This window comes from Athene noctua, chromosome 4 (assembly GCF_965140245.1).
Source record: "Athene noctua chromosome 4, bAthNoc1.hap1.1, whole genome shotgun sequence".
NCBI classification, from domain to species: domain Eukaryota; kingdom Metazoa; phylum Chordata; class Aves; order Strigiformes; family Strigidae; genus Athene; species Athene noctua.
In genome coordinates, this window is record NC_134040.1 from 35,753,447 (window position 1) to 35,825,535 (window position 72,089).

At 40.9% G+C, this 72,089-nt stretch overlaps 1 protein-coding gene across 2 annotated transcripts; it reads right to left on the minus strand.

The window, feature by feature from the left end:
- Positions 1-11,326: 11,326 nt before the first annotated feature.
- On the minus strand, positions 11,327-59,753 carry SMAD1 (SMAD family member 1). 2 transcript variants are annotated; one of them, XM_074904996.1, is made up of 7 exons: positions 59,439-59,753; positions 37,253-37,876; positions 23,669-23,926; positions 20,888-21,004; positions 16,941-17,162; positions 14,630-14,886; positions 11,327-12,744 (listed from the first exon to the last, which is right to left on the minus strand). In XM_074904996.1, the coding sequence occupies exons 2-7, from the start codon at positions 37,650-37,652 to the stop codon at positions 12,601-12,603; spliced, it is 1,398 nt and encodes a 465-aa protein (XP_074761097.1). In that variant the 5' UTR covers positions 37,653-37,876; positions 59,439-59,753; the 3' UTR covers positions 11,327-12,600. The 2 variants fall into 2 exon arrangements, with proteins under 2 accessions (XP_074761097.1, XP_074761098.1); XM_074904997.1 differs by lacking the exon at positions 59,439-59,753 and adding an exon at positions 57,776-57,893.
- Positions 59,754-72,089: the final 12,336 nt, after the last annotated feature.

Consider the following 72,089-nt stretch of genomic DNA (forward strand, 5'->3'; position numbering starts at 1 on the left):
ACTTTCACAGGCATATAGAACAAGCAGAAGAGGGGAAAAATATTCTTGCCTGTTTTACATTTAATCAATGTGTCTCAAGAGGCATGAAAATATGGTCAAGTGACAAAGGGATCCTCAACATCAGCATCTCTGACAGAATTCATTTCTTAAATGTTCAGACCAAGCCCTAAACACTCAAATCGCAGCACAGAGCAGGAAAACATCCAAGAAAGCATCAAGGACACCTGTGTTATTCCCAATATGCATTTTTCTAACCTGTCATTGACAATCTCCAATGACCAGTTCTCCAAAACCTATCCAGATAACTTGCTACAGTGTTTTACTATACAGATAGGAATTTCTGTGCCCTGCTCCCAGTATTAAATTTTATTCTCTGCAATTTAAGCCTGCTATTTCTTGTCCTATTCCCCATGAATCAGAGAAAAGGGACTGAACTCTTCCTCCTCAGAGTAGCTTTCTATGCATGTTTCATGACCTCCGGATTTGCTGCAAAAATGTGAGTACAAGCCAAACAGGTCAACCAGAACCACTGAGGATGCTCTTACCTATCTAGTCCCTATATTCACACAGTTGCTTATTCTTGTTGCGGTGTCAGATATCACATTTATCCCTGTTAAATAGCAAGATATTTTTTTCAGCTACAGAGTTACCCATCTGAGTAACTCAAGGGCTTTAGGAGTTGATGCAAGTAGAAGGAAAGCTGGCCACCTTCATTTCTTGCTCTTCTGGTCTTTGCTACAATTAATTAAAAACCAAACCAAAACCAAACGACAGATGAGTTCACTGTCAAAGCCAGGGGACATTCCAGTAGTCTACATGAAATTAACTGGGCAGACCACAAAGATAACGGCATGTTTAAGCAGTTAAATCTGGTTTGGTTTTGTTAACATAGTATTAAATGCCAAGACAGGTGGTAAAAGCAGCTCCTTAACCATAAAATACAAAATCTCCAATCTCTTCAGATAAAAGCAGAGACAGAGGTCACTGACCAGAATCTTCAAGACTTCCACCTAAACAAGTACAGCCCTGATCTGATATTCTTTAGCAAGCAGAGCAGAACTGTATCGGGGGGGGGGGGGGGGGGGAGATAGATTTAAAAAAAAACCAAAACTAATCAAACTTTGTTTATATGTCACAGATCCATTCCTCTGACCTTTTCAGTTAATTTTATGTATTTATTTACTATTATATTTTAGAACAAATCTTGTAATAAATAATGATAGTAATACAGTGGGTATAGTGAGCTCTGATAGGCAGTTTCCTTGCTTGATTCTACCACCATGCACACAAACACTCCTAGATTACTTAATGATGACTGCAGTGTCTCAGATGCTCAGACAACAGTGCAGCATGTATTTTAGTGAAGGGTTTTTCCGAAAAGTTTATGGTCAGCCTTTCTGGAAGAAGACTACAGCTACAGACCTAACACTAGGTATCTAACCATGTACTTTCTTAATTCATACATTCTAAATAACAAAGATCGCATTTTAAAGTCTGACCTTGAAAGAAAACTCTTCTTCTTCCCTGTGATCTATGAAAAAGGTGACAGCAGATGCATTTTTTTCCACTGAAATAAGAGGCAAAGAAGAAAAAAATTTATTTTGCCTCCCTTATTCACTTTAATGCAACTGCTGAAGGGTGTACCATTCCCCCCCTTTTTTTTAAAAAAAAAAACCCCACCCAACAGTGACTCTCAAATGCTTGTTGGATAAATATTTCAAAACTTACCTAAGAAACAGTAAATACTTAGGAAAAAAACCCCACCCATTTATTTTAAGAGTTTACTTTTCAAAAGGTATCAGAGAAATAGTGTCAAAAAAGAAAAGGAAAGAACAAAAAAGTTTCATCCAAGGGAACTATATTTGCCTATTAGCTTAATTAATCTTTTCTGAAGACCAGTCTGGACATTCCCCATGATCAGTTTCCAAGGGACACAAAATTTAAGATTTTGGCTGAATGATGCATGTAAGAGTCATGGAATTAGGCCAACTTTTTCCTCTCCTTATTGCTTATTCTCACAAGAGCCTTATGAAAGCATCACAAGATGATGAATGCATCAGGATTCCCAGGAAAATACGATGGAACCCCACTGTATTTCTAGTGAGATGACAACCACAAAAGGCAAGCACAAGAGACAACATCTTGTGTAAAATAAATACATACATAACACTAAAAAAAACCCCAAACATTTGGCTAGGCACTCAACCTATAAAAAGATTTGGAAACCACTGACTGGAAATGCTGTTGCAAAATGTAATTTTGAGATGTATTAAGAGGAGTGTTACAAGAAAGAAATGAAGTCATTATTTCACTTTACTCAGCTCTCCACTCAATAGCTCTGAAGTACTGGTGAGGCCTCAAGTAGACTATAGCCCTCAGTTTCAGGCACCTTACTAGAAGAGATGTAAGCAAACTGGAACTCAAAGGAAAACTTCACCAAGTACATTTAGAAGTGAAGAAAAGCAAAGAATTTTTAAAATTAGGTTTTTGACAAGAGAACTGGAAAAGCAGAGAAAGGAGTGGAAGCGTACCTTTCCTTCAAGGCATAAGGTGTTATGAAGATGACAGTGAATGATTTGCTGCATCACCATCAAAAGCAGACTAAGAATAATCACTTTCACTTGAAGAAAGATAAATTTAAGTCAAATTGTAGAAAAACCAACATTCTAACTACAAAGGTGTTTAAGAACTGGAACAGGGTACATAGGGAGAATGCAAAATACCTTCCATTTGAATTTCACTTAATCCCTATACAAAGTCCTTCTGTCCATATCATACACCACCTGAAAGAATGCCGTCACTGACTGGGCTTTACTGCACTTCTGTGTAACATGTACAAGGCTCAAATATGCTTCAGATGCAGCATTTCTAAAAGAATTTCTCCCAAATTTTTATGTACCCAAAGTGATGGTTTAGTTTTTTAAAGTATTTTCCCTCCCCTCATAGCGCTCAGGCTTTTAAGACTGATCTTTTTAGAGACCAAAATTCATACTTCCTCTGAAGAACAGAGAATCTGATCCACTGTGAGATCTCCCTCTGTTGCTGGGTCAGCTTTACCCAGAGGCAAACCACATGGAGCAAATCCCTTCAGATTTTTTCCTTTCCTGCTGTAAGGCCTAAAGGCAAACCCCTCCCTAAATATCAGGGCTATAAAATTTCTCACCTCTTTTCATCCAGCCTTCCAGGAAAAAAAAAAACAACCAAAACCAAACCAAACAACAACACACACAAAACCACCCCAGAACCCACAAGAGATCATCACTTAAGTACATTTAATGAGACAAAGTGATGCACCCCAAGCTTGGTCCTGTCATTAACATTGTGTATTTCCAAATCATCATACCATGTGAACACTACTTCCAACCTAGCCTGAGTTTGAGTCTACACATTATGCATGTTTTGTTTTGTCAGACACCACAGTCTCTCAACTTTAGTTTCTTAACACTCAGTCCATTATCACTTTTAAAGGTGCTATGGCATATCTAATGAGTATAAACACCTGTGGAGCAAACCAACTCCAGGACCAGGTGAAGACATACATAGCTGACAACAGATGCTGCCAGAGAACAGCAACAAGCACGCTCAGCTCCTACAAACATCACAGACCCATTTGTTTGGCAGTTATCCTCAGACCTGCAGTCCTTTGAAAAGTGACTAATGGGTGCAACTGCCACACACAACAAAACCATATAGAGCAGAGTAAATCACTAGATTCTATTCTCACTTGTGCCTTAAAAACAGGGTCTTATAAAATCTGCCTTCTCTAAAGAAAGAGAATTTAAAATTTAATTCCAATTGCAGAATTTGTACCTTAATAGTGAACCAGCAATTCCAGGTTAACCATGTCATACTTTGCAGTCTGGAAGGTACACACCCAACAATCCATGAACAATAAACAGAATACTTTAAAAAACAAACAAACCAACACAATTGTTTGTTTTCCCAAGTACACACTAAATACCTTCTCATGGTACCACATTACCTACTTGTACTCTACTTTTCTTCCATGAACCAGCCCTTTAACTATGCTCTCAAAAACCTCTGCAAGAGCTCAGAGGAAGAAAGGTTTTGAAAAGAGAAAGCAGGCTACAAGGAACGAGAGGTAGGAACTTCACAGGCATGCTCTGGTTCTGCATTTGAAAAAACAAAACCAGACAAAGAATATAATCCATAGATTATACATGTGAAAACATGGAAATTGCATGCCTGATTATATAGGCCTAAAGAGAATATCATCAGTCTGGTTTTATATTACATATATTTGGGGAAATTAAGCCAGCTTTTACTGACATACTAGCCAGCAGTTAGAAGTACGCTGTATTCCATTTCTGACAACTACATCTTTAATAATGTACGCTACCTCTTTGCTTTTTACTACTTATTGTCATCAGAAACTTCAGATAATGAGAGAAACCTCATCTTTGCTTCCAGTGGTGCATGTCCAGCCCTGTTCCAGTGTAAATACTAACCTTCACGCATGCAGACTTTCACTCACAACTGCTGTACACAAAATACTTGTGCCCGGATTAATTTTAGAAAAAGACTTAAATGTGTAAGGCAACATCTGGTATCTACACATTCATCCAGCACGTGGAAGCTAGTTACAACCACATTTTCCAAACTTGCATGGCATGGAAAGGTTACCATATGGAGATGACTAACAGTGTTATTTGGATTAGGCTTTCAGCTACGCTCAGTCCCCTACAAGGGCTGTTTCTTGTTTATGCAACAGGCACATCATATTTTTCGGGCATGCCATATACAGTTGTAGAAATACTGAACTTTGACTGGGCTTCTCACATACACCACCTGTGTGAGGCCAAAGTGCAAGGAGACACAGGAATGTTTTACGAAACACAAGCAGTGACCAGAGCATGGAGAAAAACAAAGGGAAGGCTGCATATGCTTTCATCCACCTTACTACTGAAGGAGTAACAGTGCAAGAGCACCCAGACAACTCTGAAACAACACTGAAAGTAAACACTGCACACAATCCTTTCCCCACTCTCTAGTCCAATGTGATGCTCTCATGCAAGACAGCCTATGTGCGTGTTGAGCTGTGAAGTTCCAGGTCTGACCAACATGTTTGGGATTGCTCCATGTAATGGCACAGCAGTAACCCAGTCACCCACCCACAGCTGCTGGCACAGGAAGAAGCATTCCCTGTACTTTCTCAAGTGACAGAAAGGAACACACTCCCAGCCACTCTGCCTGTACCTGCTCTTCACTGGCCCAGCTTGCCAGCTACATCAGCACCACCACTGCTGCTCCTCTTGATCCTGCAGTCACCAACGCAGTGCCAGGTTGAGTTTGTTTCTTAGGGTCATTGGGGCAGAGAAGAAAGAGAAATTAGACTAACAGTTTTCAGTTCTCTTCATCTCCCTAACCAGTTTTGCTTATCATAAAATACCATACACATGTCTAATTGAAATGGGGCGTTGGGGGTGGGAAGAATCAGAGGCCACTACACTAAATCTGCCTCTGAAAGATAATCAGGAAATCAATCGCTGTTGTGTAGCCCCAACTCTAACAGCCCAGCTTGTAAAAAAAAATATTTAAAATTCATCAAGTTCAGTGAACCCTCCCTTGCCACTGTACACACCTTTTTTGCTTTGCTTCTGTTGTTACTGACTATACAGATTAATACAGAGCTTGTATTGTGCTAATAGATCCCATAAGCCAAAACTGGTGGCATCTTACTGAAAATATGCTCTGCTGAATTAGGGTCCTCAAACTTGAGGTTCCTACCTCAAGGTACCTGCTTAAAATTGCCACATGTGCCCATGCCAACATCAAGACATCCCAGAGCTTTTCTAGAAACCATTGCGAAGATGATCAGTGACCAGAAAGTTTAATGTTTTAATATTTTGATTATAAGAATGTGAATAGCTGCTTTCTATCAACGTAAGCTCATCAAATTGAAACTAAGCCTTATTACTATACCTGTTGAAATTTGCTCCTGTGATGGTAAAATCACAGGAACACTTAGGACAATGACACAATTCCTGAAAGACAAAGAACAATACAGCAGGTCAAAAACCAGACTGGTCACAATGCCCAGAATGTATTCCAAATAGTGCCAAATCAATCGTTACCAGTAGGGGTACAAAGAAACCCCACACCCAAATTAAAAACTACCCAACGAAAGAGTATTTACAAAGCTACTCTCCTGGCACAAGATAAAAATTCAATTCCTGGAACCGTAAGTCTTCAGAGCATGCAGATCAAGGTAGCTTCTTTCTGTACTGCTTTAGAAAACACGATGGACCAAATCCAACAGACACAAGGATCAAGCTGTGTTTGAGAGACTTGTAAAGTTTGTAGTCAAATCATTGCCCAAGTCATGTCCAAAATGAAGCCATGCTTGGATCCAGTTCTTAAATACTGCTGTTGCCAGCACTACGGCCTATGGTGATTTTGACTTGGGGAGACTGGTCCACAAATTTGAAGAAATATCTGATAGGACAGCAGCCATCTTCCAGTCTCCACATAGATATCTGAAAACACTCAGGATTACCAATCCCAAAAGTATCAACAGAAGGCAGAAGTGAAGGGCTCAGAGATGAGACAGACCCTGCTCTCCAGCCAAGAACCAAGCACTCTGCGAAGATACTGTGTTTTACTGCAGCACTACACACATCGAGTCTCATTCTCCTGCTTGTTTGCTAAATTTGACTCAGTAATCTAAATTAACTTCTTGGTTTTCTTTTCCTATGCATCATGCAAGGAAAGGGATGGGAAGGGCAAGTTAAGCACACCAATTTTTCTTCATATAAAAGAATGTTTGTACATATTGCAGGGATACTGGGGAAAGAAGCAAGCTGCAATAGGAAAATCAGAATATTCTTTACAAAGGCAAACTGCTGTTCCTACTGCGTCTTAGCAAGTGACCTGTCCACTTAAACCAAACTATTTGAACAAGGAAAGCCTGTTTGGCAACTGCAGAGTCCCCTCTGTAATACAATTACAGCTCAATTTACATTTCCTACAGAGTTGTAAGTGGCAGGTTTTTATCACTGCTGCGAGAGATCTTAAATCCTGTCTACAATCTGAAGCATGTGAAGCTGCTCATCTCTTCAAAATTTATGTACAGCAGCCTCCTCTAAGCTTTACAGATTTAAGTCTCAGATGAGCTTGCAGAATCATGTAGAGATGATATCGATTTTTCAACTCATACCTTATCAGCAGAATGAAAAGGGAAAAATCACAAACCAATTCCTAAAACTAGGAATCTGCACCCATTAGAATAAAAATTCTTACGTTCCTGAAAGATGACTGAATCAAACTTGAGACTTTTGGACTGTTTGTGAAATTTGAGGGTTTGTTTGACATTACTTTTGGTGACCTCATCCGCACATGTCAAGTAATATACACTAAAGATCTCATGCCATTTTTAACTGTAAAGCATTTATTGGACCCAAGTAAAAACTATAACCATCTTGTCCATTCACTGCAATAGACCTGCTCATGTCTGTACCCACATCAAGCCCAGGGGATGCTGACATTATAAATCTTATTGGAGTTACTTCTGTGTTTGCAACAGGCTTGGTCAGGAGGCTGTCTCTCCATTGCAACTGCTTCATGAAAACCAATTCACCACATACCCTGTCAGACGTAGCTGTTGCAGCTGAAATAGGATCCACCTTGTCAGCCACCTCAACTAAACTGAACAAAAGTGGGAAATCAAAGCCCTCTGCTCCAGCAGTTCACAGCACGTGAACGTACGCAGACAAATGGGTGGCAGTTTGCCACACCGCACGGACGTGTGACTTGTAGCAGCACAGAACAGGTACAGCACCTCACAAGGATAGCAGCCCCTGGGAACGAGGGCCTCTTCAGCCAGCCTGCACATAGCAGCCCCTGCGAATGAGAACCAGGCGCACGCTTCATTTGTCCCACAGAGGTTTCTCCTCTAAGCAAGTCGCCAAGGTGAGCTGAGAGTACAGGAGCTTTGTTCTACAAACTACATAAATTGTTTATTTAAGAGCCCATTGGGAGAGAGAGATGACGAGAACAAGTGCAAGGCTTGCTTGTGAAGCTGAAGGCAGCAGTCAGGAAACACAACTGCTAAATACAAAGCCTGAGCATTCTGGCTGACAATTTCTGTCATTTCAGTCAGATGCAAACCAACTGACCTACTACTGCAGAGGGGAGGGAACAATAATCCCAATCAAAAAGGAAATCCAATGGCGTGAATCTGTCTCACTTCACCTTCCTCTTCCAAAAAGCATTTGAGACAGCAGGAGTTGGAAAAGTGGTGCCTATGAAGCATTCATATCTTTACAGGGGGCTCCTAGTGCCTACAGCAACCCTTAATTCTTTGTCTGCCATTGGCAAGCATATTGTAGAGGGGTTTTTGTCGGGCAAACATACAGAATCAGAAGGTATAAGAATCAGACAAAACACCTATTTGCAAAGAGTTTTAAAAAAAAGGTCATCAAGAATATAGGAGTTGTGGAGGGGGGCACAGAGAACAGAAGAGAAGATCCCCTAAAAGGATAACATGACAGAGGTGTCTCTCTTCATTGAGCTGTTTAAGTCAAGGACAGGAAGGGAACAGAGTAAAGTAAGAGCCATTTTCACTTCTCTCCTACACAGAACTACAAATGTATTTGAAGAGAATGAACTGTGAGATGATGGGTGTAAAAAATATATTGGTCTACCATGACTGGTGATGGTAGTTACCTTATATGTTTAGGCATGCATCCAGAAAAAGGTGACTGCTGGTTCACAGTTATGAATCATGAATCTAAAGAACAGAATAAGAGGCTACAGTCTGCTGAACAGAACGAACCAGCAGCAATTAATAGAGACCATCAAAACACAGCTAACTTCCAAGATGTCAATAAAAAGTTTAATGCAAGACAAAGGAAAAATCAAGGAGATAAGCACACTAAGAAAGGGCCATATAAATTTCAAACATCTCTGCACTGATTTATTGTCTTCAAATAACAATAGTCACAAAACTCCATTCTTTGAGGCTAGAAAAGACAACAGCAGTTGTGAAAACATAGGTACAGTAGCAAGAAAAGTGATTTAGTAAGGGAATGGCTTTATCAAACTAGAGAGCAATACCAGGTTAGTGAGCATTAGAAAATCAGGTCCATGATTCTGATACAGGATATGTTAAAACACAAATCGTTTCTCTCCGTACCTTCCTAAAGCCACACAAGTAACCACGCCTACTTCTCTTAGCTTTCATCCACTCTTTTAAAAGTTCACCAGAGACTTTTAAATGGTTAAAAAGTCATCTCCACCTGAGGAGAATTATTTTCTTTCCAGCACTTGAAAGCCAAAGCACAGATTTCAAAACACATTCAGCTCCATGGAAGTATCTGTCTTCAAATCTACTGTTCACTGCTCTTCCTCAATTCCTTTTCTAAAACAGTTATCCCTACCTTTTCAGTTTCTCTTAACAGGGACTGTCTTGACTGTTCACCTTGAAGTAGTGTGTTCTGTGTTTAACTCTAACGTTCAGAAGACTAGACCCAGAAAACTATGGGGAAATAACACCAAATAGGCAGCAGGGACTCACCTGGTTACAGAGTTGATGCTGTAGGCTCTCTCCAAGTTTCTAGCTCTCATCATTTCCTGTTTGGTGAGAAGTCAGCAAGAAACTCTTTTCCTTCTGTCTTGTCCTGTGCCTTTTCCAGCTTTCTGACTCCAACTATCCAAAGTGGAACAAATCAGGAAGAAATGTCTCCAAAATGCTTGACAAATCTTCTCAAGACCCTCAGGCTAGCAATTGCCTCCTCCTAGGTAACTTCTGTCCTAGCTCCTACTTTTCTGGCTGTTAATCTCAGGTGCTACTCCAATCCACTCATCTTATTTAATAAAGTGCAGCTGGGATACTCTGTGCCACCACATGAAGGTACACTTTTTCCTTACACCTAATGTCTCCTCACCACAAATAAAAAGCTGGGTAACAGATAAAGAAAATATTATGTACACTGCACTTCAACAGTATCAAGAGCACAGAAAAATCCACAACAGAAGAAACTTAGAAAAACTGCAGAAGCATTACCACTGAAAGTTTCTGAGACACTGCAGAGCTAGCATTTCCTCATTTTAATCCCTGTTTAGGAAAAACAGAGAGGCATTAAAGCCCAAAACATACAAGACACTAACATTCAAAAGCAGTCACAACAAGAGACTGTCTTTTCTTACTGCAAAGCTATTTCAAAGTTTACCAAAACCTGCACAGGACCATCCAAGTATGAAAACATCCAAATAGAAACACTTTTAAGACTTGGGTGATGGATGGTTACAGCACTAATAAAAAAAAAAGTCACTACCTCAGTACTGCATTCCAACAAAAGGAAGGAAACTGGTTGGGAACAGCTGGGAGTTAATGTAGCAGGGACTAAAGATGGGGGGGGGGGGGGGAAGAGACAGTGACTGAAGTACAAACAACATTCTGTCTCTTTTTGGTCATCTTTAATTTTTCCTTATTTTTAAGGCTTACATTTGTGCTATGATATGACTGCTTCTTTATGAAAAATATATGTTAAACTGAATTTAAAAAATAAATCAATATGTTCTTGGAACTTACAAATACAAAAAAGGCACTAACCAAGTTCTCCTAAATAGGGAACGAACTTGAACATTATGGAATTTTTTCATCCCTTAGCAGGTGAAAAACGGTTAGTTTTAAAAACATACACTGAAACAAGCAATAGAATTAACTTTTTTTAAAAAACAAAACCAAAAACGATGGGATTGACTCATTCTCCAAAAAGGGCTGTTACTCATTACAGTGACATACACACGCCTACATCTGGCTGAACTCACATTCATCTCTGTCGCTCAGCTTTGCCTCATGCTCCTGGTCCGCTATAGCCAGGCACAGGTGCTGGAACTCCAGTCAAACCCTGGTCTCTTAAACTCCATCATCCCAGCTCGACAGACACTTCACAGCTGTGAAGGGACAGCCCTTCCCTCACCTCTCCATAGAACAAAGACAGAGGTGTGGATAAAGAAGCATGGAGACTTCACCACAACCATGGCAAGGAACAGAGAGAGCCTGCCAACAGTGCAACCTCAGCAAAATCTCCTCTCATACAGATATTGTACGTTAAAATCCCACAAAAATTTAACTAAGTGGCTAGGATACTTCAGTGTTACTGCACTCATTCCAATCTTGCCTACTTAAGAAATCTTTCTGTCTGGGGTACTCATATACTGAGTTTAGTAGAGCTACTAACCTGTACTAGTCATAAATGTCTAAGCTCAGCATATCCTCATTTCTAGTGGTTCCTCCTCTAAGACCATATCTCTATCTGGTTTGTCTACCAAGAAGTGGACAACACAAGGTTTTAATCAAATGTAAGCAGTAACAACAGGTTTTATTCAAAACTTCCAGTAAAGAGGACCCACTAGTTTTGGAATAAAGGTACTTAAAGTACTACAGCTTATGTGAATATAAAAGATCAAAGAAGAAAATAAACCAAGCAGTAAAAAAAAAATAATATATATATATATATTTTTTTAAAAAGTTTGAAATAGACTCACACAGGGATTTTGAAGTCCTCTAAACAATTAACAGTTAATAGGTTTGGCAAAACAAGATTCTCTTACAAAATTAAAAGCCTACTTCTGTTACATAAAATGTATAAAACTGCTCAATAGTTAGAGAGCACTCTGTACAATTTTGTCTTGAAATACATAGAGCTGCAGCCTTCAAACTGCAGGTATTAATCATTTCATCCTCTTCATGGGTAAAAGAATTAACTAGCTGCGCAATTGTTTTGGGGGAAAACGAAGAGGCAAAAATAGTCAGAATTAATAAGATGAAGCCACTATAAAAATGAAATGCACAGCAAAACTCAGACCTCAGTTTAAACTAACAAGCTATGTTTACAATATATTCTACATTTCAGTTGTCATTTTCCCTTCCCACTCCCACCTCCCCCCACTCAAATATTCCTAATTCCTTTATGGTCTAAATCTAATTAATTTCTAGATTTTCAAATACACCGTACATACATTTAGCAAAAAACATACCTAACATTCTTACAGCAGTATGGTCACGACACAATTTCAAATATTATTACACAGTTATTGAGATTAAACCTTATGACTTTTTTTTTCTTTCTTTTAAAGAGAACAGCAACCATCAGCTTAGACAAATGGTTTTAAAATGTACTACAGAGAGCCTGCAAAAAGCAGACTTCACCAGCATCGGCTCTTAGCGCCAGAGGACACAGGGGGAAACAGTGAACACTGAATGTAAGGAAGAAAGCAAATCTCAGAGTGCCAGCTACAGGAAGATCCTTCAGGAACTCAGTCTGACAGATTGTGGTTTTAGTTAGCTTGATAGTCCCTGTTGCACTAAGCCCTGCAAATCAACTTTCTAATAGTACGTTACAATGTAAACTAAAATTCCTGATACCAAAGGTATGTTAAAGGGGTTGTTTTGTCGGGGTTTTTTTTTTTTTTTTTGAATCCAACAGTTGGTCACAGAAGTCAAGTATTTTCATGGCTCTTATTCAGCTGTTGCCAGTTCAGGAGGAAAAAAATAAAATGTGTGTGTCTGACTCATACGTCCTTCAAGTACATGCAAGGCTCAATTGTTTCCAAAACGCAGGAGCTTGGGACCTTTTAAGACACTGAAGAAATAGGATTATGAGGAGAGCCCATCTGAGTAAGTACTTTATCCAGCCATTGAAGGGGACCATGAAGATGTATTTCTATCCAGCATGGAGTGCTTGTTACATCTTGGCGATGATACTCAGCTCCCCAACCCTGAAAACAAAATCATAAGTGGGGAAAAGAAAAATAAATCATCTTATTTTATAATATCAAATATGTGAGAAGCATACTTTGATCATCATCTTTCTTACCAAAGTACTCTAGCTTTCAACAGTCATTATCAACAGGGTAGCAGGGTGCCAACTATTATCACATTTCAACAAACAAATCTGAAGGTTTTTTTTAAAAAAATTAAAAATTTGGAGAAAGTATCATTGTGAGATCTCTCGATCTCTTGGAATGGAATTCTTTACATTCTTAAAGACATAACCTGTGGCAGTGCAAAATTTCCCTATACCTCACTGCCAGCTGCATGATATCCCAATAAAGCCTCTGAAGAGGGGGATAATCAAGTCTTCTTTGGCAAAACCAAAAATAGAGCAAACTGGGGGGAAAAGCTGTTAAACAGATCAAAAAATTAGAAAATGAGGTCACAGACTGACATTATGGAAGTGGGGGGGAGGCATCTGTCTGACAAGAACCAAAGCATCATTCACAGGATGGGCATGATAAACTAAGCAGCAAGTCAGAAGCTTTCCTTTCTGGAAAAAGAGGGCATGGTCATTCTCCAGCAGGCTAATCCTCAAGTTAAGACAAGATATGTTTTGTTTCAGCTCATACCTGATTCAGTTACAGTAATTACCAAAGACTTAAGCAGGTATTTTAAGCAGCACTCAAAATCATTTTAAAGTGAACCATTTTTGGGACAGGTCTGGAGACAAGACTAAGACAGCCGTGGGTACAGCTAGCTCTGCTCTGTATTCACCCCTAATGAAGGGATTACCCAGCTCCCAACACAGGTGGCAGCCACTCTAAACACTGTGTGGTGCAACATCCAATATGCAGGAGAGGTCCTGTGCAACTGTGGAGGCAACGCTGCCGTGTGGCTCTATAGGATGCAGAGCTATAAACAACCTATATCATTTTAGGAATCCCTGTCCTAACACATCTGAAAGTTTCTATCCTCCTGTCAAGAAGAGCACTTCAGCATATTATCATCTTCATCTGACCGCTTTCCTGTATGTGACCAGCCCTTTTATATTGGTACCTATGTTGACACTCACAGGCACATCACAAATCTTGACCTTGCATCCCCCCTAGAATAGAAATGTATGTATATTATTCTAAATAATTACTGCAGCACCTAATTTGAGAGCTGCCAATCAAGACAGATTTAGAGGATTATGCTATCTACACTCCCACAACTGCTATAATGACTTACACTGCAGTCCCAGCTCAACTGTCCAAAAATACCACCAAAGAAACAGGAGCATAAAGTTCAGCTGAGCCTCTTACAGAGTAGGAGATAGCATAGATCGTAACAATGGTCAAAAAAGTGGGCAAAAGCTGATGCTACATCATCAACTGGTGGATTTTCCACTTTTAGGCCAGGTAATTAATGACTCAATTATTTTCAAAGCTTACTCATACTGTATCTTACCATATCCCACAAAATTTAAAAGACAAGCCCCATAATTCCAGAATAATTATGCAAATAATTCTATATACATACACAGTTTATACACATACTAAATACAAGAATTCAGCTGAAACACTAAAAATTTACAAGAAGCAATTCAATGAAATGAGAATAGTTAACAGACATGATAGAAATGCTTCACAAATGACTACAGACTTATGTGAAGACTTCAAGTCACCTCAAGCTTTCAAAGTATGTGCATCAGATGGAGTTTTGTCCACAAAGACAACTTTGTTTCATTAAGATTTGTCCTACTCTTAAGGAACATTATTCCATACTTAAAATTCAACAGCTATTAACAGGTCAATGGAAGAAGGCACTGGACCATTCAAAATCACCACATTAAGAAAAAAGAATTTATTTTGCTTACAAAATTACCTCAAGCAAATTTTCACATACCTTTACAAAACTCATACGGAGAGTGCACATCTTAGTAAGCTCGTACACGGTCTCAAAGCCATGATTAACTGACTGAGCCAAAAGCTGAGCAAACTCTTGATTATTGAAAATTTTCAAACTGCAGCCACTGGGGATTTTACAGACTGTGGTAGGATGGAACCCATGATGGTAGTTGCAGTTCCGACTTTGCACAAAAATACTGCTGTCGCTCAGACACTCAGCATACACTTCCCCACCAACGTAATAGAGATGAACACCTGGGAAGAGAAGGTTGACATAAGGAGATGAGACAAATTCACACTGTGTATCTATTTCTCATGCTCTGTCACCACAGAAATATGTTTCTGCTTAAAGAAATAAACAATTTTTGCATATCAGACCATCACCTGTCTGTCTTCAAACTTGGTATTTACTTTTCTGTTTCATCAGTAGGCAATTTGAGCAGAGGGTGCATATGTACATATATATAAGGGAAATTGGCAATTCCTGCATTTTAACACACCGCATATTCAATGATAAACTAGCAAGCACTGCAGTAGTTCTGATTCAGTACATTAGATAGCTTGACCACTTGAACTTTTTCTCATTATATTTATGTAAAACAATACTTGGGAATGCAAGAGGAGAGAGCAGAAACCTACTGCGTAATTTCTAGATACTAAAGCAGCCCCAAACTTGATTCTCTGGCAAAGTCCTGAATGCTGTTTTGGATAGCAGGGTTTTTTTGAGCTCACTTCAATTCCAGCAAGCTGGAAAAAATAAAGTTGTCTTTATGTTTCTCAGATGTATCTGTCAAATGAGGGTACAAACCAATTTTATAGTCCTTTCCCCTTCTACTGCCTGCTCCCTCACCTGCCACTGATGGAAACAAGCCCCAGAAGAGTGACATACAGGGAAGCTTTGTGGAGATCTGCTGTCACCAGGACTCAATTCCAAAGGCTTTGAGAGCAAGAAAATTTGCCTTTTGTGTTTAAAAATGGATTATTTGCTGTTTAAACCTTTTACCTCCCACAGCATCATGAGTCAGAGAAGTGAACACAGAATTTAAAAACTAAACTGAAGTCCAGTCAGAAAGCCTTGACTGTGCCCTGTCACCTAAGATTGATTACGTATGTACTTGTGTGGGTACATATATACTCTCACCTGATCTGCAAAAATTTATGGCTATGTCTTCGAGTTTGGGATTTACTCCTCCCTCCTCAAAGACTAACAGTTTTACATCATCATTAGTTACACACATGTACTTATTTAACAGCATCGTTGTCTCTTCCACACTCTGCTTCGGTACATACACAGTTAAGTGCTTCAGCAGAACTCTGCTTGCAGCTGGGTTACTTTCAACAGGAAAATGAATGAGGTGTTAAATAAATATCCTGATACTTGGTAAGATGGATGGGGAGGAAAAGAAGAAAAAAATATTAGGACTTGAGTGGCACAATACAGGTGTGCTGTACTGCTGAGGGCCGCACAAGACCTCATGTATAGAAAAGCTCTCCAGACCGCAGGCTTAAACTTTACGTTCTCTTCAGTTACAATTCTTTTCTCCCCTACGGAGGAGGAAGATATTTCACTAATTGGCACTTACAACATGTACCTCACTGTTTGGGCATGCTGAACCCAAATGTCTCAGAAAATTTCGAGTTTTAATAACGTAAACACCTAAAAGATTTGTCTGGCAGGAATGCCCCATTGCAGGGGGCAATGTCAGTTTTACCTGTCATTTGCATTACAGGTGATTTCTCAGAGAAGAGGACTGTATTAAGTCAGACATAAACTAGAAGCTTTTCTCTTTTGCAGGACACTGTCACAGCCATAGAAGAGAAGCACAAAATTCCCACTGGAAGAGTAACCAGCCTGTGACAAATGCATTTGGAAAGCTGTTTTGGCAGGTTGTCTCTCTAAATACATGTTAGGATAGCTAATTTATGTTGGAACTAAGGCTAGCTAAAAATGTGGTGCCGAGAACTATAATTTGGATTTCCACACATACCAATAATCAAGATAAATCAAGACACTTCATTAGACAAACTATCTTAAGATGCCATTCCAATTAAGATTATGACAGCCTTTGGGCAATTAAAAATTGATTAAGGGTAAAAAGCTCCCTGTAATTACACACCAGGTAAGAACAATACTTTGCTTATATGATCTGACCAGAAAATTATATATTTACCAACACAAGCACTTATATCATGTACTTGGGAAGACCAGCCTGCTCTTGAGGCAAGTGGCCCAGGTTGTCACGTCTAGGGGAAACACCCCCTCTCCCTCCCCCAAACCCAAAACATGGATGTGAAGATCCAAAACTCACCTTTGCCAATATGCCGCCTAGTGTTCTCGATGGTGGAGTTGCGGTTAACGTTGGAGAGCAGCCCCAAGCAAAATCTGTTCTTGTTGTTTGAAGGGTCAGTGAAGCCATCCACCAGGATGCTGGTGGAAGAAGCGTGGAATGCCTCCCCAACGCGATTATTCAGCTCATAGTAAACAATGGAGCACCAATGCTTTGGCTCTTCATAAGCGACTGCCTGAACATCTGTAAAGCAACAACAGAAATGTTACAATCTAACACTGCTGGAACACAGACTTGAGATGTAAAGATTCATAAACCTGCAGATTTTGGCTGAAGATGACAGAAAGATGAGCTGAATAATCAATTGCAGCTAAGTGAAGGTTCTTCTCTCTTCAGTTATCTGTGAACTGCTGCATCTTCTACAATACACTATGGTGTGGGCCCAGACAGAAGAGAAACACTGCAGTTATACAGCTCTGCTTTCTTACCAATTTAGTAAATTAATTTCTACTTCAGTTCATTTTACTGGGATACCAAATTACAAGTCACCTTTGTGCTTACCATAAAGTTGTATAGTGACAGGGAGAAACAGCATCATACAACTGCACAAGAGACCATTTGTAACTTTGGGTACTGAGAAGTATAGCGAAGTAGCTTAAATATGAAGGCAGCAGATCAATCTTTCAGCATTCAGGAGGGCATGCACAAATCTTACTCCTGGGCTTCTTGGGGAAAGTGTAGCAGACTTCAAAAACTAAGAGAGACTGACATTTGTCTGCAGAACATGCATGAAGCACATCTTCAATATGAATAGATACTGCTTGGGATCGGAGGCTGAACAAGGGCATAGCGCACAGGATTCTGACAATTACACTGCACTGAAGAGCAGATGAACGGGAGGAAGATACTATTTAATGAGAACCTTTTATTCATCAAATGCTACCAAATGCAAAATCTGCAACTGTTCATCACCAAAGGAATTACTTGCTGAGTAATAGCAAGGATTTCTCAGAATGTGGTTTTCCAGACTCTGGTAACAAGCAGCTCCTCTTGAACAGAGAACTGAAGCTGGGGATTATGCAGAACACCGACAGAAAATTCCTGGTTCACGACTTCTACCCATCAAGCTCTAGAAACACATGGAAGTCTTGAGGTAACACTTGTCACTGTGCACAGGGAACAATTTCTCCAGATGATACCAAAGGTCTTTACCAAAAAGTGCTTCCCAGTGGGTGTCCAACAACAACACAGGCTTCTTCAGATACCTGCACCCAGTGCACATTCTTTCAAGTGCCCAATACAGCTACAAATTATTAAACTGCCTCCAAATAAAAGGAGGATAGTGAAGGGATGTGGTTGCTTTGTGTGGTTTCTTTTAAATGAAGGAGGCTATTTATTTCACTACTAAGCCTAGCACAGTTGGACTTGCTGCTAAGATACCAACTTTGGAGATTAAAGATCCAACTACATGTCGAAGTGCTAAAATGAACATCAGACTGGTATCATGGGAAAACTTGCTTCTCTGGCCAGAGGTTTCCTTCTCCCAGCCTCAAGACTTTACTGAAATCAGCCAATTTAGACCAGTGTCCATATTTTCCTCTGTTCACAGATCATACCACTATGAGTTTTGAGACACGTGCAAAACAAAAAACAAAAAGTCCCTGCAAACCAGCAGTACATAGCAGATACAAAAGGTGGCAAATAATCAAAAGCAGGAGAACACATCCTATATCACTGTGCAAAACTTTTGAGCATAGTGTCTACTGCTGACCAATAACTTGATTAAAACACTGGTAAAAAGGAGCTGATCTTTCCTGATAGCCTAACATTTTCTATCCTTTCACATAACTATAAAAAAACCCCAACACAGTAAAGAATAATAAAAATCAGTCATTAATTATCAGTAAGAAGTTACTACACTTTTAATTCCCATGAAGATGCCAGCAATTATCAAAGCTGCAGCTTTGCCCCAGTTCTCAAAGTCAGGAAGAAATCTTGCCAGCTGGCCATTCTTACAGAATGAATCATATCTCTCTCACACAGATTTCATACTAACTTCATTACATTTGCTTTAAGTCATGCAGAGCAGGTGCGTTTAGTCTCTCTATTCCCAGCATGGGCCAACAATGGAAATTACCCAACTTCATTGACAGGATGCAGCTTGTTAAATCAAATCTCTTAAGACTAACAAATCACCATGAAGAACATGCTTCTAAAAAGTTTGCAACAAAAATGCTGCAGTAAGTTCACAGTAAAAACTCTTTTACAACCTGCAGCAGATTTTGTTTTTTTTAGGTAGTGCAATTACAGCATATGTATATGAGTAATAAACACATGAAGGCACATAAGTAAGGTTTTTTGTGTTGTTTTTTTGCTGGTTTTTTTAATGAAGAGACAGAAATTAAAATTCATTGTACTAAGCTACTAGGAGGGAAAAATACCAATAGACACAATTTTTACTCTGAAATGGTTAAAAGTTAAGAAGCAAGAAAAACATAAACCCTTTTCTCTATCAACTTTCATGTAATAAAGGAATTCTATAGTACTCATGTATTTTGTGAGAAGGACAAACATGGAAAGGTCTTGCAACTGGGCATAAACATTGATAAACGTGCTTTGGGCCAGCAAGGACTATACATACACACAGAATGTACTGGATCAGTGAAAAGTGGAAATGTTACAGATGGGGGTTTATCACATGCAAAACTCATTCCACACAGAAAGTAAATAGGTTAGCACAAAAGCCATCCAAATTGTTCTAAGAGAGCAAATATACTTCCTGAAACCAGACATCAAGCTTAGCAACAAAACAAGTACAAAAAAAAAAAATTTAAAAAAATCAAACAGTTAAATTGTTCATATGTTTGTGATCTTGATAATAATTTTGGCACAGCATCCAGCTTGCTGTTCTTTTTTGGCATGAGCCACAACTGTGTAAGCTTATGTGTTCTCTAAAGGGGATATTTCTCACAATGTGATGAATGCACCAAATCCTTTACTCAGCAGTCACGGCTGGCTGCAAAGGCTTCTAAAAGCAATGTGTAAGAAGATGTCTATGTCATAGTGCATAAAGCAATACGAGTTTTTAATGCAGATTTTTAAGTCTGCAGCAATGCCACACCTCAGGCAGACAGCTCTGAATTGTGAAGCAAGTGCTATCACTGCATGACTCAAATATGAAACAAAAATTATGGGAGAGGATGGAACAAAACCAAATATGAAAGAAACCCTCAAACACCCTTATGACCAGGAGAAAGGTAAATTACTAAAAGCAGAGCATACTCTTTAAGGACTGAGTTTAGAATTCAGGACAAAAACATATTAAGAAAAGACAATTTTCTGAGATGTACTGTCTCAGAGTTAAAAATACTATTATATTCCAGTTGCCCAGGTAAAATGTCTCTGGGCGTTTAAATAACTGACAGTAGTAGCATCTGTCCTCTGATCAAGTCTTTGCTTGGAGAGTTATACCTGACCACCTCTACTGTCATCCACAACTCAGTAGGCTCTATATAGCATTAACTGCATTGTTTCAGTAAGTCAAAGTACTCATAAGAAAAAGATTCCTTGCCTTGCACACCTGTCATTTCAGCATCACACACAGAAATGTGAAGCATCACAGGAATTCTTTCTGTTTGGTGATTAGCGGAAGTTCCAGATATGAAACATAAAACAACTTTAGTTGTTGAGTTAGTTGGGAGTAAGAAAGTAACAAACCCCGTACATTTTACATGCGATAGCTTCTTGTCCTAAATATTTACATTTATAAATTTTTATCTCCAGATTTACCATTTCATCCCTTACAACAACAGAAAAAAAATAGATGGTTGGGGTTTTTTTCTTTCCTACAGCTAAAAATTTCCATAATCAACATATATCCAAAATTAAAACTCAGTTATTAAAAGTAAGTTCTGAAAATTCTTTACTTTTAAGAAGCAAAGCCGAGGACAAGAAAGAAGTGTTTTTACCTCCTCTGTGTATGTCAGGGGGAATTGCAGGTGCCATCATGTTGGTATCCATTGGCTGGGAGGTATCATGTGTCATCTGATCTTCCGGAGGCAGGTAAGCAGGAGGGGGAGTATCAGCTAAATATAGAAAAGGCAGAGATACACAAGTCCTTTCCTCTCTTTAAAGTATATAGACATACCTACATAAACACTTTTAGCCTGGAAATGCTTCCAGCCTGACTCAGCTATAAACTGCCACCCACCAGAAATCTGAGAAAGCAATCCTGGACCTTGAATCAAGAAAGCAAAGAATTACTGTGCATATTAAGCACAACTACAATATAAACGAGTCACTTACAAACCACAGAAGAAGGCTCAGCTATGTTTCCAGCCTGCGTTTTTTGCAGGTCAAAAGTGCTGTATAGACATTAAGGCACAAAGAGGTCTCAGGACCAGGCCAAGAGTAGATATTGAATGTGGTAAAACTTTCAGTTTTAACTTTTCTGTTTCCAACATGATTCTATCAGCAAACTATTCAGATGTCCCAGATATATCCAGGACCTTATTATTGTCATTGAGAAGTATTAGCTCTACTTCCCTAGATTGGGAATAGTAGAAAATGTTCAGGAACACAAATTGTACAGAAGTAGCCGTCTGGGTCTGCAATTTATTTGTCAATGTCTCTTACTGGCTGTACTGCCCCGTTCAGGATTGAATCACTAGCCTAAAACTAGCCTGTGCACAATGACCATACTCACTAACACACTACTTTCAGCCCTGTTTGAAGCGTCCCAGCCAGGTACTCGTGTTGGCCTTCACTTGCCTATTTCATTTCTGGGAAAGGTTCCCAAACAGCTTCTTAGAAGCTGCAGGAAGTTGCCAATGTCACTATTTCCCAACACACCAGAGGACACTCTCCTCCAAATCAATTGCACAGAGGTACATGCAAGAGAAACCCTTGCCTGATTCCTGCAAGCTTTTGCTGCAAAAGATGAGATTGGATTACCACTGTGCTATCTCTGGTGAACACAGCTGCTGCTCATCCCCATTTACTTCCATTACTGAGAACATGAATTGCAAACTATCACAGCAAATAATCACAGAGGCCTCCAAAACCCTGAAAACCAAATAAGTATCAACCAAAGGCAGGTGAATCATACCACTGCTTTGGAAGTTTTAGTGTTTTCGTGGTAGAGTTTTTTGTTTGTCTGGTTGGGTTTTTTTTTTAAAAAAAACCCCATATATTAATGAAATCTATTAACTGCTTATTGTTTAGGAGATACTCTGTTGAGAGCTTTACATATAATGCTGGCAGGTACCTTGCTAATTCCCTTACTTGGATACCCTCAGTTGGAAAGAGAGCGGCAGAGAAAGACAAATGACAACAGGACTATATTAAAAGCTTAACAGAGCTAAAGCCTTGTGTTTTACTAAGCCTTAAATGTTCGTGTGTGTGTGCAAACATGTTAGTGATACACAGATAGGGAAACAAGGTTGTAGGGTCACAGGCAACAAATTAGCCAGTATCTAGAAAGTTTTCAAGATCTCTGAATAGCTGCCTTGCTGCTTTTTAAAATTTATTTATTTTTCAAAAGTCAGCCTCCTCCCCCATTAGGGCAAGACGGACAACTGTCCAGAGCTAAGCATCAAGGACATCAGTATCTTGACCTCTCCTCTAATTCAATTTCTTCACTGCAGCTGCTGACTTGTCTTTACAGGCATGTGGACAGAAAAGACCCTCACAGATCAAGTGAACTTCCACAAGTCAGTGTTCAGGAAGACCTTGTTAGAGAAGCCTTTATCTCTTCTGGAAGAGCCCCAACCATACCAATCATATTTAAAAAAAAAAAAAAAAAAAAAGAAGGAAGGAAAGAGCTGGTTTTGTGTCAAGTTTTCACATTGTTTAGAAAAGCCAATACAAACTCTCTTTCCTTCCCTCCTGCCCCTGCAAATTCAGTAGTCTTCACTCACAAGAGAAACATTTTAGAGAAACAACTATCAGCAGCAGCAATCTATGGATTTTGTGTAATAGAAAACAGATTTTCCAAGTCTGCCGCTTTGTTTACCCACGGCCCTCCCTCAGCCCCCGAAGAAAACATGCAAACAGAACATGAGTAAGTATTTGTATGGAATCCTAGAATCTAGATCAAATCTGTCACAGACTGCTTCTGCAGTATTTTTATCCATCTGCATATAAAGACCAAAGAAAGACAGCTTCACAGAAGTTTCTATGGACATCAGTCAGCAAATAAAGGCTGTTACTTCTTTGACTTTAGGAAGTAAAACTGCCCAAAGATTTCTGTTCAGGGCCTTAACGAACTGTTTTTCAGATGAAGTTATTTGTTTCTTGAAATTATGTCATCATGTGAAAAAATTCTATCAAGTAGCAATAACATGATCCCCTTGAGAAACATCCTTCTTTTTCAGAACTAAAACCTTGCACTACATTTATGATGATCTCTTTCCTAAAGAAGGATGGACTGTTGCATTACACTTCTTGTGCATTAAACACTATGCTTTGTACGCTAAACTCTTCTGCGGACCAGTTCAACATTTTGAATCCCTCCCCCTGCCCCAGAAGAGCTTTACCGTAATGTTTTGTGTTTGAAAGAGGCACAATATTAAGCCACTCAATATCATTACTAGACAAAGTGATTAGAGTCTTTATTACCTTACATCTCCTCAGTTAGCTATTGAACACAAATGTTAGCTGATAATTTAGTATTATTAAACAAAAAAAAATCATACCAGTGGTGTGCAACTACCTTCTCCCTTCTGAAGGGAAATCGAAGTTGACCATACCTGGCATCTGGAAAGGACTTCCCGGGTCTGAGCTGGCTGGAGAATGCGGGTACGTGCTACTGCTGCTTCCAGGCGAGTTTGGATAGCTGCTGTTGGGTGAGTGAGGGAACGGGTGACTATTGGGTTGCTGAAAAGAGTCTGGGAAAGTAGCGTTGTGTGGCATGTGGGGCTCATTTTGTCCCAGGTTGCGGAACTGGGCCAAGAGGCTGTGCTGGGGGTTGTACTCACTGTGCCTTGGAACCAGCACTGGAGGAAGGACTGGAAAAGGGAGAAAAAAAGAAAAGCCATAGCGTTAGACTCTGTTCTGAAGGACTAGGCTATACAGGGAAAAAAACACTCCACATTGTTGCTTCCCTAGGGCACATTCCCATCTGTCTTAAAAACAAGGTAGTCAAATCTAGGAGCGCATGTCTAAGCAAGAACTCTTTTCCTTATATCCGGTTACTGCATAGCTTGAATTCATAGCAATCATGCTAGCTACCTGGTTTGCCAGATGGGAGCTTGTTTTCACAGAGGGCCAGTGAAGAAAAGCCAAGAACAAACCGCAGTTCTGCATTTTATTTTTATTTGCACAAAGAAATGCTGGGAAGTAAGTGTGTTATAGTGCTGACATGCAGTTCATTTTGCTGCACTTGTGATCCTGCTAATCATGTAATGGCCTGTAACCCAAAACCTTGCTAATAAGCACAGATATTTTTTCTGAAGACAATACTAATAGGCCTTGAACTCAGTCTGGTTCCAACAGCTGTAATATTATTTTTAACCTGGACTATGTTCTTACAAGTTAGCATTAAAACAGTTATTAACTCTTCAAGTCAGTTTACAAAATGTGCAATTTAAACGAAATTATGTAGTTCAAAACAACCAACTGAGCAGCAATTGAGCTTCAGCTATATGCTATGGGATCAGAGAAACACACTAGTCTCACCACACTCCCAAAGCCTCCTCACCAGTGGAGAAACAAAGGTCTCTTTTTTAACAGGGAATATGAACACGATACCAGATACACTAAGATAAAAGAATCAACACTTTTTCCAGTGCCTCAGCTTCTATCTTTGAATGCCTCACAGCAAAGCCCAAGCCACTCAAAAGATTAAAAGCTAGTCTTGTTATAGATTGAGATTTTTGGCCAATGAGGGGAAGAGGAGAGGCAAGGGCAGGGAGAGGGAGATCCGTGCACAAAGTAGCGGAAGTGAAATGAATAAGTTATTCCTTTCCACATCTGCCTCCCTTCAGCACCTCCATTTTCCAGCTCCAGCAGGACTAGAAGAAACCCCCTAGGATAGCCTGCCTTCAGGTGAGGGTGCAGAAAAAACACAAAAAACAGTGGAAACAAGCCAGACTACCATTCCCTCTCCCCGAGACTCCTGCCCTGTCCCCAGCAGCAGGTGTACACACAGAAGAGGAACAGGAGTACGTATACAGAACAAGCCTATGCAGACATAACTATCACTCAGATTCAGAAAGATGTTTCGGAGACAGCTGCTTCACTAAAAGGCTGAATTACAAACTAATTGCAAAAAAACCCCCAAACATCATCTTGCCAAGACAAACAGGTTCTTCTAAGACACTGGGGCATCTTTACTCTTCCAGCACTCTGCTTATACAGAAGCATTCAGTTACTTATGTGAGCATCCTCAAGTCTGAGAATACCAGTACACTGTTCAATGCATAAACCAGGCCTGAGGTCTAGGTGTTTAAAACGGATATAAAAGGATGCCGCACACAAAACTCACTCTCCATTCCTAAAGCAAGTCATAGATTAAATATTTAAAAAAAAACAACCAAACAAAAAAACCCCACACCAACAAAAAAAGTAGCAGCAGGTTTCCCTTGCTCTTTTTCTTTTTGCACATGCCTAAGAAAGAAATTAAGCCACCAGATTTTTGCCTGCTAGTGGCATTAATGCATGATATATATCTGATCCTGGAAATCTTCACTGAATATACACTGAAAAAAAACCCCTCACTACTGAAATTGAGGCTGCCTGTCAGAGTCAGAAGCAGGTTTTAAAGATTTAATCTGATGTCTCACTTTCTTAAGAGTGGCCTCACTGACATTCCACCAGATATCAAATATTTGAGATTTGAGGCAAATGTCACCCCTAAGTAGATTAAAGATGTGAAAATTTTAACCAACTCCACTTTACAAGGAATATACAAAATTCCTAATTATGGAATTTTCTGAAACAAAACACATCCATCTGCCATTCTGCAGAAGTTCTCAACTGCCAAACACACCCTGGGACTCTGCATCTCCCTTGACTCTGCAGACTGTCCCTTGCCTCTAATGCAACCATTCTCACAACATCACTGGAAAAAGCAATTAAAAAAAAAAAAAGTTACCCAACATTCAGGTGGACATCACAAATCCCCTCATTCACAACACGGCAAATGTCAACTCCAATCTCTCAGAATATTAAGATCTCTCAGAATTAAGCTTGTTCTGTTAAATCTAGCAGTCCTTTTGCAGTGAGGTCAAACACTATTTAATTGTCATAGCCAACATTTGCTGGGCTAATAAATTACCAGAGAAAAAAGTAACAATGAGATCATGTGTTAAAAAGTATTTTCCCTTTCCTGTCTTTATGATTCTTCCTTACTTTTCCGAGCATTAAAACCACAGCTTTCCTATCTCTTCCCTTCCTATGGATGAAGATCAAACCATTAACTTTCCTGAAGTTAAGTTGTGCAGAAAGTACATCACTCACCTTTCCCAACCCCTACCTTGCATTAAACAATGACACACAATGACATTACAGGAAGCCACATGATTTATAGCATTTTAAAATAGAAGAACAGGATATTTTCTGTATGTTTTCTGTAAGCAAAATAAAGTAGTGCCATATTTTCCCAAAGGTATAGACGCATGTTTTCTCCTGTTGGGCAGAACAACTGGTGAAGTTTAGAAGGACTAGAAATAAGAACAAGTATCCTCTTCCCAGCTCCCCCTCATGCAAATCTACACATTTTGTCCAACTACTTCAACCTCAAATGTTGAAATGCCACCTTCTTCAAAATATACATGGAAAAGGGGGAAGGGGGGAAAAGATTACAACTGATATTGATACAGCAGAAGTATATATCAAAAATATCACTGCAGAATTTACTTTGAGTGCTGCCCCTAATTCACATCCTCCCTGTATACATACAACCTTAAATGAGGAGAAAAAGCCCTGAAAGGCCACGTCAGGGGGGACAGAGTCTAGAGAGCTCCAATTAGTCCAACTCCAAGACAGTCAACTCACTGCCATAACCTGATCTCTCTGCAGCTCATGGGCTTTTTGCAGGCTAGCTGCTCCTACCGGAGTCACAGAGGCATGGGCTTTTTGCAGGCTAGCTGCTCCTACCGGAGTCACAGAGGAGTTAATCGGAATGCTATGCACTCAGGAGTGAAGACATGAGCAGGGACTGGGCCCTTTGCAAGTATGGAAGGATGCCAGGAGTTCAAAATGTAAAGGGGGATGCATACCTTTATTGCTCCCCTCACCCCTGTGTAAGGTGCTGAGCTTCTGGTCAGGCTGCAGGCCTCAACCATATGGAATAACAAATTACTGAGGCTCTGTACAGCAGGGGAGGAGGCTGATCTCTGTTGCAGCTGCCAGCTCCAGGAAGAGGTATAATTGAAGGGGAGAAAGCATGAGAGTTATTCTGTGCTAAGCCAGCACACCTGTTGCTATAAAATAATGAAGCAGCGCACATCTTTGCCACGAGGATCTCTGCAGGACACTGCTCTAACCATTTGCAGCCAGAATTTCTCCCTCTTTACCTTCTTCAGCAAAAGGGAACACAGATACAAAAAAAATAATTTTTTAAAAAAATTATCATGGGCTGCATATATTTAAAGGAAACGTACTATTAAATACACTGTTGTTTTAAAAAGCTACTGCAACAGATTTGCAAATTCAACCTCATTAAAATGGTTAAAACCAGTTAATGGAGCAGAACCACAAGTCATCCGACAGCTTGATTTCTGTACTTTCTCAAACACCAGATTAAAAGGTTTTATAGGCAATACCACAGCTAAATTTTGCTCCAAGATTTTGTGTCGATGTGGACCTGTAGTTGAGTAAAGCTACTAGTAATGGCTGAAAAGGAAGACAAACCACCTAGAAGCCAAGCTGATATGTTTGTGGAACTGTAGCTCAGAAGAGTTCCTCTACCTGTCAAAACAGCCTGGGAATCAGGTAGCTTGTTTTTACCATGCAAATAATACCCAGAGGGTACCTGCACCAAATAAGTGGAGCTGTATTAAAGAAATTACAACTACAGGGCAATTTCACCCAAAGGGCTATTTCATCTAAGAGCCAAGAATGCCAAAAATATAGAAGATAGACCAAAGACAAGCTGGCTGTTCAGACAAATGTTCCAACTAACCACACCAAGAAAGAAATACTTTTATGAAAATGTAACGGTTGCCTTTGAAGAATGCTACTGATCTCTACTCTTTGCATCTCCAGCATTCCATGCTGTTCTTCAGAAAACTAACAGGTGTGCTGTCCTAGAGTAAAGATTTTCTTGGTTTTATTTTTGTTTATTTTCACCTTCCGAAGATAATGATTTTAGCAAACATGGAAAGTCTCCCAATTTATGACTACAACTTCTTTTGCTTTTTAAAGTTTTTCTATTAAAAAAACCCTCTAACCCAAGTCAAAGGACCTGCTGTACTTTCAGAGTAGCATATTTTTTGTACAGATGGGTTTTGGTTATCTTACACAAGCTCAGATGACAGCTAGTTTTCATCAAGAGCTCATTGGTTTTGCATGTTACATGAAGATTTGGGTAGGTATCTTCCTCTCTATGTCTGAAAATTGAAAGACCAAGTAATGAATTGCAATAAGGGGCCACATATAAGAAAGCAGACTTTGATCATCTTTCCTGACAAAGTAGATTCTACTTCTTCTGTGAGTTTTACAAAATTAAAAAAAAAAAAAAAAAAGCAATTGCTGCTGCACTTCGTGCTCTTAAAAATCATGACTTGGTCGACATATGCTCTGTAGAAGTGTTTGTACAGGCTTATACCACAACACGGCTCTCAGCCCTAATGAAGACCTGAGGGCACTATCATTAGACAGTGCGCTTTAATTTCCAAGCATCATATACCTGTATTTTCATATGAATATATGCAAAGCCACTTATGTTTTACTAGAAAAATAGAACTGTGGGTTGGGAAGGAGGGAAATCCTCACGCACCAGTTCGTGCTATCTGGAAATGGGTATCAAAACATGGCAGGGGGGAGGAACTTGTAGATTGTACTCCATGCTCTAGATAGAAAATCCTGCAAAGATGAAATTGTAAGAACAAAAAAGAGATAGGAGAAGAAATAGAAAAAAAGCAAACCACCCAACAACAAAAACCCCAAAACACAGCAGCAGTGTTAAACTAACAAATTTCAACTCTCCTACAGACTCCTAGCTTAATTTCCTGCCTTTGAGACCATGGCAGCTGAAGCTGGCTGTGGCATCCTGGTAAGCAGCCCAGTCCCATGGTGGGAACAGAGCAGGTACCCATGCATGCTCAGCTGAATGTGCTTAGCTTTGCTAGCTGGCTGTAGCATTAGAGAGTCAAGGAAGAATGCTGACTGAAAGGTCTTGCCAAGATCTTGCTTGTAAACAATTAAACGCCAAGTAGAAAGAAAAGTTTTAATGTCATTAGGTTTTCCCGTGTTGCCTAAAACAAGACCTGGCATAACTGATTATTCTTTGACCAGAGGACAAGTTCTCACATACAAAGACACTTACATGTCTACACTTAGGATCGAGTTTACTCTTGGTTAACAAAAAAATTAATAAGTGTTGTGGCAAAAGCAACCTCTGAGGATTGAGCTACTTTATGTTGTTCCAACAGCACCTGGCTTAAGCAAGACCGTGCTATTGGCTGTGGTAGCATGGCTTTGCTTTACTGTCTTATCAAAAGCAGAAACACCAGCCTTTTGGACTTCTGCCCCAAACCTGTGTTCTAGTAATTACAAGTGAAAAGGCTCAATACTAACTATTCAGCAGCCTGCTTCGGGCAACAGATGGACAAACATGCCGGACTTTCTATTCCGGGAGAAATCTGAGAGCTGTCTTGTTTTCTTAACTCTTAATTTTATTTTGCAGTTTCAGAAGACACTGCAGGTTGATCTGTCATTTTACATAGTTACAACTGAAGACTTGCTTTACTGGCTTTACTTTACATCAGACATCTGGTCTAAATGCATTTGGCAAGTAATATTAGTACATTTCCTGCATTACAATATTCAGCTAACATTAGATTTTATTTGCGGATGCTCTGATAAGCTAACATTTTGATTAAACTGACATTTGTCAAGAACAATTTCAGAATTTAGTACTAACTGTATGCACATTACCAAAGGAGTTCTTGTAAGCGGATTTGGGGGGAGAAGCAGCCCTGATATGAGAGGAAGTTACAGTGTGATAGCGTATATTAACTCAGACATTTACACAGACCAGAGTTCAAATTACCTGTGCAAAGGCTGCAGTCACCATCCTACTGAGTAGGTTAAAACTTGGAAGTCTGGTCCTTTAAGTCAGATGAAACATCTGAATCTGGTTAATTTAAAAGAAAGGGGGGAAAAAAAAAAAAAAAAAAAAGACACCAACATATCCTTCTTGACAACTTCTATCTCTTTATTGCAGTTTGTTTTTCTGACACGTGGTGAGGTTAGACAAGGAAAACCCTGCCATTAGACCATTCCCTCCTTTCTGCCTCCCTATTTCAGTTCCTCTCCCCCAGGTCAGTTCTGGTGGGGAATTTTAGAATCAAATCCTGCAAAACTGAAATGAAGAAAGTTTTATATTAACTTGACAAGCAAACTGACAGTTGCTTGCTATTTTGGGGAACCATCCTATGATTGTGCCCACCTGTTGTAGCATGCTATTTTTAAAGTTACACCCAACAGCAGCATTACACAAGCGACATGACAAAACTCCTCAGAAACACCACCCTCTACTCCCTCAGCCCCAGCCTGCAGAGGTCCAGAAATCCCACTATGGAAATCAGGTAGCAACAAGGACTTTTTCTAACTTGGTTCGCATATTAACTCTGAAGGGACGCACTGGTTTTCCCCTTCCTTACGATCCCCGGAGCAGCTTCCCTTTTGCCTTCAACCCACTGGCCCCTCTCCCCTGTTATCCTCTGCCAGGCCTGGTGCTGTGGGAGTCGGGCCAGCAGCTGCTCTGCTGGGCTCCCTCCAGCCTGGGGCCATCAAAGCTCTTCCATCTGGCCGGAAACATCGAGGAGGCTCTTGCCCCAACCCCCCTTCTTCCAGGTGCTAGAAGCCACCAAGCAAGCCCCAGGACCCCAAAAAGCCCAGCCAGGCAAGCTTGCTGTCTCAAAGGGACTTGCAGCTTACTCCCAACTTCTCTCTCCTGGCTCCAAGTTTGATCTGGACAGACTCAGACTCATACACCTGCCAATTCGATGGTCCCAGGAGCTCCGTTTGAACCCTGTCACTTGCTGAAAGCAGCATTAGCAATCTGACAGGCAACCTGCTGCAACAGGCTGTGTCAGGTTTGAAGTGCAGCGGGAGTATTCTGTGATAGGTTTTTAAAGACCCTTTTCTCAATCTACCCTGTCTAGAAACATTTTGGGAATAATAATTTTATATGTAGTGATCCTAGGCCAGTTGAGTACAGGGGGATGAGATGGGGATGACTAACTCACCCATTTCATTTTTCTGTAAAGTACCTAGAAAGAGCTCACAAGTATCACCAGACCAATATACACAACCAACCATCTGCGCAATTTCAAATGGCATTCAAAAGCTCCTTTAAACATGTTGTATTTCTCTTTCACTGAGGACCAGAGTTGCAGCGCTGTACAGAGGAACATTCAAGGAGCATTTACTTCAGGACTGTGTGAGTCTAAACCTGCCTTATCCAGGATTTCCACCATTTCAACCTTCTTTCTGCATCCCTGGTGCCTGCAGTAGGTGTGCAGCCTTATGGAGACTCATAGCGGAAGAGATCAAAGACAAATATGAAAACAATCATGTTAAAGTCATAGGTAAGGAGTCCATGCCGGAAGCAAAAACAGCATGACACACCTAGCACTTTCCTCAGAGCCTGGGGACCTGGCCTGTTCTTGTGGCAAAAAGCAGCTATACATTTAGGTTAAAATGTTTCTTGCCAAAACCAAGCTTGCTGAAGCAGACATCCACTTTGAATTCATGCTTAAAATGGGAAGGAACATCACAATCTTTAGGTAGAATTGAAAATTCAACCATTCTAACAGTATACTTGTCTGCATCACGAAAATGCAACTGCTGCTCATCCCCTGATTTGGGAGGAGCATGGACACCATCAGCTTCATAAAGCCCCTTGATGTAGAGCAGACTGCAGCCAGATCTCCAAAGCTTCATAGAGGAAAATCATCCAGCCTTTTTTATGTATGCTTTGTTGGTAACTACAAAAAACCTGAACCAGTGTAGTTATTTTCTGTCTCCAAGTGGCTGTGCTAATGGGCTGATCCACGCAACTAGAATATTTCAGAGGATGGATCGTCTGATTCTGGACTGACCAATTTTAGTACCTCCTGGCATTGCACACTTCAAGCAAAGCAAAGCGTCAGTAATCACCTCCAGAAACAAATATCAAAAAGTTCACAACTGCATTTCCCAAGGTAGGTTTAAAAACTCACTCAGATCAATGCACAGTAGGTTTCTCCTGAGCCTGATCCCTGAGGAGGTATCAGCAGATTCTGGACACTCTCAAGAGATGGCATTCAGTTGTGGGGCAAGTGGTGGCCATTTACATAAACACTGCACTTTCAACAACCATTTCCACATGAAACATAAAAGACAAGTTAATTCCTCTTTTGCCTCCTTTGTAACATATTAGAAGCTCAAATCCTCTTTAACCTAGCAAGCTGATGAGCAAGGAAGCTTAGCAGAGGCAAACTAACACAATTCTGCATCAGATGGAACTGAAAGCTAGTGTTTGCTAGTACTATGAGAAAATTAAATACTCCGTTTCTTCATCTTCCTCCCTTTTACTAAGGCAAAAGAACTGAGCCTCCTTCCCTAAAGCCACGTTAGAGGTGTGATTTTTTTTTTTTTTTTTTTTTTTTAATAGCAGCATCAATTTAAGCACCTCTTTATCCTCCCTGCTCCCTATCCCATTCCTTTTGTTTTGCTGTTAGAGCAAATGGGATTCAGGCTTAAAAAAAAAAAATCAACCCCTTTTTTTTTTTCACTCTAGATTCTGGAGAACATCATTCACCTGAGCCCCCTGACATAACTGAGGACAGAAGCAAGCAACAGAATCTGTATCTTCACAGAAATCAAAGGAATAAAAGGGAAAGCAGTATCTCTGGAAGGACTTCAAAATGTCATTTCACACATTCTCCATCAAAACCCGAGAGGTTGTATGTAGCATTTTCAGAGAGATGAGGAACATTGTGTTCACTTTTTCCTCACAGCCTTTGCATATGCTCTACACCTAATTATTTCTCAAGTCTTGATCATACTAAAGGATAGTCTCGAGCCAGGTGTGAGCCCGATTTCCAGATATCTCTAAACCAAAAAATAAAACTGAGGAGAAGAAGCAGATTCAGCCAAGTGAGCACACCAATTCAGCTGAGCATGCCAGTTTTTAAAAGGCATCAAGTTCAGACCCTGCCCTCCTTAATTAAAAGCTTTGCTTTGCCTTGCCAAGGGAGAAATTTGACAGCCACTAACTACCCTGCACCAGAAATAATTCTGCACACAACAGATGTACGGAACAGCAGCAGTGAGCTACTGTAACACATTTTAAGGAGATACTTCTTCCTGGCGGTTGAGTATAAGGTTGTATTCCCAACCCCAGCAACAAAACAGCCCCTACTTTCTCCTTTCATTTCCCACCACCTCCACTCCTTCTCACATGTCATCTGCAGGGCTGTGTTGGTACAGATGTTCCCACAGCCACGCCGTGAGCCGCAGTGCTGCTCTGATCAGCCTGGAAGATAACACAGCAGGGAAGGGAAAAAGTGACTTCGATCTGGTTCAGCACGAGGCCACGCAAACAGCTGTGCTGGCACAACACAGCGAGCAGGAGCTGTTTATACATCTCGCCATGGATCAGGTCTCCATCGCCTGGGGGAAGCTGGCTGTTACCAGGCTGATCGAGCATCATGTCGTCACAGGAAGGCCACCCCTCCTCACCTTCACCCTGTGTCCTCATGCTGCCTTGCCTCCACCAGAGAACAAGCTGAGGGAACTAAGCTTGCCAAGCTAACTGTGCCAAAAATCCGCTTTCTGTCTGTTCAGTTTTCTTGATTGACTCCCCACAGGATCAGATAGGCACTGGTGCCTGCACAGAGCCTTTAGGTCAAGTTAAGCACGAATATGGTACCACCATGTTACACTCATGTGATGCCATGTTGCCCTCCTTGCACAGGAGCAGCAGCACAACCCACACTCAGGTGCACCTGGGAGGCTCCCTGTTTGCTGATAAATTTTCCACCTCCTCTCAGTTGTTTACAACCAGCTCTTGTCTAGCCTGGCTAACAGAAAAATCTTGTTTGGATTCAGATGTAGCTTTGTACCTGGCAGACACACCACAGCTTGCCAATACTCACATTTCTCAAGCTTCTCTTCTCAAGGTAAACAGCAAGGATGGAACAAGGTATCAAGGTAGAAAATCCACACATCCCTCTGGCACCATGAAAACTAAAGTACATCCATAGCATTAACTTTCCAGCAAAGAGCATTACCTGATTTTAGTAGTAAATCCTCAAATACCAAATACATAATCTGTTCCTCAAAACTTACAAACACTGAAACAAATCAGAGGAGAACCAGTAGAAGAGTGAACGTTAAGATGCCATCCCATGCATGAACCGAACGCTTCAGCTCTCCAGGAACTGGATCTGCACAATAAATACAGACCATGCTATCAAGCAGAGCCAGAATTTCACGATATATCTTGCACACAAAAAGTACATCATACACAATCTGAGCTTCCAATTTTATCCTGTCAAGAGAAAGTACATTTCTAACCCTCCTAGCTGTGATGCCTTGGAAACACAAACCTGGATATCTGCTCGAGTCCGTAAACTGTTGGAAACAGTGACTCATACATGAATTCCCACTACCCATTAATCTCAAAGTGTAAGCAGTTATGCAGCAATAATGGTGTTTTAATGTCCTGGCAAAAATGGGAAAAAACGGTTCGCATAATTTGGGAGTGACTGTCAGGAAATGAAGATAAAGATGATGCTTGGAGGATAGCAAGAACAAGGAAGGACAGGAAAAAAGAAGTCATAAGTTATGAAGCACAGCTCTCCAAGCCAAACGGGAGTTCAGCTACCACCTGTTTCCAAAAGCCATTATTTCCCACTCATCTCCATGCAGTATTCTTCAAAACAATGTGTGTCAAAAATCTGTGGCTGACTAAATATAGACCCCTCCTCCTCTACATACCCAGCCAGACACCTCAGTAAAAGCATAGTGGGCTTCAAACCCCACTCTCGTGCTTTGGGATGTTGTTACAAGTTCAAGATGTAATTTCAGCTTGCATCTAACATTGTACCTCCAGACCCTGATTTAACAGAGCACCTCAGCAGAAGTGAACACTACCTCCTGATCAGCAGCTACCTCCAGAATATCTGAAGTGGTTAGAGCAGCACATCGAGCTTGTGAAAGACTGAATATTCCTGCCAGCTCTGCCAAACTGACTACAACCCTAACGCTTACAAGAAAACTGCCTGGTTGCCCATTAGGCAACTGCCCAAGAATATTTAGTTTTCCCTGAAGAAGGGTACTCTCTGGACAAAAAGGGAAGCATTTCATTTCTACCATCTCCAACTTAATCAAGTTACTGTTTTGGATTCTTTTTCCAGCAAAAATTCTGTAGCTACATGAATGTAGAGATTTTTATCTCATCCAAAAACAATTAAAGAGCAATCCAGAATTCAGGCTTAGTTAATAACTTTTTGCTCTGTTTCTCAAATAGAGAATTCATAAGATGTCTTAACACCCAAACCCCGGGTTTCCAACCACTTAAACTACTTCATAGCACTCAGCAAAAAGGTACACTTTAGTTAGACATCTTTTGAAAGTTTTATTCTATTTTGATCTTGCAGTTCTCATTGAAGTGACAGGACATTTACAAATACCTATTTTTAAATATGGTATAAATGGTCCAAATGAGAATGTTCTCAAACTCAGTAATTGTTTCCAAGATTAAAGCAAAATGAGTTAGAACATGCCATTTGACATTACAGAAACAGTAATAGCCCAGCTGTTGCTCAATCTGATGGAAATAGACAACTTTCAGGAATTCTAATTTTCAGTATTTTGGAATACTGAATGCAAGCAACTAGTGTAGACATATGCAGACAGCTAGCAGTACAAGGACATAACTATTTTACTATCCTGCTTCTGCTTAAGAAGGAATTGTTTAAAATTAACAAATAATTGTTAATTTTTATTTCAAAAAAACCCATATTTTTCCAGTGCAGAGTTTCTTTGTTCAAGCTTCTGCTGCCTAACTACATACATTATGGGTATTTCCCCTGCCATTCACATGATTTCCAAGTTAATACCAACACATCAAAGGGAAATATTTAACATCTAGATATGCACTATGTGTTGCAATTTCCATCCATAGAAAAACAATCTTGCAAAAATCTTATTTTCACTTGGTTCTTAAGGTGTCCATGCTACTCTGCAGAGACACCTTCACAGTTTATGAAATGCCTAACACAGCTGAACTTCCCAAATTTAAACCAGGGAAGTCCACCCATGCCTGCAGTGCATTTGTGCAGATCTCCATGTACCACCTCACAAGCAGCTGGAGACTAGTGTAGATCTGACCAAGCAAATTTCATCTTAGTCCCTAGAAGTATTCCCTGATAATAAACTTGCATAAGTAAAATTAAGCACAGATTTATCAAAAAACAGGTTTGGCCTTTGAAGAGGAGACAGAGAGAATGGGTTGCACCTTAAAGAAGTGGGGATGTGGGTTGTAGGTAAGCAAACTGTTACAGAACAGCCAACAGTAAAACTTCACATGCAACCAAACATTGCTATCAAAGATTTAAATTGAGGGGATTATAGTCTGCTGTCTAAAAATCACGGTCTTTTCAAAAGGCCAAAATTGTGGCAGACCCGAAAGACAGTATTATCTTCTGGAAGATGAAGAAACAAACATGATACAAGTGACATAATATATCAAAATAATAAGAACACCACTACCACAGTATGTCAGAACGGTTTTCATGCACAGACTACAATAATCCTTTATGTTAGCTTGCAACATTTCATTCAGATTCACTAATCTGCACAATTCAGTAAAAAACAAATTAATTGAGGGATAGTGGTCACTAACAAAACCAGGTGATACCAGACCCAGCAGCTCGAGGCATATACTAAGACTATGCCTCTGTATAGTGATAAAACATTTACACAAGTGAAGCATTTGCCATGTGAGAGGGAGAACTGATAATTAATGCTTACCTCCAGATAAATTGCAGAGGAAGAATCTGACATTTGCAAACAACAACTCTTGCTTATTTAAGCTGATGAGTCACATGATTAATTGCCATACTTTGCATTGTTGAGATAAGGTATAAAGGTACAAACAAGGAAGAACCTACCAGGACTCTCTACCCGCTTGTAGTGGTAGGGATTGATGCAAACCTCCTTCTGTTTTGAACCAAAGGGAAACTCACAGCATTCCAGTGGTTTCAGTTCGTGATGGCTCTGCAGGTCCGGCCAGCGCCACACTCTACAGTAAATGACATGTGGAAGCCCCTTCCGGTGTGACACCTGAAGCCTGCCGTCCAAGGAACGAGGAATTGTGACACAGTTGCTGGGCTGACCAGGATAGCTTAAGGCTTTTTCCAGCTCCTCCATAGCACCTTTTTTCTTCTTCAGTTTTTTCACTAATGCATCAACAGCTTTCTCTGCCCATTTTTCTTCTTCATCGCCCTGTTTCCATCCCAACAGCCTCTTCACTGCTGGGCTGGTGAAGGAGAATAAACTGGTCACATTCATGGTGACACCACTGTGGTGATATCACAGAACCAAGCAGGAGAGACTGTCCTGTTCTTCCACCACCACCAGGATACAGCAGATTGTGTCAGTAGTCAAAAGCAGCCTGTATCAAATAATCCTGATCCTTTTTTCTTTTCAGTCCTCCAGTCCCAGGAAGGCAGCGCTGACATCCCCCCTTGACAGACACGACCTTCTCATTATTTTAAACTCTTCTGACTGAGAACCTGCAGGAGAATATCAGAGGGAAAGGGAAGGGAAAAAAAAAAAATATTTTTTAAACTAACATAGAGCAGTTAAAAACATCCTCCCCCAACCTGCAAGAGTGATGTGACCAAAAACCAACCAACAAGAAAAAACAACAAAGTGCTGACAGCCTCCAGAACTGGACTCAAGACATATATGATTAAGACTTTTAAGCAGCAGAGCCTGCTGCTGAATCTCATATATCCCTCTCCCCAAAACAGCCCTGAATAAATGAGGTGATCACCCTGGAAAATGACATAGCATAAACAAAAGCAGAAGAGATTGGGGTGTGGGGGCTTCGCAGTAGGAGAGGACAAGGGCTAGAGGTAGGTGGTGGGACAATTCCCCATCAGCTCAGTTCTCTCATCCAATTTACTGTGTGGCCTCAGTGATTTTTGTGCCATGCAACAAGGGGGACAGCAACTGCATTTGCCAGCTTCAAACAATACTTGTACTCGATGCCCAAGCACACCCTCAGTTCATTCCATGAAAAGCTCAATAGAAAAAACCAAAACACAATAAGATATGGCTGTATTCCCACACATATACTCTACAAAAGGGCAAGGGTCCTATATTAGAAATGTAGTTCACATTTAGCAGATTAAAACAGTCCTTCAAATTTCATCTTTCACTGTTAAGGATGAAGGACACTCCCCTCTGCCTATCAGCTGTTACAACCTTAACCAGCAAAACATCCCAAGGAACCAGTGCAAGATCACTAGCACTTTTTAAAAAATTTTATTTAGAGAGCAGCTGGAAGCAATATGCTGCAACAGCATTGTGCTACCCAGACCTCACCAAACTGCCAGTGATGCAGCTCGAAAAAATCACTGCACTAGACTTGTGCATACCATGATCTGAAACAAAACCAGTTCAGCTTCACTTCCAATTTACTTTGAGAAAATAAAAGAAGAAAGGAAACTAGAAAGATCCTTGCTTTCACTCACCTTACATAAGAATGAAAACTCCATCTCCCCACCCCACCAAAAAGCCCTCACAGCTCATAAACAAACTGTGAGGGAAAGATACTATGAACTTACTTCAGGGATTACATCCTGACCCTTCCCGCTGCAATGCCTTGCCTGATGTACTCAAGGACACATCAAGGAGTGGGAAGAAGAAGGAAGTCCTGGTAAGAGGATTTTAGACAGCACAGTGGTCCTCGAGTTTGAAGACATGGCATGAGGATGAAGCGCTGGGTGGAGGGGGGGAGGAAGTCCACCTATGAAGAAGCCCCTGCTGTGAGCGGTAAATTTCATACTTGCCTGGGCTGGAAGCAGACAAAAGGCTCTTCTGGGGGAAGTAGGAGAGACCGTGCAGTGGCAGTGAGGGGAAAATGAGACAAAGAGCACTAAACCACTGATTTTCAAACAGAGCATGAAGACAGACAGGAAATGTATCCTGGACTGGATACCAACAGGTTGCAGAGAAGGGGGAAGGGGAAAAGGATATGAATGTTTTTGTTGCTACCAGAAAGACACAAAAGATTCCCAACCAACCAGCAACGTATACACAGAATAGGTGTCAGCACACCCAGACAGAATTTCATAGCTATACTAAGAAAAGAATGCAGATCTTAAATTTTTAAGTGTTATGCCACACTTACCCTCTGACTATCATGCATTGTAATGGTTTTGTAGCACTTGAAGACGAAAACCATCCACTGAATTCCAATTAATTTGTCACTAAAACAATTATCTAATTACAAAGGTTCAGTTTTATTAGGCTGAATGCATAAACTATATTTATGTGAACAATGATTATGGACTAAGACGCAGACCATGTCTACCTGTACTTTGTACTTGTACTTTCCATTCCTTTTATGCTAAGAATTGTATTTGAAATAATGTCAATGCAATGGAAGATTTGCATGAGCCTGGGGCAAATTTGAGAATTTGTTACCTGGGCATGTGCTATACTGTTAAATGAACTGAAACTCCGTTACTGTCACTGACTGTACCCCAGGTGTACTCTATCCTTACATGCACTGTAAAGTGCTTTATTAAAATGGTGTGCTAATTTAAGAATTGTATTACCAGAACCGCAGTACATATGCTTCAAATATGTTTGTAACAGTTATTCTCTTATACAGTCTGTATCTTAACCAGTATTCTAAATATCTTTTTTTCTGTATCTTTCAAAAGATACAAGTATCACACACAAAAATTACAAGTTCCAGTGGCATATCACCAAGTAATCAAGTCACACTTTCTACTTCACATCCCTTCAAATTAAACAAAAAATAATCAAAAGACCTGAGTTGATGTTCTAATAAAAAAGAATCTCAATCCAAACTTCTTTCAACATTGATAATGAATGTAGACATGGTTCTATCTAGGCCTGACCCATTTCCACCAAGCTACTTTAAAAATAAGTGGCCAACCCACTTCCTTGGAAAAGAAAAAAGTCCCTTCTACTGTGCCTGAAAATACAACCCTAACATGAGCTAGTACACAAGCTCTGCAAAGTCTAAGACAACATTCGTATGCAGCCCCAAGCAGTCAGACCACAGTAACAGATTTTCTGAAGTTTTTGGATCAGATCCTTCGACACACAATTCCCACTCCCACAACCATACACTCCAAAACATATTTCACCATTACAATCAAAGGTATTATCTTAACAGCTGGCATCCCCATAGCAACAACTGCAGCAAGAAATGCACTGGGAGCAGGAGGAATAGCTTTAGGTGCAGAACTTGTAGATACGCTTGGAAATAATGCAGCTCAGCAGGACCTAGCCAACCACCAGTCTCCAGCCCAGGGACTCCTGCTGAAGTCCTGCCTGCCCGAACAAAGCCTAAGCACACTCCAAACCCTGAACAAGCCACAAAATAAAGGGGGACAAAATCCACGGGCTGCTGTATACTAGTCACACTAAGCTCCAATACCAGTATTAAGCTTAAAAAAAACAAACAAAAAAAGGGCAGCGTAGGTGGAGTTTTTCATTTCCAAGAAGCAGAGAATGCGTCCGCAGTGCTGAGCCCTTGCCAGTACATTCCGTTTCCCTTTCTGCCACTCTTGGTTTTTGCAGTGCTTCATTTCCTGTATTACTTTTGCACAAAGTGGTCTTATCAGCTGGAAGTGCAAAATAAAGATTAAACCACGAGTCAGCAGATGACACAGTCTGCACCTTTCTTCCCCAAATACACATGCTCTTCTGGGAAAGCAGGAGGTAGTATTTCCAATAGCTGAGTGACCACCAGCCCTTGAAGGGTATGTTTATCCACCAGGTATGGGTGCAACAGAAACCTAGGCCAAACAACAGGACACTCTCCAAAAGGCTGCCTAGAATCAGTTTAAAAGATACTGTGTTGTTACCCACTTATCAGTCACTTTTTACACAGCAAAACCCGTGCACTTTTCATTATGCGTTCTGTCCACTAATGGATGAGTTGGAATCAAGAAACTTCTTTTAAATCCCAGGGCTGCTATTTATATTCACCTTCCTTCACTGCTGCTGTCTTTTGTGTAATCTCTGGACTAACACAATAACCTGCACACAGCTTGTGAGAAACCTATTTAAAAAGTGAACATTATATATATAGCTGTTTAGCCAGCCTTGTATTTAAACAAACATTATTTAGGCAAAATGCTTAAGAGTGAAGTTCTATTTTTGTAGCCCTCAAAGAAGAGATAGTTACTCTTTCAGCAACACTAAGCAGACAGTAAAATATTCAATAAGACTGTTTTCAAATTCGCACAGGAGATCCCATAGGAAACTGTCCCACTTTGCATAAATGACTGGTTTTGGTGGCTGGAGAAAGGGTTAGGACAATTAGATGATCCTCTCCCGGGGGGGAGGCGGGGGTGTGGCGGGGGAAGTGAAACAACTCCTAGCCCAAGTTTCAGGCAAACAAGAAGCAGCTCTAACCATTCTACTAATTTCATTATTTGTATTACAGGCTCAGTGATGCAGGAAAAAAAGGATCCTATTAGATATTTTTAATATATGATCAGTACAGTTTGACATAAAAATAGGCAGGAATCACAGTGATGAGAATCTACATAATTGTTAATGGAGAAAACTGTCTAGTCTTTGACTACATTTTAAAAATTCAATTTATCTTATTTTATTCAATGTACCTCCTCCCAGCATCCATTACTTATTGACAATATGAAGAAATAACAAGCAGAAATATTTTAATTTGCTTCTTTAAAAATATTTGATAATTTTCCTTCTCTGAAAGACACATTTTTTCAGCAACTATATAACAATATTTAAACCTTTTTTTAAAAATAAACCAAAACCAAAATGTATTTTGGCATAGAAGCCAGGGAGCTGTCACTTTACTCCTGCAAGAACTGTTTCCATGTATTACTATAAAGCGTGCAGTCTAAGCAGCTGTAATGCTAGAATGTGTTACAACAGATTGTGCACTACTTCCTCTGGCTCCCTATTCTCATAGCAAGCAGCAAAAAGTTTCAATTTCTTCAAGTGATGTGACTTGTAAAACAAAAAGTCCAGAGTCTTCTGCTGAATTACTGTTTTAATCAAAGAGTTCTTTCTTTGCATCTTCTTATGGTAGAAGATCAGATCTTGCTCATCTTGGAAAAATGCATGGAAACCTGGTAGAAGCCTCAGTGGCATTATAATACACATGCAAAAAGAAAGCAAGTTTCATTTCAGAGTGCTGTAGAACTCATTAGAGGGTTCATACAGAACCTGACTTGGCTTCCCTTTTATTTCTGAAAAGAACAAGGAGAAAGAAGAAAAAACAATTAACTCTTATGTGTCTTCTGGTAGAAAGAATTCAAGAAAACACTTAAATAGGCAATCCTGTATTAAGTTCTGATATGTATCATATCGTTTGAGAAGAAAGAGGAGCACACTGGTGTTGAAAATACTTCAACATACTTAACAGAAGTAGGTGTCTTTTTTCCTGACACTGCATTAGACTCCCTTACCTAGGCCCAGCAAGGGCAGGGAGGATACTTCCATCCTGTTCCACAAAGCAGCCTCTGTCTTGGATCCCAAGAGACAAACCCTAACACTCAGTCTGTGAAACCTCCTCTAGGCCCACTGTTCACACCGTTTGGCTGAAGGGTTGCCCTTCCAAGAAAACCTCCCATATATCACTGCTCAGCCCACAGAGAAAATCCTTTCAGATACCTACACACACCCTTTAGTTCAGCAGGCGGTAGGAGAGCAAGAGTGTCACGTAAAGAGCAGGCGCTGCCTGCACCCCAGCTAACTGTTAACAGCAGCCCGTACAGTTTTTTGTAAGAAATATCTAGCTGTTCTCAGCAGGGCAGTCATATCTGCCTTTAGAGGAAGGACTTGCATGACTTCTAACTGATTTGATAAGCCAAATCAAATCCATGAGTTCCAAGTGTGACCAAGTAGATTCACCACTTGCTCAAAATGGGGCTTCACGAATGGAGGGGAGGGCAACAGTGACCCAAACAACAAAACCCCCACTGCTCAGTCACTCCAGAGCATGAAGAAATGACCTTATACTATCAATAACTGCCAGCTCCTTCCCAGTGTTCACCACAGTTCAAACCAAGTACAGAGTGTCCAGCCAGTTTCTACAATGAACCGCAGCTTTTCCTCCACTCGCCTACCCACTCAGCTTCTGGCAGACAAGGCACTGACCCTTGCCCTTGAAGTCTCGATTATCATCATTACAAGAATAAAACAATAGCAAATTCTAACAAGTATTCTGGATTTGTACTTTGCCTTCTCAAATTGATGTTACTAGATTTGAAAGACTTACTGTAACTTCACAGTTGCTTCTCCAGAGAAATTACCCAGTTTCCATATAAATACATTAGAAACTGAATCCTGTGTTATAATCCAACTGAAACATCATGAAAGTCTTTGTAAGCAAATACATAATTGTGAGAACAGAACACAGCAAAGTGACTTCCCCAGTTTAAACAGAGATGCATCAACAATTAAATTTGCCCTTTTTCTGATTAAGAACACTTCTTCCCAATGCCTTTGCAACTGTTTTGACATATTAAAAACTGTACTCCTGAAAACAAATTTGAACACATCTTGCAAGAGCCTTACTTTCATTAAAGCACAGCTCCTCCCTTTTTACACAAAACACTAACACATTCAAATCCTGCAGTTTTCACCAGAGTTGAGAAACAATGGCAGATTTCTAGCTTGCATTGCTGAATTTTACTCATTCCTGCATTCAGATGCACTTGAGACTCCCCAAAGTCTCTGCCAGCTCTTCCTTTAATGTCTGATGGTCTCCTCACCATGCTTATTTGACTTGCCAAGACTACAGATAAAACTAATACCAAGTTTGGTCAGGAAACTGGATAAGCTTGGTGCACACTGGGGCTAGTAAAAGTAGGACACATCAAAACGTACACCCAGGTGTACACAAATCCCTTCTGGTGTCAGCAAGCAGTTGGGACTGAATCGAATGCATTGTCAAAGAATATCTCTAAAACCACAACTTAATATTTTAAGTGAAGCCAGGAAGGAACTGTAATTTGATGAATCAGTCAAAACTCTGGCACAGATGGGATTACAAAACTATGAACTTCACTAAAATAACCTATAAGCTGAATACAGTGCTGTGAACCACAAAATTTGCCAGAATGGTGCTCATGAGGTCTTTTTTTTCCCAAATGCTACAAAGGAGGTGACTTCATTTTTTACACTTTGTCTCTCTCTCTCCAAGCTGAAGGCCTCTTAAAGAAATCTTCAAATTAAGACAACACGTTCAAGAGAAAAAATTATCCAGTTGACAAGAGACAGAATGAATTATGAGCTGTCACAGCGGGTATTTCACTGTGCATCTTTGGGGCAGGTTTATCCACTTCACTTGTGCTGTGGGGCATTTAGACTCCACACATCGTCCCACCAGGTGCTAGGAGCACTCCAGAGTACAGGAGCAGTAAGGAGCTCAGTCAACATTGTTAGATGACACTGGTCAAATCCTGAGAAATGCAGAACAACCTATTACCAGTTTGGAGCACTGGCTAAGGTTTTGTGAACATGAGATATCCACAATGATGCCATGACTAGTCTAGCTATTAAAGTAAGTTGGAAGTCATATTCTGAAAGGTCAAAAAGCTGGGGAAAAATGGGTGGGGGGGTGTCCCTTTCATCATAAAACTCCTGTATACCATTCCCTTTCCTGACTTTTTGAACTGTCTTTAGAAAACAGGTGTTGTTTACAACAATAACAAACACACATCTGTGTGGGTGTGTTAATACACACAAAGGCAGGATAACTGAAACCTCTTCCTATATTTAGATCTGTCTGGTCAGCTCTAATTGCATAATTTAATCAAAACCCTCTCCAACGGAAACACATCCATATTCATCACAGGCATCAAAGGAAACATCTTTACAAACTATATCCTTTTACAAACCAACACATGATCCCACACCACTTGTCCAATTGTTGAATTCCTCCTTTGGGGAGGGCATGGAATTTTATTTCTTTTTATCAGCTGAAAAAAGCATTTCCCTCCAATTCATCAGCACAGGGCAGGAGGAACTTCCTTCACAGGTGAGATGAGGAAAATTTACTGACATGTCACCTTCAGGGATTTTTCTTTTTTCTTTTCTTTTTTCTTTTCTTTTTTTTTTTTTTTTTTTATAAGAGTAGTTAGATCATACCTTTGCAGAACAAAGGAAAATCTTTAAAAAGTAAAAGAAAAATCCCCATTGCCACTCAGGCACCATCATTTTTGAGTAAAGCTCACAAAATGGAAGATGGGTTTTGTCTTGACAGAAAGGCACAGCCTGGCACAGACTGCATGGATTTAAAAAGGGGTTTGTCAGCCCCAGCCAGAGTTGTGCTACAATGGGGTATTCCTCAGGAGGGAACCCCACCAAATGCACTCCAGTTATGCTCAGCTTATGCAAGCACTGCTCCTACAAATTAATCATTTTACTAACAGCATGCACCAATAGAGTTACATCAGCTGCATTAAACCACTTCTAAAGACTGTGACCCAGACCTCATTTATCAGAGATTAAGTAAAGATGTTAAATTACAGCTCAAGATCCCCAGCTTTAAAGCAGAATGTTTCATCAAGGCAAGAGACAACAAAAACTGAGAAAGAAAAATTACTTAGTCACTAATAAAAGCATTATTAGGTCAAGCCTCAGCAAAGCAGAATAAACTGATTAAAATTAAACCAAAAAAGGAATAACATTAAAATAAATAAATCTTTTCACCGATTAGTCCCCCACCCACCATTTATACACTTGAAATAAGAATAGTCTCTTCAGTCTGCCAGTACTGAAGACATTTCAATGTACTTCATGAGATGCATGCTTTACTTTTTTAAAAGGATTCCTCTAGCTTTCCTCTTTTTTGCCTTATTTGCAAAAACTAAGGCGGTATTTTTTGCCTTTAAATGACCTTTAAAACACTGTATCTTCATCGTGTCTTTAAAATGTCAAGAGGCAGAGTGAAAGATCTGCACCAAATTTTGTGAAGTGTCCTACAATTCACAACTACCATTCTGGACAGCGAAAGTGTTTAAAGATGATACAGCTTTCCAAGCCAAGTTTATACAACCCAGAAAAAAACATCAAGATTGCCAGATATCCACCCTCCAGTGAAACACTGCTTAATTACGGCATGCCATTAGTGGCCTTCTGAAAACCAGGACTGGACTTCAGATGACAAAAAACCCAATTTGCTCCTGGTCCCCGGGACAGGGAGAAGCAGCTGAGCTACCACACTGCAGTAGATCCTACCTGGCAGTATCTTGGTATTTGTCAAGCCACATGAACGCACCGGACCCTTTACAAATGGAAGGAGCCAAGGTCACAGTGTTTAGAAATGCCCCTCCTGCTTACATGCAAAAAAAATGAGACTCTTTAAAGATTACAATTTACAGATAAATCCAAATTTATCAGGATCCTCCTGAGGTCAAGTCAAGGAAACTTTGGGTTTGCATTTAAAATACACCAGCAAACACAGATCTAGGTTGGTCAAGGCCTTTACTGACAGGCAAGGTACAAGTCTGCGCTAACCTACATTAAAAACATGAACTGCCTTCATCTACACCCCAATGTAATCCTAGAGCAGGGTACAATGTCACCAATATTAAAAACTCTTCTTGTGGAGGAATAAAGCTATTGACACGCAACTACAAAGGCACTTACATGTTAGTTTTACAAATGTTTTCATCCAGACAATTACTCTACAGAGCCAAAGAAACAACTATTGTTTCAAATGAAGACAAGGCATTAGGAGCTTTCCCCTGAACTCGCAGGCACACTTGGAACAAAACAGGTATCGCACGCTACTGTGGTTCGAGGCCAACATCCTTCCAGATGACAGTCAGTTCACCAATGAAGTCTAAAAGCTTCATTCTCAGGGGTGTTTTAATCCAAAGAAGTCTACTGACTGCAACTGAATTTGCTATCAGTGCAATTTTTTCCTGCCATGCCTAAGCCTGTAAAACGTTGTTGGCAAGAGTACTGTCATGGAGAGTGCTGGGCTGCTGCTCAAGAGACACAGCTTCTATTTCCCTTGGGCAAGCCATTTTCTCATGTCAAGCCTTAGCTTCTCCTACTAACAAGTGGAGAACAACACTCTTGAAAGCCATTGAATGAGAGGCAAGTATTAGACAAAGAACGCTGGGGAGGTGACCACCGGCACAAAACGTTTGCTGGCACAACGGCACCAAGACAGCTCCATAAGAGCATGTGCTATTACCCCAAGCAACACCTCCACACCATGGAGGAAGTCACTCAGCCAGAGGCAACTTGCCCTGAACAAGAACTGATGAGCGTTAACTGCAGCATGGGGTCAGAGGGCAAAGGCACCTGAGACTGGGGCACATGCCGGCACTACCACACTCAAGGCAGCCAACAGAAGTGCCTTCTAACTATTGCCAACAGGGCACAGCCACGCACAGACCCAGAAGTCACAGACACACCTTTCCCCTTCTAAAAGCACAAACCAAGGGCACATGCATACGTGAGGAGTCAGCGAGATCCGAAAAAACTGCAGGATGAGGCAAAAACAGCTGTCACAGCTCTGTGCCAGAACATCTGCAGAATCTCACGTCAAACTGTTTTCTCGTATTCCTGAGATCAAGGCTTTGGAAGGTTCTGTACAAAGGCTTCAACCCACAGATAGGAACTGGTAGTTCATACAGCACTTGGGAACCGCATAGCTTGAGAGGAAGTGGGAGATATCCTCCTACATTGCTTACTGGGAATACAGAAGTTTTACAACACAACAAAACGACTGTAATCTATCTATCTGATCCCCTGGTTATCTGTAAGCTTTTTATGATATTGGAGGAGGAATCAAGCCACATAAAGAATTACCCAGTGCCCTTTCCTTATCTGCGAGCTTTTTTTACTAATGGAGCCTACATGACTCTGCTTATGGAATTTTTTTTTAAACTTATTATTCATTTCACCATAGTTTTCCAAGACCAGTTTAAAGTCTCAAAATTCAGATTTTGTAAAGTTGTAGTACTGCAACCTTAGTAATGAGACACCAAAACACAGTATTTCCCAAACACCACATGCTCTGCAGGGTCAGCAGCAGGCTAGCTAAAATAGCCATAATGCTTCCCAGATTTTCCACTGCTGCCTGCTACTGAACAGTCATAGCTGTCCTAGTAGAGAGGACAGAAGGACTCCAATCCCTGAATACATTGCAAAGTTAGACTGGAAGGACGAATTTCCAGGTCTTGCAGCTTTCCAAGTCTACTTACTTCTAGGCTGAAAGCTAGTGTACAAAAAGAGCACACAATGATTTCAGACTCCTTATTTTTAAGCTGACAATCTAGATGCCTTTAATTCTGTAGCTGAAACCAGTACTCTCCAGTTCCTGAGATAACAAATCTTTAGCCTTAAACAACGCTGACTGCTGGCTGGCCTGGAAGATTGAGCACCCTTGTGTCCCATGTCACAGGAGGCAAGAAGCCAGGCAAAGGTGTGATGGAAACCTGCCTATACTTAGAAACAAAAGACTTGAGTGCAAGCAGCCTGCCACCAGTGCTCCCAGTTCTCAGCTGCTCCCAGTTCATAAACCACAGGGGATTCATTGGGTCTGACCATGAGCAAGAGTCATAGCTGATAAACTAGTGGGGACAAGGGCAAAGGGAACAGTTATCCAAGGAACTGTAGTAAACAGCCCTGGAGTGTTTATGCCAGTTACGTTAGGTGATGTTTTCTGCACAGAACTAAATTTCAAAAAAGCCTGTAGCCAAGCCAGAGGGAAAAAAAAAAAAATTACAATCAGGTTCCCAAAGGTCTGGATAGTTCCTTGGCACAGTGGAAGGCTACAAGGGAATACAGTGAGAACCTTGCTCCAGCACTGCAACTAGGGAAAATGCCTGAAGTTTACATTTTGATTTAGTAGATAGTCTAGTTCCTTGAACTTAAGAAATATATTACAAAGACACATTGTTTGAAGATGTTAAATAGCTAGCAGTAACAAGAAAAAGTAAGAGTTTGTAAACACATTTACCACATACAGTTAAAACATGACCTTTCTAAGGTTTTTTTGAGAAAAGTGGATGAAAAGCCAAAAATTTAAAAGTGACTTACATGGTGGTGCAGAACCCAGGAAAGCTACAAGCAGCACTTACAGCACCTACCAGCTTCAGGTACCCTAATTGTCTTCACTCACAGTGATTTCTGGTAACACCAGCCTGCTTTTACAGAAAACTTTTTAATGGATTTAATATTTATCTTTTCTCTAATTTCTTGATAATGCTGCTGCTAACAGTACTTGGTCTGCTAGCTGTTTCAAGTTATTTCATCCTCTAAAGGGGAAAAGAAAGTTTCTACTACTAAACTTGGAGGACATTCTTTCCCCATGAGTAAAAACATTTATCCTATCTCATACAGAATGTGCACTAGATGAGCTCTGCTCATATGGCGGTATTAAACTAGTAAAACATTCTAATATAGCTTTCAGTTTCTACTAGCAAAACAGCACTTGACTAGAAAAACTTGTTTAAGTGTTCCTCACTATCCACCTTCCCTCACCCCCCATGAAATACACTGTATCATTAATCACTGTCTGTTTGCTGCCAATATAACTACACTGGGGCTTTGTGACTGACTTAACTGTTGGCAGTCTAACCTCACCATGCTAATCACCAGCACAAGTATCTGGGGAAAAAACCCCGTAAATTAGACCTTTCCTTGGCAAGCATATTAAGGAAGTCTTCAGCTGGGAGTACTACAGTACTTGTTTATAACTGGCTACCTCCAACAGCTGCCTTGGGCCAGCATGGTCACAGGTCCACAAGCAGATGAGCAGCCTAACGGCCTCCTCCTACCCAAAGAGAAATAGGTTCCTTTTACTCCCTTGTGCCAGCTTTGGTACTCCAACATAATTTCCCCTTGCTTAGTCTGTCAGCCGATTCACCTTCCTAACCTGACAAAAAAACCCATTCTGCAGAACAGCTAGATCAGCTCAGAGCAGGATGAGCACCAAAGTCACCCAGCCAACACAGGTGAAATCTGTGACTGGGGTTGAGAGAAACCAAACTCTTAAGAGTTCTCTCCATCCTATGGAGCTGCCATCCCCCTAATTTTAAATTATATCCAGGACTAAGACCAGCTCACACTCAGACATGAGCACTTCAGTCAATTTGCAAAACCTCGTCTCATCCCCAGAGTAATGAGCTCTGCCCTAGCTGGTTCTGAATAACCAAAGGCTCTAGCAAGCACTTCAACCCCTCTCTGCTACCGCTGTCTCCTGCTCTAAGTAACTAGACAGCAAACTTCAGGAAAAAAAAGAGTAATTTCATATCCATCTGTCCAAAAAATACCACACACTACAGAGCTTTAAGCTGAGGGTATTTATAAACTATTTTCCAGATTAAATCTAATATGACACATTACAGAAACTATAATTACGTGATCTGAAGTTTTTAAGCTAATAAAGACAAAGATTTTTCCTTTGGCTACTACATCCAAGTGGAAGCATGTACAGCAATACTAGCTAACACAGATAATAAAGGGCCTGTTATTAAGCATGCCAGACTGTAAAGCCAGCAGCGGGCAAAAATGCAAAACAGGAAACTGTAATAGCTGAGATGGTGACCTATATGTAAGCCAGGTTTTCCAACATGTTCAGCAAGGCCAACATTCACATTTTCAAAATGGTATAGTTTGTCACTGCATTCACTAGATAATTAGCAGAATGAGGATGAAGACATAACCAATGTCTGTTTTATCTATCACCTCAGTCATAAAAAGGCAGAAGTGTCTGATGACAACAGGAAGGACAAAGAGACTGTGAAGGGAGATGAAACTCTGGCCCTCAACACTGGAGATTCATGGTGAGAGCTCAGTAAAGCCACATGAGTCGAATCTCTGTCTCCCTCATGTCCCCATTCCACCTCTGCTCAGGGAAGCAAACACTTCAGACATGCTTGAGATTACTGAAAGACTACCCATTTGAAATTAAACCAGTGTAATCACATTACGCATTTAACAATCACTGAAGCCATCAGGTACATGTTTTCAGGTCTATGAGAAGGTCTAGATAAATTTCAGATGTGCTTTCTTTGCTGTTGTGTCATACAACTGGGAAAAAAGAAGGCATCTGGACACTGTCCTGGGCAACCTAGGTGACCAGGTCTGAGCAGGGGATTGGATTGATGACCTCCAGGGGTCCTCTCCAATCTCAACCATCCTATAATTCCCTGAAGTTCTCGAAAGAACCACCTGCTAATCATTTGAAAACAAGAAGTTGGTCCACATCAGAAAAACAATTGACTCAGGAAAACGGCACTCTGCTTGCCACAGCAGAAATACAAAATCACATCAAGTGCTTCTAGACAGAGGTAGGGTCTGAGCTCTATTTGCCATGCATAGGCAGAGTCATGAGAGAATTGCTTTTTAAAGTAATATGGCATTTTCACCATGAAGTCAAACTCAATGGATTCAGTGCTATTAATCAAAAATCATACATTTCAATGGAGGATAAAAGATGTGTCCCAAATTCTACAAAAAATAGACTCACAAATTACGATGAAAATCTCAATCAGATCACTTAGTTTCCCTGATTTTGACCACTTCACCAAGTCCTATTTAAAATGGCCTGTGACCTTACTGTACTACTTTTAAGAATTTCAGATACAAACCACGGAGAGCAGAAGGCAAAGCAGTCAAAAATATAATGACAAATAATCCCTCTCCAAATTTTATGTAACTTCTGGAATATTTTCAAAGCAGACGGAAGTCTTCTGAATTGCCTCACTCATCCTTCCTTCACTGCTTGTACTGCTGAAGTTTGGCTTCATGTATAGCTTCATTCCACTAAAATGCAAGTCCTCATCACTGTCACCTTGCTTCACATACAGCCCTGGTAAGAAGCCACAAAACCAAACCAAAACTGCCTTCCTCAAAGAAGACTTCAGTCAGAAAAACACAACAGTGTCAAATTTCACAATGGAGCATTTAGGTATCAAGAGAAAGACCCTTCATCAAATGGAACTGTGTTTTATTGCTGAGCCAGTTTTAGTAACTTTTCAGGATGTGTGAGCAGAATCTACACTCCTAAGCAGGTGCTAGTGATCTAACTTGAAAGCAACTTTCTTGTTTCATACAACACAACTCAGAAACCCGGGGGGGGGGGGGGGGAACACAAACAAACAAACAAAACCACCAACAAAAAACAACTGGCCAACAGTGAGCAAAGGTGTTCTGCCAACCTTTTTGTCCTACCAAAATACTAGCAGAGCTTGTTGTGCAGCACCTTGGGAGGGCTAGAAAGAAAGACAGAGTTAAAAAACAAAAAAATCCCAAACCAACCCCCAACCCATACACTTTTGCTATTCTTCAGCTTTATAATTTACAGGGAGGGACACCACAGAGAATTAAACTATGGAATGAAACAGCAGGAGATATCAGTTCCACACCACCTTCCACCCTCGCACACACTTCCAAATTAGTCTTGGAAAAAATTTCTGAGAGTCCATTCTCCACTCTTTAGGAAATACAGCTAGTTACAAGCCATATTTTTTCTCTCAGTAGGTCAGCTGAATAAAAGTCCGTACTAGTAACGTACACGTAAGACAGCAAGGACATTTGATTAATTCCTCCCACATGAATATCCAAATGAAATCTAACAGATACAAAGGCGAAATGTACTGGTAGAATAAAGTCAAATATGCAACTCATTAACAGCATCTGACCAAACAGCAGATGTTTCCTCCTCCTATCACCCCTAGAAACACATTTAAATGGAAGACACAATTTGTTGCAACATGATTCTCCAGTTATTTACTTCATCTTTACCAAAACCGATTAAACAGCATTTAAGTATTTATATATAAATAGTTATTACATACACACACCCTGATAAATTTACAGGCTTTTCTCAACTATATATAGGTTTAGTCTACCTTTATCTGATGTAAATAATTTTTCAACAGCAGTGAATGTTATTTTAGGCACTCATATGTGCACAAGCACACAGAGCATACCTATCAAGTGTGAATAACCCTAATAACCCAGCACAAGAATAAATTATCTTTAAGTCTCAGGCCCTGGTTCATCACACTATGCCAGACAGAATGCTGCTATTATTGTCAATGCCTTAAAATGCTTGAAATCAGAAGTCTGAAATGATTTATAAGAAAAATATCCTCAGTAAATCAGTCTTTCCTGTAAACACAGAAGAATGAGATACTAATTCGCAATACTGAAAAAAGTGAGGAAGAAAAGCAAGCAAAAGTATGATCAGCTACGGTCACTGTATGCCCCAAGAAATCTGAACATAAAGGATTCTCTGAATTCATAGAAAACCTTTTGACCTGCTACTTAAGAGTCAGGTGTTAGCTCTGTGTGTACACATGCTTTTTTGCTTTCATCTACCTAGACAAGTTTTTAAACATGTACACCAATCTTGCAACCTCTATAGAAGAAACTCTGTAACACTGTAAATCCTGAACTCCAACTTCTACTCATGCATAAAATCTGTATTAACAGGGTATGTTTTCAACTTCCCCTCAGATAGTTCTGACTACTACATCAGTCGAAGCTGGAGGGCAGACATGACTCTGACACCCATGCTGGGGACAGAAGCAAGGAGACAGTGAAAACTCTCGTGATTCTGTCTATAATCACTTTAGCATTGTACAAACTTTTTAATGGGTTTCCAAGTCACCCAATATTGGATTGATAGTCCATAGATCACTTTGATGTGGATTGGAATTTTAATGATTTTAATGACAAAAACATGCAAGTGAAATGCTTCTGAACGCCATTAAGTGCTATAATTCAGACTGTCTATACTGACTTATTCAGACAGTCTCATCTGTTGCCATATTGGGAAGAGCATTCCCTTTATAAACACAGAAATATGAAATGATGCTTCAGAAATCACTGGCGAACCACATTAATGATTTACTTACATGCCAAGTCAACATAATAGTTGCCTTTGGATGATACTGCTTTGAACAGTGCCTAAATATAATGACTTATATAAAGGCATGTTTAAAAATAATTTGTTTTCCTCCTTGTACTCCACACTTTGCCTGTGCATGCTAGGGAAAGGGTGGGGGAAGAACTAAATGAGAAAGACTGGTGACATCTACTCTAATATCACTCTCCCAAGTGGATACCCCACACTGAAATTAAAGTGACATACAGTCCAGAACAATTACAGAGCTACGTTAGAATGACTGAATTGTGCAAGTGTCTAGAATAGCTGTACTGGTCAGGTTCCCTGCACTGGCAAGTCTAGAGGGAAAAAAAAAGTTTCAACTCTTGATCTATACTCAGTTTTCACAGTCTCCCAAGATACAACACGCGCAAGAAGAGTATAACTGAGTAAAGGAATCCGTACTTGCAGAAAACCCTTCATAATTTGATGACAGCTCAGCCCAGCAGCTGTGTCACACACAGCATGGCTATCGGGGGGAGGCAGCACTGTGGGCACACAGCTGCACAGCACTTCCACCTCAGCAATCCTGGTGCCACAGAACCTGAGATACACAGCCTCCCTCCTCCCCCCCAAAAAAATAAATAAAAATGGACCCAACTCAGCAGAGCTCAACCTTACACGCACTGAATACTTGACCTCACACAGTCTAATTAGAAGTAGTGTGCTCGATCGTTGTTCCTATTCAACTGCGAAGCACTTCCAAAGCCAAGACATGCAGGCATAAAACTGAAGCAGGGAGAGATCCTGTACAACCTGGGTTCATTCTGAAAAATGCTTTACATTCCTTGAAATTAGCCTGTTTATTTTATTAAATGTTTGCCTTCTTTATCCTGTTTAAAAAAACAAAGACACCCCCCCCACTCAAATACACACAAAACCGAAAAGCTTCTGTAATGCAAATTAACATTTGTCCTCCGAGGAGGATAGGGATCTTTGTGGCAGTCATTAGCAGCCAAGAGTGTCCTTCTCCTCACCCCTGAATCCACCCTCTGCAAAGCCCTTCACAAAAGGCCCAATCTAACATTTTCTCTGGTTATTCTGAATCTTGAAGAATAGCGACATTCCAATGGAAACAATTATACAACAGCCTGCAGAGATACAACTCCATCAATTAAGAAGTATCAATTCAAAATAACTTCTTTCCCATCCCAAGCGAAACTCGCTTGTTCTAAAGTTACACTATCGTAGCTTGAGCAAAATAGCTACAAAAGTGCAAGATGCCTGCGTAGATGAGCCTTTAAGTCACCAGTGTTTCAAGCCACACATGCCAATTTGTTGTTTATGTTTTAAACTCAAATTTTCTGTTCAGTAAACTTCAAAGGTAAACTTCTAGGAACTGAAAATCATCTTTATTAAGACTCACATGTATTCAATTTTTTGGGACACTGCTATACACAGAAGAAAGGCCTGTGGAAGAATACTCATCTGCAGCTACTAGAGGGAAACAAGTGAAGTTTTTATGGGCAGAACAGATATTTCCCCACTCTGAAAGCACAACTGGGTGAGTTTGTCATCAAAACCTAAACCATAAATTAAAAAAAAAAAAAAAAAGAAAAGAAAAGAAAGAAAAAAAAAAGTAGAATCACTTAACCATAAAGCAATTTGTGAACTCCGATTTTCATTTTCACAGATTTTACAGCTCTCTCTTCAGTAAGGTGGTATCATTTATCCATCTGCATTGCTACAACAGAAGAGAGCTCCATATCCACGTTTTATAAGACACTGCACCCAAAAGCCAGCTTTAATTCTTTTATCTGCCACTCAGAAAGCACCTTAGCTAAAGCACGTGCTGTTGAGATACAACTGAACCTGGAGACTAATGGATCTCTCACCACTAGTGACCATTTATTTTCTCTGCTTCTCTTGTATCCTTTAAAACTATATTTTTAGTTACATTTATGACTAAGAGCTGTTTCTCTCTTGGCTGGGAGATGCAGTGCAGAGTTCACACCAATTCAGGTATGAGGAGTTGGTTTAACCACTAATACGCACAAAACTCTCAAATGACCAAGCAGCACTGACTAGTAAAGAAAAAGGACTTTTAGCAGGTTTTTTCCTGAAACACTTCATATTGATTTTATTAGCAGAAACAGCAAGACCTAAGATGTTTAGTATATGATAAATGTTCTACTATCTGTGGCATGCTACCCTCTAAGCTATTTGGAGCAGAAACATGGATCTGAATCCACAGTTGCCTTCACTAAAAAAAAAAAAAAAAAAAAAGTAGAATGTCCTATGCCAACCCGTACTCAAAATTACAGTCTCTGTTCTAAAATAAGTTTGCACATATAGTTCAAGATGTGACTAAAATGTTCTGACCTATACAAGAACTCAGATCTGCAGGAACATTTCAACAGGCAGTTACAAACTTTAGTCGGATAAAAATACTAGAGGAAAAGCCCAAACAATTAGCTTGTTTGCCTGTCCCTTTGATGTCTGATAGCACAGTCTGCAGGTAAAGTCTAGCTGATTTCAATGCTTGAGAAGGGTTATGTAAAATTCAGATACTCACTCACAACCACTTCCCCACACACACACCTCCAAGCTGCCCATGCCTCCATCTATTTCAGTCACTAATGAGTGCAAGAAAGAGGCTGAGTCAACCTAAATTGGTTCAGCATTTATTCTTCACAGGGCCACAAGCTTTAATTTCAATTACTCTTTGCACAACTTAAATAATAAACATGGTGCGCTCTTTATTTGATTCTTAAACCACCCATATCTGAAGCACAATGGGACATGTCACAGACACTTGCTTCGCTGCCCTCATAATATGGTTTAATTATGATGACTGAACTAACGGGCTCACATCATAGACTTTTACAGGTTGACCCTGTGTCATCCTGATGTATCATTTTGCACCAGTTCAGTGCTGTAAATCAATTTAAGATCTCCAGCAGGTTGAAAAGGCTGGTAATGATGCTTTCTCTGCAGTCTCTGGGGACTCCACATTATACACAACTTACATTATTTATAAAGCTGAGATGATGCCTCCATTAGGCTTGTGAGACGACTCGAATGAGCTTTTATTTTACACACACAACTTCGGCTTCAGAGCAGAAAACTGGCTACACACAATATGAAGTGCATTCATACTTCAATTAAAAAAAAAAAAATTTAAAAAAAAAAAAAAACACAAAACACAACCAAAAAGTCCCAACCCCTTCATTTTTAAAATTTAAATCATTATACCAAGCAAAGAAACTCATCATTTAATCTGAATAATTTCCCAGCATTCAGAAACACAATTAGGAATTTTATTAACCTTTGTATGGCTTTTCCTTACATTCAACTCTTTACTTTGTGTTCCAACTACAGAGGAAAAGCAAACACCAAATGCATCAGCTTTCAAACATTTGATTTGATAGTTAATATTTATACAGAAACAGAAAGATCTCCATCTGTGTATTCAGCCACTTTTCTCACATGTACTGGATCATCATCTCTTCAAGGGTACACAAAAAAGGCAATTTGAACAGGACAGAGTAGGAAAAAAATGTATTTGATTACATACCCAATGGTTGATGGGGTCAAAACCGAAGCAAGGACAAATCCCTACCCTTAGGGTAACCTGATCACGCCTTGAACTGATCCTCTCTGGTAGCTATGGAAGTCTTCTAGATCACCCGAATCAAGGGAAATTTCTCTGAAGCTTACAGTCTGAAGTAAATTGCAAGATTTCACCCCTAAGACCAGAGCAAGAACTTCAGAAAGGACTTAGATATCTTTCGTTTTCATATCGATGCTCTTCCAGTCACAGTAAAGCAAGCACTCAAAACTTGCACTGAAATCCAATGAGAACCTCTGAAAAGCTTCATAGCACTGCTCTCTGGTTCAATGGGGAAGTAAAATGACTATTAATCCACTGCAGCAAACAAACGCACCTCCCATAATTCAGCAGAGTAATTACTGACAAGTAAAAGAAAAAAATTAAATGAGCGTTAACACCTCAGATTCCCTCACTCGATTTGCTCCTATTGTTTGACAGGACAAGGTGCAGACAGCGAGTGAAGACTCGCGGAATTACAGACAAACGCCTGCAAAGAAAAGTGGTCTCTGTGGGTTGGATTAGTGTTTAGTCTTAGTCTTAAATGCTGCTTAAAAACACATGTAACTATCAGGGGGTCTGTTTCTCTTTTTGACTGTATTTTTGACATCTCTGTATGCAAAAGAGATTTGAACTTTCGGCTATGACATGTTGGAAATACAGCTTTCTCCTAAGCACGTTAGTTTCAAGACGCCGAATCTTTAACATTGACATTCATTAAACACTGACATGTTTCACGCAATGATCTTTTCCATTTGCTCACATCTGAAATACACATCCACTTTTCCTCCTCCCCACCTGGATCTAACGCCACTTCTCCTTTCCCAAATAAAACTGTTGCCTTTTTTTACATGCAGCGAGCACCATTTTTTCCTAAAACACACCAAAAAAAACCCCAACAAAAAACAGATTATTTTTTTTCGGAATAAACTCGTAAAACCAAACTGTTGTCAGACCTCCTATTTTTGTTCGGATTGATCTAACAAAAGAGCAAGCACAGCAACCCTTCCTCGATCACAACTACCACTTAATTCAGTTTATACATATAAAAAAAAAAAAAAAAGTCAGGATTTGGCCCAGATTCTTTCGAACGCATGAATGAATATTTCCACACCAGTAAATTTTAATAAGCTTTCAAGATCTATATTCAGGATAAGATTATTTGGCTGCAGAGCCCGAGTATACGAAGAAACTACATTAAGGAGGGGAAAATCTCATGCATCCAAACCTTCTCACAGGGAGGAGAAAAAAAATTAAGTGAACTTTCCTTGACCTCTAAGCACAGATTTGTCATTAAAGGGAGGAAAAAAAATGAAGAAAAAGAGGGGAAGGAGATTGGGGGAAGAAAGGAAGGGGAGAAATTAAATTAAGCGGGCAGGGATACGGTCCGGCCGAGGCAAGGGGCGAAAGACTTTCCCCTCGCAAAAACAAAGGCGGGCACTTGCCCCGTCTGGCCGGGGCTCGGCCGCGTCCCCCCGCGGGGCGCACAAAGGGGCCGGGGCCGGGCGGCGGCCGCGGCGCAGCCCCGCGGCCCAAGCAGAGGCTTCTCCTTGGAGGAGGGCGGCTGCCCGGCGGGGAAGGTAAGGGAAGGAAGGGCTTTCCCTCCCGCCGGGCCCGACGCGGCACCTACCCACAAACTTCGAGCCGGGAGCGACCGGCGGGGAAGCGACGCCGGGTCTCCCCCGGGCTGCTGAAGGGACGCCATCATGCCGGGGACGAGAGGAGGAGAGCGGGGCTGCGCTCCCTCGGCGGCGCGGAGGAGCCGCTCCCCACTGCCCGGCCCGGCCCGACGCGGGGGCCCCCGGAGCCGGGGACCACCCGGGGGAGCGGCGGGAAGGAGGAGGAGGAGGGCGGTGCAGGCACGGCCGGCCAGCGGGGACAGCAAAGAGAGGCGAGGCGAGGGGAACGCGAAGTTGTTACCGGCGGCCGGGCGGTGAGGGAGGGAGGGAGGGAGGGAGGGGGGGGGTGTGGGGGGGGCCGGATCGATCTGGTCTGGCTGGCGTCAGGCAGTCGGAGCCGCGCGCGCGCCCGCCCGCCAGCGCGCAGCTCACCGGCACGCGCGCGGGCGCGCGCTCCCCTATCCCTCCTTCCCGCCCCCGGCCCGCGCACGGGATCCTCTCCCCAGCGCGCGCGCGCGCGCGCCCGCCGCCGGCACGCGGCCGCCCCTCAGGAGCGCGGCGGGAAGCTCCGGCGGCTGCAGCCCCCGGGCCCCCCCTCCCCGTCCCGCTGCCGTAAGCCCCAAGGGCCCACCCGGCCCCCAGGCCGCCGTTGCTGGGCAGCCCGCGGAGGTGTAAAAGGCGGTTGAGCGCCCCCGGGGCCCGGTGGCTGAGGGGCTCGGGCAGCCGGGGCTTCGAGCGAAGGAAGCGCCAGGTAACTGTGGGACTCGCCGCTGAAGTTAACTCCTGTGATGGCTCGGACTGAACTGGACTTCGTCCTGCCTCTTCCTCACAGGTGATTCCCCAGATCAAGACCCTGGCCATAGGTACTGTTGCAGTTGATCCTAATTTCTTCAAGTAAACCTATTAAAGAGCAGGGCACTAAAGGCCCTATCTGTGCCATCAGATACACAGTAGTCTCACCCCTATGGCCCTTCGAAGTTAATTTGAACTCTGAACCTGCAAGTGTCTGCTCAAAAGTGGATCTCGCTGAAAGTGTGAAGCCTGCTTGAGGAACGGGAAGTCTCTCTTACCCACTATGTTTCTTTACAGGGCCCAGATGAGCATAGCGCAAGTAGGATCGAACTGAAACAGATTCTTTAACAAACGTTTTGGCTTTTACCCAGTCATCATTCACGGAAGGAGATGTGAAGTAACAAGTGCAAGATGTTTCTACATAGCAAAATATTACAATACACCTATCCTGGCATAATTACATCTCTATACCTATACCGGTAAATTTTCACATGCCTGTGAAGTTCTAGGTATGGTATTAACCTCATTTTAAAACACAGCAAAGCTGAGGCCCAGAGAGCTTAAGACACAGAGAGTTTTACCAGATGAGCAGTAGTCCCAGATTTACCCACCTGCCCATGGAGGTGCGTGACAAGTCTGAAGACACAGAACTGGCATGGCTTGCCCAAGGCCACAGAAGGAGCATGACAGCAGCAATAAGAAATACCCAGTTTTATGGCTGTGACGTTATCGGCACTTCTTTCTAATGCCTTAATCTAAAATTCATCCATTTCTTTGTCACATAAATACCACACAAATTGCAAACAGGTAAATTGTACTACGTTGTTAGGTAGCGTGCTACAACAGAAGCATAGTGAGGAACTCTACACAGAATGATGCCGTAACGTTGATGGGGGAAGCCTGGAAGAAAGTTATTATTATACTGCTTAAATTTGAACCTTAAATGATTCAAGATGAGTGAACTTTGGTAAGCAGCTTTGACTTGTATTTTGGTGGTACTGTATGCAATTACAGTTGGCAAGTAAAATTTACATGCAGTCACGTGCAGGTACAGTGCAGATATACAGATATTACTGATAAAGGTTTCTTTCAAGACAAACCAAAATGTCTTTAAATTTTGTCAGTGTAATGAAGATATTTGCAAGCAAGGTATAGAAGAAACATGAGACTGCTAACTGGGTTTTGTACTGTGGTAGTGCTTAAATCAGGGCCAAGTGTCCTGGATCAAGAGTTGGTGGATGCAACAGTAGTATCTGCCCCAAGGGCTTGGAAGTCTGGGTGATCCACTCTCACACAGAGAAAGACATGGAAAAGGCCTTATGTGTGCTTGAGGTCTGCTTCGCTCTGCTCTGCTCTGCAGGCTGAGTTGGCAGGACCAGGGTGGGCAGCAAGCCCCATCCGCTAGGTCCTTGTTGCCCGAGTATCTCTTCAGTGCATGATTCACACTAAACAAATATGACAAGAAGATAATCAGGGAAGCACTGCACTTTGTCAGGTGTCTTGTGAGAACCATGTTTTTACTGCTTTTGTTGTTGTTAGGGTTGACTGGCTGGTTCGCTTCGGCATGAGAGAATTAAATTATTTTCTACTTACACTGAGGCTTGGGGAGGATCACAATATGCTCCTATGGCTTTTTGCTGATGTTTAATAACTAGAACGGTTGCTCTGGAAAGAGCTGGTTAGAACTGCCCTCAGATCAGCTGTGTGAGAAGACCAGAGGGCAAGCAGAAAGAGTGAGCCATGGTCAAATCTGCCACGAGGCTTCCCTGGCCAGGCTGTTGTAGTACACAGTCCAGTCAAAACTTCAAGTCTGCTGCCTGCTTTAGGATGTTCAACTCATAGTTACCTGTCCAAACCCATTACTCTGTGTGTGAGTAGTATCTCTTGTACATTCACCACTTCTAATTCATTGGCTACTTTTCATATACCATAATAAAACATGAGCATCTGCTTAGCTTTTCTGAATAACATGAGGAAACTGAAAAAAGGAAAGCAGAGGGGCACGTACACTGGGGTATCTAGCTTGCTGCTACTCCTACAACACTGTTCGTCCTCTGCATCAGGCAGAGTAACTGTGCTAACTCGAGAGGCGACACAGAATTTTTTTTTCTCTTTTTACTCTGCAACTACGTGATCATTCAGACTGGTGTGAGGAAAACAGGCTGTGAGGCTGGGGCAGTGAAGAAAGAGAAGAGCCATCCCTTCTGTAAACAGCCTGATTTTTCATCAGGTTAGGTGTACAACCCAACAACACCATCAGTCATAAGGCCTGTGAACATGAATTTTAATGGAGTTGGGACACTTACGAAGATAAACTTCTAATAAGATTCTCGAAGGAAACTTTAATCTCAGAGATACTTTTTAACATTTCACCAAGTACCTGCCTAATCACCTTTAAAACCTGTGTCTCAGAAACAACTTATCAGAGTGCTAAATGATACTCATTATGCTGCATTTTTAATACTATTATGTAATGAATATTTAAGAAATACTAATACTACTGCTGCTACTATTAGCTTTTGGCCTTCCTCTAAAATCAGAGTTTATATGCAGATTATGATTTAGTATTTCTTGTTAACCTCAGCCAGGTTTCATCAAGCTTATTCAAGAAGTTCCAGGGATAGAGAGTGACTACTGGAGACAGTTTAGCTCCAAACTCAGTAACCTTTATGTACACCAGGTTTCTGCCAGAAAGTAGAGTTTCACAGATAATTAAATTGTATCAAACACATAACACATTATTTACATTAAAATCACTGGAGTAATTTTCTTTTTAGCCATCACAGTGTTGCCCTAGCATGGGAAAATACCAAGAGTATTTTCAGAGAGAAGAGGCAGTTCTGTCAAGAACAGCTTTCTAAGGATACTTGATTTCATTATTTCCTCCTTTCCTGGGCTTGTTGGTAAAATTTATCGAACCCTATCCTTCATGGCTTGTCTGCCTCTTCTTTGAATAGGTGAAAAGCCTCCCACCTCAGCATTCTTAAAGGAGGATACGCAGACTGTTTAGCAACTACACAGATCTGTTTGGGAAAGATGCCTCAGGCAGAAGACAGCATGTGGGAGAAGGTAAGGAGTATTTTTAGGAGGTCACTGTAACTGTGCAGAGCAACACAGGGGTTTTCCAAACCCATGTGGATACAAGGACCTGTCTAGCCACAGCAGCACAGAGTTCATAGCTGATTTCTGCATTGTGGTTTCTGCACCCCCCAGCAGAAGCCAAAGTAAACTGGTTTATGCCAGAAATTGATCTGTCCTCGTCCCTGAGTGCCAAGATTGAATTTTCCCTCACTGAAGAGAAGCCTTGAGCTGGCACTCTGTAGGTTACACCCAAACAAAGAGGAACTAAGTTGTGAAAGGCCTCAAAGACAGAAGTTGTGACATGAGGGTTCTCTATATTCCTGCTTTGGTGTGTCTGGCCATTTTCTAGAATGAACCCTTCATCAGTTTGTAGAGTCAAATGTCTACTTGGGACCTGCCTTAGTTTCCTGAGTCACTCTCATATGCAAAAGAACAAAGAACCCATTTCGTTCTTAGAAGTTCTTCCTAAACTGGCCCACCATGATTAAGTGGGATTTATATTGAATAAATGTGGAACTGATAATTTTACAAGGTTATTCCATGTACTTCCCTCTGTTACATTAAATAAGGCTTCTGTCATAAATCTATCTGCAGATACCAGAAAAGTCTTTGATCAGACTGAGTAGTCATTCATCTTTTCCACCCTTGAGATGATGGGATTCAGACAAAAATTCATTACTTTCCTAAGATTAATGTACCCAGTGAAAGCTGCCAAGATCCTTATTATTAAAAGTTATGAATCCAAAAGGTTTGGGCTGGAACAAAGTCCTAAGCAGGGCACTCCCTTATCTCCTTTACTGGCTGCTTTATAGACTCTGACATCAGGACTTTGCTCCAGCAACATTACATTGCTGGTAAAGAAGGGAGGTTGCACTCTGTTCTGATGGCTAATCACATGCTGCCACGAAGCGCAGTATTCCTGCCCACTGTACTGCACTACTATTGTACCTTTTAGAGAGTGAAATTCTACCTCTGGATCTTGCCTGCATCCGTGTAGAAGCTTCTGGAGGTAGTTTCACTTTCTCCTGGCTATCACCTCAGCAAGAGATAATGGACTCCATGTAACCAAACATTATTAGTTGTTTTAAAATTAAATTTCTCTTCAGTCACTCAGCTTAAAAAGATTTACATAACTGGAACAACCTAGCTCTATTACTGGTTTCTTGGAAGACACCACTAAGATTAATCTTATCTCCCATTTTGATTACTGTTTTCAAGTTCTTACAGTCCTTGTCCCAGTTACATCTTGTTGCAAAAACCACCAGAGAACAATATATTAAAATTTATTCAGACAGGTGGCGGATACAAAATGAAAGCTAATAACTCTATGAGAAAAGAAATCAAAGGTGGTTTGGCAATCCTGAGCTCTTACTACTCGGTCACTTGGTTGCGGTGGCTGTACAACCGGTGCGCTAAGGCCGGGTGCCGTGCGAGTGGCTGTGTGTGGGGCAGCCGCTCGCGTCCGCGGCGCAGGACTGGAGTGCGGCGATGGGTGAAGCCTGGGCAAACCACGGTAATGCTCTGGATACTTTGTACCCAAAGAGGAGACAATTCTATTACACCACTGGAAGACAAACAAAATCACACATGTTGCATCTAAATGCATCCCTTTACTTCCATGTTTTGTTGATATTTTGTGACAAAATACTCAGCCCATTTATTATAATGATTAACAACATAAAACGCACCGTATCTTATTTTTATTCCCCATATAAAAATGGTACTTATCTTGAGTAATTTAGAAACCTCTTCTCAATTTCTAAACTGGTGCAGGTCTAAGTCACGTTGCCTGAGTTCAGTGTCACTCTTGGCTGCGTATATCAGTAGTAAGCCAGTCGCACCCTCCCTCCTTCACAGCGGCTGCTCATCCCTGACCCCATGTCACCCACTCCCTTTGTGCTGGCACGGTTGTTGGTACAGCTGTGAACTGAACAGGCCTAGGGAACTGATCTGACTGGGGAAAACAAATGTTTCAGAGGCCAAGCTCATTTTTAATTTGGATCAGTTCCCTGATCTGGTTCATTGGGTGGTTGTCCAAATCCTTCTGCTGATCTTGTGCAGGGGCAGGACCAAGGTGGGAGAAAAGGCAAAACTTTTTGATAGTGTTGTTGGCTTCAGCCAGTTCAAAGTGGTTATGACACTGTGGTAGACTTAGTGAGCTTTTTTTAAACAAGGAAAAATACTTTCATTTTTAGCACTACTGCTAATACGGGTTTAGAAGAACTGCACTAAGCATAGGAGCAAGGCTCCCTGGTGAATAACAGAAGATGGAGAAAGCATGATAGGGCTGAGGAATTCAGTGAGCTGGTGTTATCAGTGCATATCAGAAAAGGCAGTTGTTGGATGCTGTGGGATACTGTAAAAAGCAAAAAACTGTTGCCCTTCTGCTGTTCGTGAACCACCAGACGCCAAAGAATCTCAAGAATACCACCAAAAATTATGAATTGACTCTTCAAAAGGCAGAATTGTGCCCAGCTGGCTTTAAAAAGCTGTCATCTGGGCACCAAGTATGCCTGCATTCCCATAGGGTTTTTCTTTCCTGTATTCTCCAATTCCAGAGTTTTCCTTTGCTCTTTGCTTAAGGTGTGGAAGAGACTTAACTCTGGAGAGTAAGTAAATCAGTATTTCATTAGGCATCCCAAGGCAATGGGTTCTTAGTGTGTTCTCAATAAAAGACAACCCTGACAATAAATGTACATGGATTATTTCAGATTTCATTTGCACATTCAGGAGGAAATTACCTTGCAGGTTTCAAACAGCCTGGCAGTCACACAAAGTGTTGGAAAAGGTTGCCCACATGACAAGAGCATTTAGACCAGTTTTAAACTCCACTATTTTCTTGCTTGACCAGAAATAGCCAAATTTTTGTCAAACAAGTTTGAGCAGATTTAAAAGCAACCCCTCTACACTTCATACACTATTGCACAAATCACATCTGTAAATGCTCACTATAACGAAAAATTGGAAAAAAACCCCAAAACAACCCAAACCTTAAAAGTTGCATCTGATCAAAATTAGTGTTGTTGGTACAATCTTAGTTAAGTATTCAGTTTGGGTGCATCCTGGTACCTGTCATTAATTGCACGCTCATGTATGTTTCTTCCTAAAGATCCCTGTCACATCCAGTGAACAGAACAAATAGTGGTCAAACAATGGAGAGTGATTTTGTTTTCTTCCCAGGTTCACACTGCAGCTAGCCATTATGAAAACTGTTTTTGCAATATTTAGTTGCAAAACTGAGACTGGCTTGCAGCTCAGAGCTCATCTCTTGACACAAAATTCATCTTTCCCTCCCAAATTTCATCTCTCTTCCTGAGTGGACAGGAGCACTAGAGCCTCTCAAAAAAAAGGTCTCTAATATTTTCAGCCCTGGCAAATCAATGTGTTATTCTTTATCCTTTTTCTGAAACACTTGAACTGTTTCGCTGACACTTTCTACATGTATTCTGCCTGAAGCACACACTGAGGACAATTAATGTTTGATGAAGTTTTAAGCACATAAAATCAATATACTGTCAATGTAGGAAGTAACTGGGCAACCTGAATTACAAGTGATGATCTCAGTCCACTAATAATGTAGTTTAAAAGACCAAAGCTTGCTATGCATATACAGAGATTCTGCAGTTGTTGGAGGTGTCAGAGAGAAGGGAAAGGACTACATGGCTTACCAACACTTAGGAAAACAGTTTTCTAAATACCACAGTCAATGACTCTTTAAAATGGGGAAGAAAAAAAAAAAGGCAGAATTAAGACACCCATTTGCCTCTTCAGACAATGAGGTATAAAGTAGTTTTCAGTGTAAAGCGTTTTATCTGGACATCTAAAAGTCTCATCCTTATGGACAAGGATGACACGTTCAGCATGGCCATCCCCACAGAAGGCCCCCAGAGAACTGCAAACAGCAGGAGGCTGCAGTGCTCCCTTACTCCAGCTGAAAACCTGCAAACTGAAAGTGGCCTTACAGCCAATGCATGGTGGCTCCAGCGTCCACAAGGTCCAGTCACACAGTCCGTGAGCCCTACGGCGTGGGGAACCCTACATCCACCCCACCCTGCTCATGTGCCTAAGGCCTTCAGCACCTAGAAGACAGCACTGACAGACGGCATCACCCTGGTTAAGCAAAGTGTCCACTTGTCAGAGAGAGACCAGATGGAGGATTACAACAATTTATGGCCTGCAGTTAGACAGGCTTGCACTGTGATCTCATCAAATCTTGAACAAAATAGGTCAAGCTTGGTCAGTGTTCAGATGAGATATACTCTAGGGAAAACACAGATACTGTGAGAAACAGTTTAGGATTCAGATTTAGGATTCAGCTGACAAAACTGCTAAGGCACTGTCCCAAGTTTAGGCTAGATTCCTGGATGTCTGAGGCACCCAGAACAGGTCCCTGGTCTGTCACGTGGAAGGGGCACTGTACTGCTGGAACCATATTTCTAATTTTTCAGATGAGAAATGAAATTACAGTCATGCATTGTGATTAATTAAATAAATCATTCTTGTCTTTGCTTGTGGATATGGCATTTTCAGAGGCAACGTAAATGGAGAAAGGGACCTTGTTTGGTTTCTATGATACTGGAACAACCTGCTAGCCCTCTCTATGCAAAATCCCATTTTAAAGCTTTTCAGTACCAGGGCACCAAAAGCAAGAAATCTGAATTCCTTTAAGACTGCAAACATCATGAAAACTTTCTAGCAAGACATGCAAAATAAAGCAAATTATATAATCTATTGCTTTACAGATACATTCCTTTTACATTTCTTTTACATTCACATTTCCTATCCACTCACACTATCACCAACTTTTACGTCAACTCATTTCCCCAGATGCTGTTCTAATGCGGTTTCATCCTTATGTTGATTTTAAGCTCCTTGGTTCAAATCCTGTATCTTTTTCTTTGCTGGCAAAAAACAGTATGCATGCAGAATTTTATGTGTAACTATCACGCTAAAAAAACCCATGCACATTTTAATCTCCAAATACTTAAAGACAATGACAACTATGCTACTTGGGAAATTAAGTAGTCAGAATGTAACTAATCAAACTGAAAGTGAGCCAGAACACCAAAATGACACCGCTGGCTCAAGAGGAATGTGCTTGTGAGGATTCTTGTTATTGCAAGTGGTCTGGATGCTGCTCTCCTATCTCCCTCACAGTATAACACCTCCTGCATGCCATTTGGTGCAGGATGCTGCAGAGAGAACCCTAAGGCCAAAATTAATTTATAAGCGTCGTGTTCTCTCTCTGACTGTATTGCTTGGATGTATCAGTCTATCAGTCTACAAAAGAATTAATTTCTAGATTTTATAGGCTGAAAAGCATCCACATATTATGTGCTTTGTTTTGATTTTTCGTTTTCTTTGCCTTATGGTCATTCATCTTTGATGAAAGTGAACCAGAGCAGCAATGCCTGCCTTATCGTTGATTTGCGGTGTATAATCACATTAAAGACAGATCATTGGTCTCCTCTTTACTACAGTGCCATTTACAACAGACAATTATCCCTGCATGGTGCACTTGTCATGATGTAGTGATTGTAAATGTTTGTTATCAGTGCGGAGCCAGCTAAATGCTGTGTGTTCCTCTTTAAAGCTGATTTGATTTTCCAGAGCTGTCTGTCATCCTTGAAGTGTTCTCTAGTGCATCTCAGTTCCCAATCTACACACAAGTGAGGATCTTTTGATGCGAAGCGTGTGGGGCAGAATCTGCGTACTGCTCCCACCTACTCCAGGCAAGGACTATTATAGTCCAGAAAAAAGAAGAGCAGCGTGCCTACACTGCAGAATCTCCAGGCATTGCGCTGTGTTGAAAGGAAGCCCTACTAAAGGCAGTGACAATATGCAAATGCCAAAATAAAGGGCGAGGGGGGTTGAATGCGGTGGCATTGTTTACGAGAAGGAAATGTATCCAAAAACTCTAGATGGTTTTAAAATTAGCTGGAGAACATGCAAAGAGGTCTAACTCTTAATGACCTCGATTCTATAATATGCCACTAATTAGCTCTACGATGAATAACTGGGAACAAAATAAGGAGTGACAGACTAGGTCAGACAGTGGCTTGCCAAGCCCTTGTCTAATCTTTCCTACTGGGGCCTCTATGTGATGATTTTTGATTGTATGTACAGTATTTTTTAATAGTAATCAGGACTGGAACTGCATTGTGTTATACACTATACAAACATATACCAAAATACTGCACTTGCTTTTTGATTCTGTAAAGCATGGGAAGAGCAGCTCTTTCCTAGCTGATATTTGTGCAGCCTCTTCTGGTTGGCATGCACATGCCTTCATTTTTTCTCTGCCAACCATCTTCCTGCCTCCTGCTGTCCTAACCCAGTAAGCCCCACATTTGTTTCTCCTCTGCCTCTTTCTGCAGCTCTATGATTATTTTTCTCCTCTGTGTATTTACCTTCCTGGTCTCACTTCTAACATTTTGTTCTCTGTCTCTCTTCTTCCCACATAATGAAGATCTCATTCATTGTTTTAAATTAGTATCTTATTTATTTACATTTTAAATGTCTAAAAACTAAAAATCATGAGTTTGAGTTCCCTATTCCTCCACTGAACACGGGAAATGTGACCTTAATCTATCAATACACTGCCTGTGTGTTGAGTGTGCTGGAGGACCCAAAATACCTGTTGGGGGATGCCCGCTCTACTCTGGTGGATCTTACCAGATAATGGTGAGAAACAGAAACTGCTGAAAGTAGTCTTAAGCCTGTTAGTAAACCTGTTGCTCCTGAGAGCAGCAGTCTGGTCCCTTAGAGAACTTCAACAGCATGCATGTCAAGAGGTGAAGAACATTACCCTCTGCATTTTTTTCTGCAGGTTAACAATTTCTTCTTAGAGCAATACACATATATACAGCTTGGTGAAGAAAGATTTCTGGCAGCCTTGAATATTCTATCACTGCCAAATGTCTCAATCCTCCTTAAAGTCCTCCAGGTTTCCTCATACCCCATAGGATCTGTACTTTGAGGACTCCTGGTCATGTTATACATTTCTGTATCCAGATCAATTGCACAGACCCCCAATTCAGCTTAGCATATGTCATAAGCAGTCAGTCAACACCGAGAAACTGCTCTGAAACACTATCAGATTGCTGGGAAGACTGTTGCATACAGCTCCCCCAGCACCAAGCCATCCAGAATCGTTTTGTATTCTTCTTGCTAGGATTTACCATTTGAGTGTGTCTTGGAGGGGGGTGTGCCTTTTCTTCGTTTTAAAACTCATCAGCCTGGTGGCTACCAAGAGCACAAATGCTACAAAAAGGCTATTAGAATCACTGTAAGTTATTACATCACTGGGGATCTGGCAAATGTTAGATCAATGTCCTTCCATTAATAAAATGGATGGCTAAACATCACGAATATAGACCACTCCACCAACATATATTATCAAGGTATACAAGCTATCAGGAAGAAAGTACCCTGCAGGTATGCAGGTGTTGCTTATGCAGGGGTGGAGCACAGCTCAGCAACAACATTTAGAACAGGAGGCCAAGGCTTTTAAAGGGACCGTGTTCCTCATGCCAGTAAAACAACAAAACCCATTAGTTAATAAGTCTTTTTTTGTTGTTGTTCTCCCATTAAAGGGCTTGCCATAAGTAGGAATGGACTAACATATCGTCAGTCTTTATTTCACTCATGATAAGTAGTTTAATCACACATTTACCAAGTAGTGGGTAGCTAGGAAGACTTCAGTCCTTCCACCAGGCTGGCCCAGCGGAGTGCGCATTACACAGCTTTCCTCCCATTCCCACTCACATTTTATTAGTGTTTAGAACAAATGCCAACTTAAATCTCACCTACTGGTCATGCATACAGAGGCATACACACAGCAGACACTTTGATGACAGAACTTTCTTCCTCTTTATTGGAAGGAAAGTGATGTTAGCCTTCCAGCATTAACAGGTATGAAAGCAGATGCAGTTATGCACTGTTAGAAGCAGATCTTGTGAACCCAGAGCCTTGCTTTCAGCAAGACAGACATGATAAAATCTTTCCTCTTTCTTCAATAACATGACTAATAAATGTAGAAATTCCCTTCTCCTCTCTCCCTTTGCCAGTATCTGTCTTATCTCTGGTTCTTCCTTAGACATAATTTCAAACATGAAAGACATGTCTATACTATGAACAGGCAACCTTAATTTTGGCATGAGATCCATGGCACACTGCAGTTTAGTGCTAGAGAGCTGACGCTTAAGATCTGGCATCTACAAAACACGGTAACTGGAATTTCTGCTGCTGACTCTCTCCTTGCTGAGATACTGTGCCTGGGGTTATCATGCTCTATCTTCTGAAGGCAATGTCAGGCTCCACTTCAGATTTCTTACCAAAGCAGGTGCACAGCTGAAAAAATGTGGCAAGCATTTCTGAAATGGGTTTGCCATTAAAGACTATATCCAACAAGTAAGGAGGACCATCCTGAAGCCTTCCTGGAATTTTGGCAGCATTTTTGAGAGATTATCTGCAAATTACTAGAGATGGGTATTACATGTATGCTGCAGGCAATAAATAAGAGTGATTTTAAGGGGCAGTGTATAGTGACAAAGTAACACCTCTAAGAATAGAATACAACCACTGGCAGAAGCCGTAGAAACACACTAATAAAACTGAAGATGACCTAGGGTTTGTCTTAAAAGTGTATCTAATAGCAAAAATACTAGTTTAAACAACAAAGTCCAAAGAATACAAAAGGCTGCAACCATACTAAACGCACTCAGTTAGCTTGCTAGTTTATTGTATCCAAAGATCAGAGTAACCACACCTTAACTTGAGCACCCAAA

Bases quoted from the DNA above. Each gene is read 5' to 3' on its own strand.
- SMAD1 (XM_074904996.1), bottom strand. From the start codon at position 37,652: ATGAATGTGACCAGTTTATTCTCCTTCACCAGCCCAGCAGTGAAGAGG. The intron at 23,927-37,252 runs GTAGGTTCTTCC...TCCCTTTTCCAG, and splicing joins CAAGCGGGTAGAGAGTCCTG to TCCTTCCTCCAGTGCTGGTT. The intron at 21,005-23,668 runs GTATGGTCAACT...TTCTATATTTAG, and splicing joins AAGTCCTTTCCAGATGCCAG to CTGATACTCCCCCTCCTGCT.